General features: G+C 47.0%; 1 protein-coding gene across 2 annotated transcripts; it reads right to left on the minus strand.

Annotated features, from left to right (window-relative positions):
• Window positions 1-4,275: 4,275 nt before the first annotated feature.
• On the minus strand, window positions 4,276-60,339 carry SNX7 (sorting nexin 7). 2 transcript variants are annotated; one of them, XM_054165046.1, is made up of 9 exons: window positions 59,894-60,338; window positions 51,043-51,225; window positions 45,740-45,850; window positions 44,252-44,416; window positions 41,372-41,576; window positions 36,057-36,256; window positions 28,192-28,278; window positions 22,467-22,619; window positions 4,276-4,679 (listed from the first exon to the last, which is right to left on the minus strand). In XM_054165046.1, the coding sequence occupies exons 1-9, from the start codon at window positions 60,074-60,076 to the stop codon at window positions 4,599-4,601; spliced, it is 1,368 nt and encodes a 455-aa protein (XP_054021021.1). In that variant the 5' UTR covers window positions 60,077-60,338; the 3' UTR covers window positions 4,276-4,598. The 2 variants fall into 2 exon arrangements, with proteins under 2 accessions (XP_054021021.1, XP_054021022.1); XM_054165047.1 differs by lacking the exon at window positions 44,252-44,416 and having other exon boundaries at window positions 59,894-60,339.
• Between the last annotated feature and the right edge of the window lie 11,271 nt (window positions 60,340-71,610).

Raw genomic sequence — 71,610 nt, forward strand, 5'->3', positions numbered from 1 at the left:
GTCTCAAACTTCTTCCTCCTGGATTACAGCAGAACTACGTGGCACTTGGTGCCATGGTCTAGTCATGAGGTCTGTGGCGACAGGTTGGACTCAATGATCTTTGAGGTCTCTTCCAACCTTGGTGATACTGTGATACTGTAACTTTGGAGGTCCCTTCCAACCCACACCATTCTATGACTCTGATTCTATGATTCTCCTTCAGCAGAGTGGCCCAAGGGTCAGGCAGTGCAGAAGGGACCCCGGTCCTCCAGGAGGCTGAATCGCCACAGAGATGTTGCACCAATACCGTGTGAGCAGGGACAGAATCACAGGAACAGGAACTTCTACAGCTTCTCAGAAAGCTGTGAAACCAAACAGGGCAGAAGTACAGATATCAACATAGCTTGGCATCAAGAGAGAGACAATCCGAGTCACAGAGGCATTGGGGTTGGAGGAGACCCTCAGGATCACCATTAATCCTACTCTACAAGGTTCACCCCTAAACCATATTCCCCAGCACCACACCAGAACAAGAGGACACAGTCTTCAGCTGCTCCAGGGGAAGTTTAGGCTCAAAGTGAGGTGAAAGTTCTTCCCAGAAAGAGTCATTTGCCATTGGAATGTGCTGCCCAGGGAGGTGGTGGAGTCACCATCCCTGGAGGTGTTCAAGAAAGGATTGGACGTGGCACTTGGTGCCATGGTTTAGTTAATCATGAGGTCTTGGGTGACAGGTTGGACTTGATGATCTTTGAGATCTCTTCCACCCTTATTGGTTCTATGATTCTACACTGCTCCCCAACTCCATCTGCCAGCTCAGGAGGTCCTGCAGACAACCTATGCTGCTATTGAAGATTGAGGCAGAGAAGGCATTAAGTACTTCTGCCTTTCCCTCATCTTTAGTTACAATATTCCCCTCCATGTCCTTGCCCCTCCTTTTGCCATTAAGATATTTATAGAAGGACTTTTTGTTGTCCTTCACAGCAGAGGCCAGTCTAAGCAGAGGCCAGTCTAAGCTCTAAGTGGGCTTTTGCCTCTGTAATTTTTTTCCTACATGACCTAATAACATCCTTAAACCTTTCCTGGGTTACCTCTCTTTCCTTCCGAAGATGATACACCCTCTTTTTCCCCCTTAATTCACCCAGAAGCTCGTTGCTCATCCAGGCTGGCCTTCTACCCTGGTGGCTCATCTTCTGGCACACTGGCACAGCCTGTTCCTGCACCTTCAAGAGTTCTTTCTTGAAGTAGGTCCAGCCCTCCTGGACCCCTTTGTTTTTAAGGGCTGTTTCCCAAGGTACCTTCTGAGTCAGTTCCTTAAGTATTCTGAAGTCCACCCTCTAGAAGTCCAGAGTGGAGGTTTTGTTGCTGCTCCTCTTAGCTTGACTGCATATTGAACACTCAATTATCTCATGGTCACTGGACCCCAGACAGCCTCCAACCACCACATCTCCCACCAGCCCTTCTCTGTTTGTAAAAAGAAGGTCAAGCAAAGCCTCACCCCTGGTAGGCTCACTCAGCAGCTGTGACAAGAAGCTATCCTCCATACACTCTGAGAACCTTCTAGACTGCCTCCTCTCTGCTGTGCTGGGTTCCCAGCAGACATCAGGCAGGTTAAAATTGCCCATAAGACCGAGGTCTGGTGATCCTGAGACAGCCTTTAGCTGCCTATAGAATAATTCATCAACCTCTTCATCCTGGTTGGGTGGTCTATAACAGACTCCAACCAGGATGTCAGCCCTGCTGGCCTTCCCTCTAACTCTCACCCACAGGCACTCAACTTGATCATCCTTAGTCTCCAGTTCCATGGCGTCTAGAGCCTCCTTGATGTAGGAGCCAGCAATGTGCCCAGGGGGCCAAGAAAGCCAATGGCATCCTGGCTGTGATTAGATATGCTGTGTCCAGCAGAAGCAGGGAGGTGACTGTCCCCTGGTACTCAGCTCTGGTAAGGCCACACCTTGAGTGGATGAGAAGCTCAACATGAGCCAGCAGTGTGCACCTGCAGCCCAGAAAGCCAACCAGAGCCTGGGCTGCAACAAGAGAGGCACAGCGAGCAGGTTGAGGGACATGATTCTTCCCCTCTACTCCGCTCTGGTGAGACCCCACCTGGAGCACTGTGTCCAGTTCTGGAGCCCCTATTACAGAGAAGACCTGGAGAAGCTAGAATGTGTCCAGGGAAGGGCCATGAGGATGATCAGAGGGCTGGAGCTCCTCTCCTATGGAGACAGACTGAGGGAGTTTGGCCTATTCAGTCTGGAGAAGGATCTGAGGAGACCTTCTTGTCCTTCTTGTGGCCTTCCAGTATCTGAAGGGGGCTACAAGAAAGCTGGGGAGGGACTTTTTAGGGTGTCAGGTAGTGATAGGACGGGGGGGGATGGAGCAAAACTAGCAATGGGTAGATTGAGATTGGATGTTAGGAAGAAGTTGTTCCCCATGAGAGTGGTGAGACACTGGAACAGGTTGGAACAGGTGGTGGAAACTTCATCCCTGGATGAAGCTGGATGTGGCTGTGAGCAACCTGATGTAGTGTGAGGTGTCCCTGCCCCATGGCAGGGGGGTTTGGAACTGGATGATCCTTGAGGTCCCTTCCAACCCTGACAATTCTATGGGGTTTGGGTTCAGTTTTGGGCACCTCAATCCAAGAGAGATGTGGAGGTGCTGGAGCCAGTGCAGAGGAGGGCAAGGAAGCTGGGAAGGGCCCAGAGAATAAATTTCCAGCCACTTTACACTTACCAGAAGTGTAATGAAGACATCTTCATTAAACATGCATATTAAATCATATCACAGTAAAGAGCCTAGGTCTCGGTATTGTTATTATTTAGGGCCTGGAGAATAAATCTGATGAAGAGCAACTGAAGGAGCTGGGGCTGCTTAGTTTGAAAAGGAGGAAGCTAAGGGGAGACATCATTGCTGTCTACAACTACCTGAAAAGGACTGTGGAGAGGTTGCTGCTGGTCTCTTATCACAGGTCATTAGTGATAGAAGAGGGAACAGCCTCAAGCTGCAGCAGGGCAGATTTAGACTGGACAGTAGGAAGAATTTTTTTCCCAGCAAGAGTGGTCAGGCATTGGAATGTGCTGCCCAGGGAGGTGGTGGAGTCCCCAAGCCTGGATGTGTTTAAAGGTGTTTTGGATGTGGTGCTTGGGGCTATGGTTTAGGGCTGACCCTTGTAGAGTAGGGTTCTGGGTTGGACTTGGTGATCCTGAGGGTCTTTTCCAACCTGAATGTTTCTGTAGTTCTGTGAAATTGTGTAACTGCAGGAATTACAAGTGCAGTGACAGACCTCTTGGGTGGAATAATTCAATGACTGGAACACTGCTGCATATTGCATGAGTGAATCAGCCTAATCATTTTAATGCAAAACTCTCTTTTCCTTTCTTATTCCTTTCTCTTCCACACTGGCTGTCCAAAGAGGGAGGAAATCAGGATGGCAGGAGGGAGTAAATGTATGGTCCTGCCAACCTCAACTGGAAGCTCTTGTGTTGGCAGGATCACAGGATCACAGATGTTAGGGCTTGGAAGGGACCTCTGGAAATCTTTTGTGTCCAACACGCCTTACAGAGCAGGACCATAGAATCTAGCACAGGTTGCACAGGAATGCATCCAGAATCAGTGCATCCAGGATCAGTGCTGTGACTGACAATCTGTCACTGTAGAAACAAGCTGGTTCATGAACTGTCATGGTTTTTCTTTATCCTTTAAGAAATGTGAAATTGAGGATATTTAACAGATAGGCAAATGCTGCAGGCTGAATGAACAGTCCTTTAAAGGAGCAGGGCCCTCACAGAACAGGTTTAGCATCTTTCCATATCCTAATAATCCTAAAGAGCTCCTTTAAAAGCATGTGTTCCTGTAATAAATGTTTATAAATATCTGAGGGCTGGGTGTCAAGAGGGAGGGGACAGGCTCTGCTCACTTGCACCCTGGGACAGGACAAGGGGCAATGGATATAAACCACAGCACAGGAGGATCCACCTCAGCAGGAGGAGGAACTTTTTCACTGTGAGGGTCACAGAGCACTGGAACAGGCTGCCCAGAGAGGCTGTGGAGACGTTCAAGCCCTGTCTGGATGCATTCCTGTGTGACCTGTGCTTTATTCTCTGGTCCTGCTCTGGCAGGGGGGCTGGACTTGAAGGTCTCTGGAGGTCCCTTCCAACCCCTAACATCCTGTGAGCCTGTAATAAGTGTTAGGCAATTTGACAAGAACAGGAAATGACTCAACAAAGAGAATCCAACAGGCATGCTAAAATACCAAAGGCTTGTTAAAGGCTGGGATACAGAATGAAGACAAGCTTTCCTTAGTAAACTTTTTATTAAAATGGAGCTATCTTTACATATTTAAAATACTTTTATATCCAAATTAGGCAATATTTATGAAAAACAACTGTATGTAAACACCTGCATAAAAATATGCAAAATCACAGCTAAGCAATAGAAAGCAAGAGAGAGCAGGTTCCAAAATGGACTTCAGGACTGGAATACCTGAGTTTTCAGTAAGCTGATTTCCTGCATTTCACTGATTTATAGCAGTTAAATTTAAGAGTGTATCTGATCTCATACAAAGCATTTCTTTGGTTGGGAGGAACTGCATGGAAAAGGCAGAAGAGATCAAGCAGAGAGATTACTCAAGGCTTATCTTCAGAGTCTTCTTCCACATGAAGATGCACTGCTTGAGATGCTAGGAACGACTCCCATGTAGCAAGGCACTAGAAGAGAAAGACAAAACACAGACACATATGAGAATAGCACTTAAAATACTCCAAAACACAGATACATATAAGAATAGCACTTAAAATACCCCAAAACACAGATACATATGAGAATAGCACTTAAAATACCCCAAAACACAGATACATATAAGAATAGCACTTAAAATACCCCAAAACACAGATACATATGAGAATAGCACTTAAAATACCCCAAAACACAGATACATATAAGAATAGCACTTAAAATACCCCAAAACACAGATATATATGAGAATAGCACTTAAAATACCCCAAAACACAGATACATATGAGAATAGCACTGAAAAAAAACCCAAAACACATCAAAGAATCCCAGAAACAAACATTCAGGTTGGAAAAGACCTCAGGATCACCAAGTCCAACCCAGAACCCTACTCTACAAAGGGTCAGCCCTAAACCATAGCCCCAAGCACCACATCCAAAACACCTTTAAACACATTCAGGCTTGGGGACTCCACCTCCCTGGGCAGCACATTCTAATGCCTGACCACTCTTGCTGGGAAAAAAGGCTTCTTAATGTCCAGTCTAAACCAACCCAGTGGCAGCTTGAGGCTGTTCCCTCCTTCTATCACTAATGACCTGTGAGAAGAGACCAGCACCAGCTTCTCTACAATGTCCTTTCACACATATGAATACAGCACTTAAAAAACCCAAACCACATACATATGGAAGAATACAGAACTTAAAAAACCCAACCAAACCACAGCTACATCTGAATGTAGCACCCAGATCTGTAAAACTGGTAGCCAAGGGCAAGAGAAAAAGAATTAGCAGAATATAGATGCATTGTCACAAGCAGGCACTGTGGGACTATGGTGAGAACAAAATACAGTTTCATATCCAGCACACAGAATCACAGAGTCACAGAATTGTCAGAGTTGGAAGGGACCTCAAGGATCATCCAGTTCCAACCCCTGCTGCCATGGGCAGGGACACCTCACACTACAGCAGGTTGCTCAGAGCCACTCCCAGCCTGGCCTTCAAAACCTCCAGGGATGAGGCTTCCACCACCTCCCTGGGCAACCTGTGCCAGTGTCTCACCACCCTCATGGGGAAGAATTTCTTCCTAACATCCAATCTGAATCTACCCATTTCTAGTTTTTTTTCCATTTCCCCCAGTCCTATCACTCCCTGACACCCTAAAAAGTCCCTCCCCAGCTTTCTTATAGCCCCATTCAGACACTGGAAGGCCATAATAAGGTCTCCTGGGAGCCTTCTCTTCTCCAGACTGAACAGCCCCAACTCTCTCAGTCTGACTCCACAGGAGAGGAGCTCCAGCCCTCTGCTCATCCTCGTGGCCCTTCTCTGGACACGTTGCAGCATGCCCAGCACAGTGATATGCACAATGCAGCCAACATGCTGAGCAAGCTGTAAAGGTCACTCTTGCACCTTGACAAGCACACAGTACAAGCATTGTCATTGTGTGTGTGTGTTAGCAGGAGAGATGCTAGCATTAATTATGCTCTTCTTTAATCTCTCTCTGTAGCCACAGGCAAAGACCTCTTCCAGACAGCTCACAGTCAGGCAGATCCCCTTGCCAGCTCTGTGGATTCCTACTGTGTACCCAATTTTCTTTCCAAGTTAAATACAAATATTTCCTCTCTAAGTACTACACAGAGAACTCATTTTACCCCCTGAGTAAAGGGAAAGAAATGGCACCACGAAGGCAGGGGGGTGGGGAAATCATGGCAAGTGGCATTCCTCTCCCTATGGGAAAATGTATTTCTAATTGTCCAAACTGAATTTTCTATTTGAACCACCAAGACTGTCAGCAGCAAAATCAGTTCCCCCCCTCCAATGGCTTCAGTTCAGTTTGGCTTAAATGAGGGCTGGCAATGTGGCAAACCATCATTAATCACAGGTGAGTGTTGAGAATCATGGCAAGGCTGTCACTGGGTAACAGGTAGTGTGCTGATGCTACCAAAGTACCAGGTTACTGCTGTTTCAAGTCTGGCACTAGAAGAGAGCAGGCAAAATGGTGCAATAATTGTATTGATCCTATTGGGGGAAAAAAATCTTGAAATGGAAATGTTGTAATAAAATACCATAGAGTGGTCCAGGCTGGAAGGGATCTCCGAAGCTCATCCAGTCTGACCTCCCCACAGTGAGCAGGGACATCCCCAATGAGATCAGGCTGCTCAGGGCCTCATCCAGCCTCACCTTGAATATCTCCAGGGATGGAGCCACAACCACCTCCCTGGGCAACCTGTTCCAGTGCTCCACCACCCTCATAGTAAAGAACTCCTTCCTCACATCCAATCTCCATCTGCTCTGCTCTAGTTTGAAGCCATTGTTCATCATCCTGTCACTGCAGGCCTTTGCAAACAGTCTTTCTCCAGCCTTCAGGTACTGTAAGGTTCTACTAGGTGTCCTCAGACCAAACACCCCCAGCTCCCTCAGCCTGTCCTCATAGCAGAGGTGATTCAACCCCCTGACCATTTTCATGGCCCTCCTCTGGACCTTCTCCATCAGGTCCATGTCCTTCCTCTGTTGAGGGCTCCAGACCTGTATACAGTACTCCAGGTGAGGTCTCACCAGAGCAGAACAAAGTGGCAGAATCACCTCTCTGGATCTGCTGGCAATGCTGCTTTGGATGCAGCCCAGGATGTGATTTGCCTTCTGTGCTGCAAGCTCACCCTGCCTGCTCATGTCCAGCTTCTCATCCATCAGCATCCCCAAGTCCTTTTCCTCAGGGCTCCTTTCTATCACCTCCTCCCCCAGCCTGTACTGACAGAGGATTGTTCTGGTGCAGGTGCAGAACCCTGCACTTGCTCTTGTTGAACCTCACAGTATCACAGTATCACCAAGGTTGGAAGAGACCTCAAAGATCATCAAGTCCAACCTGTCACCACAGACCTCATGACTAAACCATGGCACCAAGTGCCACGTCCAATCCCCTCTTGAACACCTCCAGGGACAGTGACTCCACCACCTCCCTGGGCAGCCCATTCCAAACAGAACAGAGTTTGGAACCTCACAAGGTTCACCTGGGTACCCCCTCTCCAGCTTGTCCAGGCCCCTCTGGATGCCATTCTGTACCTCTGGTGTACCAACATCACCACTCAGCTAGTCCCTTAGCCTGGAAACCATGAATCTGTTCCTCTTTCTTTTCAGATCTTGATGACAAAATCCCCAAGTGGCTTCTGCTGTTTTTGTGCACGACTACATGAGGCTGCTGTTCAGAGCTATCTAAGGTCTAAATTACTGTGAAAAGAGAGCAATAATAGGGTAAGATTCATGTGGAAATCTGCTTGCATCACTGACATTTTAGAGAAATGTTACTTTGAAATGGTAAATATAAAATCAGGCAGAAACAGTGACAATAGTGAGGCATTAAGCAGTGATCTGCAAGTGCTGCAAACTGATTTCTGACTTAAATGGTCTTTTGCCCTTTTGAATAAAGCCTTTAGGGCTTTAGATTCTCCCCTACTGCATGTGACACTGGCAGCTGAGTCTATCTGAGATGACTGAGCTAGAATGTGGCATCTTAGTTTTCGAATGTCAGTGAGGCTGATGCTAGCAGTGTGTCTCCACTGTGGTGTTTGGACTCATAGAATCACACAGTTGTCAGGGTTGGAAGGGAGCTGAAGGATCATCCAGTTCCAACCCCTCTGCCATGGGCAGGGGCACCTCACACTACAGCAGGTTGCTCAGAGCCACTCCCAGCCCGGCCTTAAAGACCTTCCACCACCTCCCTGGGCAACCTGTTCCAGTGTCTCACCACCCTCATGGGGAGCAACTTCTTCCTAACATCCAATCCAAATCTCCCCTTCTCTAGCTTGGATCCATTCTCCCTAGTCCTATCACTCCCTGACACCCTAAAAAGTCCCTCCCCAGCTTTCCTGTAGCCCTCTTCAGATACTGGAAGGCCACAATAAGGTCTCCTCAGAGCCTTCTCTTCTCCAGACTGAACAACCCCAACTCTTTCAGTCTGTCCTCATAGGAGAGGAGCTCCAGCCCTCTGATCATCCTTGTGGCTTCTGATTTCTGTTTGCTAGAGCCCAGCCTACATCAGCATCCAAAAAAAGGTGCAGGGCACGTCTGTTTCTCTAGGCTTCTAGGTGCAGGACAGGAAATGATCACCACAGGATGATCACAAGATTTTAGGGGTTGGAAGGGACCTCCAGAGATCTTCATGTCCAACCCCCCTGCCAGAGCAAGACCATAGTATCCAGCACAGGTCACACAGGAACACATCCAGACAGGGATGGAAAGTCTCCAGTGAAGGAGAATCCACAAATTCACTGTTCCAGCACTCTGTGACCCTCACAGTGAAGAAGCTCTTCCTCATGTTGAGGTGGAACCTCCTGTGCTGTAGCTTATATCCATTGCCCCTTGTCCTATCAGAGGATGCAGCTGAGCAGAGCCTGTCCCCTCCTTCTTGACATCCAGCCCTCAGATATTTAGAGACATTGATTGAATTCCCTCTCAGTCTTCTCCTCTCCAGACTAAACAGCCCCAGGGCTCTCAGCCTCTCCTCATCAGTCAGTGCTCCAGTCCCTTCAGCATCCTTGTAGCCCTCCCAGACTCTCTCCAGCAGATCCCTGTCCCTCTTGAACTGGGGAGCCCAGAACTCGATGCAATATTGCAGGTGAGGTTTCTTGAAGTCTTTTGTTTGAAATGACTGATGGAGTTTTTTTTCTCAGCCACAGTTTAATTTATACCTTGTAACTGCCACGCTCTGTAGTTCTGTACTTCCAGCAATGTGCATTACAACACTTCTATCAGCACTGGCTAGAATGTAAAAATGCCTTTCTGTTAGCTTTGCAACCCTGACCCAAATGGCAGTGGTTAAGATGTAAATACAGGATGTTCCTTAAGCAGACAGATACAAGCTCCTGATCCCCTCAGGGATCAGTGGTGGGACCAGTCTTGGTTAACATCTTTGTTGGTGCCATGGACAGCGGCAACGAGTGCACCCTGAGCAGATTTGCTGATGACACCAAGCTGTGTGGTGCAGCAGACATGCTGGAGGAAAGGGATCCAGAGGGACCTTCACAGGCTGCAGAAGTGAGCCCAAGACAACCTCATGAGGTTCAACAAGAACAAATGCAAGATCCTGCATCTGGGCACCGATATAGGCTGGGCAGGGACTGGCTTGAGAGCAGCCCTAAAGAAAAGGACCTGGGGGTGCTGGTGGATGGGAAACTCAACATGAGCCAGCAGTGTGCACTTGCAGCCCAGAAAACCAATCAGAGCCTGGGAGATGAGGTCTGTGGTGACAGGTTGGACTTGATGATCTTTGAAGTCTCTTCCAACCTTGGTGATTCGGTGATTCTGTGACTCTGTGAAGAGAAGTGTGTCCAGCAGGTTGAGAGAGGTCATTCTCTCCCTCTGCTCCACTCTAGTGAGACCCCACCTGGAGCACTGTGTCCAGTTCTGGAGCCCCTATTGCAGGAAGGATCTGGAGGTGCTGGAGTGTGTCCAGAGAAGGGCCACAAGGATGATCGGAGGGCTGGAGCTCCTCTCAGTATCAGTATCACCAAGGTTGGAAGAGACCTCTAAGATCATTGAGTCCAACCTGTCTCCACAGACCTCACGACTAGATCATGGCACCAAGTGCCACATCCAATCTCCTCTTGAACACCTCCAGGGATGGTGACTCCACCACCTCCCTGGGCAGCACATTCCAATGACGAACGACTCGCTTGGTGAAGAACTTTCTCCTCACCTTGAGCCTAAACCTCCCCTGGTGCAGTCCTATGAGGACAGACTGAGGAAGCTGGCACAATCTGCAGAAGAGAAGGCTCCAAGGAGACCTTCTTGTAGCCTTCCAGTATCTGATGAAGGCTACAAGAAAGCTGGGGAGGGACTTTTTAGGGTGTCAGGGAGTGATAGGCCTGGGGGGAATAGAAAAAGAGTAGAAATGTGTAGATTCAGATTGGATAGCAGGAAGAAATTTTTGCCCATGAGGGTGGTGAGACACTGGCACAGGTTGCCCAGGGAGGTGGTGGAAGCCTCATCCCTGGAGGTTTTTAAGGGCAGGCTGGATGTGGCTGTGAGCAACCTGCTGTAGTGTGAGGTGTCCCTGCCTATGGCAGGGGGTTTGGAACTGGATGATCCTTGAGGTCCCTTCCAACCCTGACAATCCTATGATTCTACTGAAGTCTTTCCAGACAAAGATGTAGAGCATCTTCTTTTTTTCTTTCCCCCCACTTCCACAAGCTACTCATCTTTTAATGTATCCTCATTTATATAACCAAAACACATTTTCCAAGCTGCAGGAGCATCGGTGGCTCATTTGGCTGTCAGACATTACAGTGTCGCTCCAGCTGACAGGTTTTATAATTAACCACAGCAAAACAAAACTGGGGCTCTGTGCCTTAGGCTCCAGCTTTTTATACTGTGAAGCATGAACTGCATGCATGACATTCTGCTAGTGAGGTATGCTTCGACACTACTACGGAATCATTTCACTTAATTCTCCAGAGAGGTCAAAAATGGAGATCTGAAAGAGGATCAGCCAGCTTTCACCAGGGGACAGAGAGGAAAATGAGTCAAAGAAAAACCCCAGAGTCACAGAGTCTCAGGGCTTGGACTCGATGGTCTTTGAGGTCTCTTCCAACCTTGGTGATACTGTGATACTGTGACCTTGAAAGCTCATCCAGTGCAACCCCCCTGCCAGAGCAGGAGCACCTATACCAGATCACACAGGAACATACCCAGGCAGGTGTTGAGTATCTCCAGAGAGGGAGACTCCACAACCCCCCTGGGCAGCCTGTTCCAGTGTTCTGTCACCCTCACAGTCAAAAAACTTTTCCTCATGTTTCCATGGAACTTCCTATGCCTCAACTTCTACCACAGCCCCTTGTGCTCTTGTTGGGCATCACCCAGCAGAGCCTGGCTCCATCCTCTGGGCACTCACCCTGCATATCTTTATCAACAGGAATGATGTCACCTCTCAGGCTCCTCCTCTCCAAGCTTCAGAGCCCTCAGCTCCCTCAGGCTCTCCTCATAAGGAAGATATTCCACTCCCCTCATCATTTTTGCACTGGACTCATTCAAGCAGTTCCCTGAGGTCCTTCTTGAACTGAGGGGCCCAGAACTGGACATAATACTCCAGATGAGTCCTCACTGGGGCAGAGTAGAGAGGGAGGAGAACCTCTCTTGACCTACTGACCACAGCCCTTCTAATACACCCCAGAATGGCATTGGCCTTCCAAAGCCAGGGAATTAAATGTGCATGCATAGAATTGAAAGTCATAACCCCGTTATGTGTAAAAGCCTAAATACACACAGTAAAAGAGGAAGAGCTTAAATAAGGCTGCTTTACCTAAAATATTCTGATTACAGGTCACACATCTATTATGCAACATCATTTTTAGAGAAACCAGTGCAAAGCTCTTCAGATAATAGGATTGCATGTCTAACACAACAGGAGATAGAGAATCATAGAATCAACAAGGTTGAGAAAGACCTCAAAGATCATCAAGTCCGACCTGTCACCCAAGACCTCATGCCTGCTAGACCATGACACCAAGTGCCACGTCCAACCCCCTCTTCAACTCCTCCAGGGATGGTGACTCCTCCACCTCCCTGGGCAGCACATTCCAATGCCTAACAACTCTCTCTGTGTAGAACTTTCTCCTCACCTTGAGCCTAAACTTTCCTGGGTGCAGTTTGAGACTGTGTCCTCTTGTTCTGGTGCTAGTTACCTGGGAGAAGAGACCAACCCCCTCCTGGCTACAACCTCCCTTCAGGGAGTTGTAGAGAGCAATGAGGTCTCCCCTGAGCCTCCTCTTCTCCAGGCTAAACAATCCCAGCTCCCTCAGCCTCTCCTCACAGGGCTGTGCTCAAGGCCTCTCCCCAGCCTTGTTGCCCTTCTCTGGACACATTCAGGAGTCTCAATGTCATTCTTAAACTGAGGGGCCCAGAACTGGACACAGGACTCAAGGTGTGGCCTAACCAATGTAGAGTACAGGGGCACAATGACCTCCCTGCTCCTGCTGGCCACACTATTCTTGATGCAGGTCAGGATGCCATTGGCCTTCTTGGCCACCTGGGCACACTGCTGGCTCATGTTCAGCCAGCTGTCAATCAGCACCCCCAGGTCCCTCTCTGTTTGGCTCCTCTCCAGCCACTCTGACCCCAGCCTGTAGCTCTGCATGGGGTTGTTGTGCCCAAAGTGCAGCACCTGGCACTTGGACTTGCTGAATGCCATCATATTGGACTCTGCCCATCTGTCCAGTCAGTCAAGGTCCCTCTGCAGAGTCCTTCTACCCTCTAACTGATCAACACCTGCTCCCAACTTGGTGTCATCTGCACACTGCTGATGACTCAATCCCCTCCTCCAGACTGTCAATGAAGATATCAAACAGGATGGGGCCCAGAACCGATCCTGGGGGGACACCACTAGTGACTGGCCACCAGCTGGATGTGGCACTAGAACATACAGCAGGGATGCTTACAAGCAGTGTGCCACATGCAATGTGTGTGCTTTTGTCACAGTTCCTTGCTTTCCATAGTGGATACCTTAACTATACCATTCATGAGGAATATGCCATGGAAACATGAGGAAAAGGTTTTTTGACTGTGAGGGTGACAGAACGCTGGAACAGGCTGCGCAGGGCGGGTTGTGGAGCCTCCCTCTCGGGAGATATTTACAACCTGCCTGGATGTGCTCCTCTGTGACCTGCTCTGGCAGGGGGGTTGGACTGGATGATTTTTTGATGTCCCTTCCAGCCCTTAACATTCTGTGATTCTGGCAGTTTCTGGAGAAGATTCTGAGCATGAAATTTTGGTCTGAGAGAGACAAAAACAATACCTTCACAGTTTCAGGGTGCAAGGAAAGTAGAACTAGTGTGCATAGAAACAGTGATTCCTACATTCAGAAATGTATTCCTAAAGGCATTTAAAATAATGTTTTGTGGTTGTTATGGGATGGATTGGATCCCCCCCCCCCATAACTTCGTTTAGAATCTGCCCCAAAGAGCAATTTCACCACACTCATAATTCATAATTTGGAAGTAAAAATGGAATTGCATTTACAAAAGTAAATACATTAAAATTATTTAAGGTAGTCACAGGATCATAGAATTGCCAGGGATGGAAGGGACCTCAAGGATCATCCAGTTCCAATCCCCCTGCCATGGGCAGGGACACCTCACACTACATCAGGTTGCTCACAGCCATATCCAGCCTGGCCTTAAAAGCCTCCAGGGATGGGGCTTCTACCACCTCCCTGGTCAACAGCCATGTACAGAGTGTATTTACATCTATAGGCACAGCTTAACACAGCTCAGAGCCCCCCTGTACCTTAATTCACCTCTTATATCCCCTCCTGGGTGCAAAGGGCCCCAGGAGGCCATACAACCACAGGAGCTCCCTCTCCACCCCCTCTACCTTACAGAAGCCAGAACACAGAAGCCACCAAGGTCAATGGGAGAATAGCAAAGCCCAAGCAGGAGCAGTGAGAGAGACAGCAGCTTGTACTGCAGAATAGAAGCTATTCTTCAGGCCAATTGAGTGAGATGGACTTCTCTTTATTACAGTATGAACTCTGAGGAGTCCACCCCTCTCAGACTGTCCCAGTCCTCTGGAAAATTCTATTTACAACTACATTTCTCAAGCAGGCTGCGAGACTTGGCTCTGTTCAGCCTGGAGAAGAGCTGGCTCTGGTGAGACATTACAGAGGCCTTCAGCTACCTGAAAGGGAGGGTACAAGAAAGCTGGGGAGGGACTTTTTACAAGGACTTGTAGTGATAGGATGAGGGGCAATAGCTTTAAGCTGGATGAGGGGAGATTTAGACTGGGTATCAGGGAGAAAGTCTTGACAGTAAGGGTGGGGAGACAATGGAACAGGCTGCCCAGGGAGGTGGTAGAAGCCTCATCCATGGAGGGTTTTAAGGTGGACAGGCTGGATGAGCCCTTGAACAACCTGTATCTAGGGTGAGGTGTCCCTGCCCATGGCAGGGGTGCTGGAACTAGATGATCCTTGAGGTCCCTTCCAACCCAAAGCATTGTATGAATAAGTATCAGTTCCAATCTTCAACAGTGGTTGAAGCAGAACAGTGGCTTTGAAGCTTCACACACAAACTGGCTCAGCCACGTGGGAGCTCTTGAAAATCACATGGAATTTGTTAGCTACATTCCAGGCATTGCTAAGGTAGGATGTGATCAACATGCCTGAGCAGCTAACCTTTTTATTTTGCTGTGCAACCAAGTGAGTGGCTAAAAGCATCGCTACAGAAGACCCTAGGGCAAACAACAAATCTCATCTATTTTTCTCCAGCTTATAGAGCCAGAGAGAGAGGCACACAAGGGCTCTGGAGTCAGGGAGAAGTTGCTGTAATGGGGATGGAGTTGTTGTTTTACCCTAATGAATCTTTCCTCTGTACAGCAATGTAGGTCAGAGGGATAAGCTAAACACAGAAATAAACTGAATTAATGTTTGAAGTCATTAAGAAAATCAAGGAAAAAAATCTCACTGTATCAATGATTAAGTTTAGCATTTTATCTGATTATAATGCAAAGTTTGAACACAGGCTCACAGGATGTTAGAGGTTGGAAGGGACCTCCAGAGAGCATCGAGTCCAAACCCCCTGCCAGAGCAGGACCATAGAAACCAGTGCAGGTCACGCAGGATCACATCCAGACAGGGCTGGAAAGTCTCCAGAGAAGGAGACTCCACAACCTCTCTGGGGAGCCTGTTCCAGTGCTGTGACCCTCCCAGTAAAGAAGTTCCTCTTCATGTGAGGCGTCCCTGCCCATGGCAGGGGGGTTGGAAGCAGATGTTCCTTGAGGTGCCTTCCAACCCTGACAGTTCAGTGATGCTACGATTCCAATGTCTAACTGTTCTCATGGTGGAAAAGTTTATTCTGGATTTCAATCAGAATCTCCCCAGCAGTAACTTGTCCCCACTGCCCCTTGTCTTTCCCATGTAACTCCTAAAAATGGAGTCTCCATCATCCTGGCAGCCACCCTTTATGTACTGGTATGTGGCACTAAGTTCTCTCCTAAGCCTTCTCTTCCCAATGCTGAACGAACCGAGCTCTCTCAGCCTTTCCTCATATGGCAGGTCTGCCAATCCTTTGATCATTCTCATGAACACTTTCCAGCCTGTCCACATCTTTTTTGGCCAGCAGGCACCAAATCTGCAGGCAGTGCTCTAGGTGTGGTTTCACCAGTGCTACCTGCATCAGAAACAGGAGTAGAGTTCTGAATTTTTCAAACAAGAACTCCTTTGCATACTGTTTCTCAGGAGATCCTCCACATTCTAGCAATGCACTTACAGTCATTATTAATACTGCATGTGGTTGGCTTTAAGCCTTTGTGGAATAGAGAGAGACTTAATCATGCATTCAGCTCATTTCCAGAAGCAAAGAAAAGGAAGCAGAGAACTCTATGAACTCTTGAGACCAGCTACAGGCATGCCATATGATTGGTAATTCTTGTCTACTAAATGACATTGTATTTAAATGTTTTATTGGAGAGCAGTGAAGGGGAAAAGGACCTGGGGGTCCTAGTGGATGGAGGTTGACCATGAGCCAGCAATGTGCTCTTGTGGCCAAGAAGGTCAACGCCATTCTGGGGTGGATTAGAAGGGCTATGGTCAGTAGGTCGAGAGAGGTTCTCCTCCCCATCTACTCTGCCCTGGTGAAGCTGCATCTGGAATATTGTGTCCAGTTCTGGGCCCCTCAGTTCAGGAAGGACCTCAGGGAACTGCTTGAAAGATTCAGTGTAAAGCCACAAAAATGATTAGGGGAGGGGAACAGCTTCCTTATGAGGAGAGACTGAGTGAGCTGAGGGCTCTGAAGCTTGGAGAGGAGGAGCCTGAGGGTTGACCTTATTCATGTTGATAAAGATGTGCAGGGTGAGTGCCAAGAGGCTGGAGCCAGGCTCTGCTGGGTGATGCCCAATGACAGCACAAGGGGCAGTGGTGGAAGCTGAGGCATAGGAAGTTCCATGGAAACAGGAGGTAAAAAAATTTCCCTGTGAGGGAACACTGGAACAGGCTGCCCAGGGGGGTTGTGGAGTTTCCTTCTATGGAGATATTCAAAACCTGCCTGGATGTGTTCCTGTGTGATCTGCTCGAGGTGACCCTGCTCTGGCAGTGGGTTGGACTGGAGGAGCTTTCAAGGTCTCTTCCAGCCCTAACATTCTGTGATTCTGTGATCTTGCACAATAGCACAGGAAAGCCTCCATTTCCATAGGCTTGCATAGAAGCACTGTAAAGTCAAAGCATTGGGCTTTAATTAGAGCCTTTGTTACCATAGCATTAAGAGACAGAGATTGGTGACTCCACAGCTGGAGAAACAAAGGACTGGTTCCTATTCAACTGCATTAAACACAGAGAGTCAGTAAACTGGAAAGCTGCAGAAATACCTCTGCTTGTTTTGAATTAGTAAATCTGGAGGGAACAGGTGACACTTGAAAGTAGCACTTCATGTAACACTAATTCAGCTTAACGGAGAGACAAACTCTTTCATGCCACGTAACTGATCCTTGACAAGTGGACAGCAGAATCCTTAGGCAACTACAGCTAAGGAAAAATCCAAACAAATGTAAGATCATCCTCTTTCTCCATGCTGTGACACAGAAGAAAGAACATTTCAGATGTGCTGGTGTGCTTTGACACACTGCTGTGCTGTATTTGATCACACTAGCTTCAGTTCTATAGTCTTAAAGGACTGGATGCAAAAGCCAGCAGTAAAGATGAGATTGTCTGTCTCTCATTACTCTGTAGGGAACAATACTCATAGAGAGAGAATAACAGGGGCTTCACTTGGAGGGACAGGGTGGTAGTGTGGGAGTGGTGAGGGCAGTCATGGAAAGCTATGGCAAGGAGGAGAGTGACTAAGTTAGAAAGCAGGCGATGGAGGATTCCTCGGAGGAGAAGGACAGAAGAGCTGGGCAACTGAATCACATCCATGGCATCCATGCTGCATGGGAGCATGGAGAGAAAAGCCAAAAAAACAATAAAGGAGATGAAGGATGCTACAGAAGAAAAGGCTAAGTGACCATCCAGAGGTGCATCAAAAGCATGAAGGAGTAATTTAACTGCAGCCATAGGAAAGAAGGTTGATGATGCAAGCAGTGACTGAAGAAGGGAAGAACACTGGGACAGGCACGGTGTTCCTGCATGAGTTTGACGAGTCAGGCTCAAGCTATTATCTTTTAGGTAGGATTTTAGCAGGAAAATAATGTTCTGATTCTCAGGTTTCTGAGAGTTCTTCCTGAAGTCTGATTTCCAAAGAGCAAAGGCAGATGCCAGAGCTGCTTTTTGTGCTCCTTTCAGGAGCCCATGACACACCTGTATCACAGAATCACCAAGGTCACAGTACATTGAATCACCAAGGTCACAGTACATTAGAGGTTGGAAGGGACCTCCAGAGATCATCCAATCCAAACCCCCTGCCAGAGCAGGATCACCCAGGCCAGTCTGCACAGGAATGCATCCAGGTGGGTTGTGAAAGTCTCCAGAGAAGGAGACTCCACAGCCTCTCTGGGCAGCCTGCTCCAGGGCTGTCACCTTCACTGGAAAGAAGTTTCTCCTCATGTTGAGCTGAAACCTTCTATGTTCAAGCTTGAACCTGTTGTTTCTTGTCTTATTACTGTGCACCACCCAAAAGACTAGTTTGATAAGATGAAGACCCCTGCCAGTAATCACAGGTATTTTAGATCAGAACTCACAAGCTAAATACTCATTTTATCAAATTCTCTTGATTGTTAGGGTTATTATAAGACTGGTAAGCCCCTGTGCTGCAACAAGGAGTGATACAGTCAGCACAATGTTTTCTCTTCCAACTGCTACAGTAAGATGGGGTGGCTTGTAAAAACAACCTACATCTAGTGAGAAACAACAGCAAATGGATTGCAATACTCAAGACAAGCACCACCAAACAATCCTGTCTCAGTTTAAACTAATCTGTCCAGTGTTTCAAAGGCTATTTAAGAAGAACCACTGACAGCTGAGAGGCTTGGCTGAGACACCTGAAAGTTGTGCAGCCATTCAGCAAGATTTGGACAGACTGAGAGCTGGGCAGAGAGGAAACTAATGAGGTTCAACAAGGTTAAGTGCAGAGTCCTGCACCTGGAAAGGAAGAATAAACTGCAACAGTACAGGCTGGGAGGTGATCTGCTAGAAAGCAGCCCTGTGGAGGACTTGGGAGTCCTGGTGGACAACAAGTTCTGCATTGGACAGCAATGTGCCCTGGTGGCCAAGAAGGCCAATGGGATCCTGGGGTGCATTCAGAGGAGTGTGTCCAGCAGATCCAGGGAAGTTCTCCTGCCCCTCTGCTCTGCCCTGGTGAGACCTCACCTGCAATATTGCATCCAGTTCTGGGCTCCCCAGTTCAAGAGGGACAGGGATCTGCTGGAGAGAGTCCAAGTGAGGGCTACAAGGATGCTGAAGGGAGTGGAGCACTGCCTGATGAGAAGAGACTGAGGGCCCTGGGGTTGTTCAGTCTGGAGAGAAGGAGACTGAGAAGGCTGATTTAATAAGTATCTATAAATATCTGAGGGCTGGGTGGCAGGAAGGAAGGGACAGGGACAGCCTCTGATGTTGCACCCTGGGATAGGACAAGGGTCAATGGATATAAACTACAGCACAGGAAGTTCCACCTCAACATCAGGAGGAACTTCTTCACTGGGAGGGTCACAGAGCACTGGAAGAGGCTGCCCAGAGAGGTTGTGGAGACGTTCAAGCCCTGTCTGGATGCATTCCAGTGTGACCTGTGCTTTATTCTATGGTCCTGCTCTGGCAGGGGGTTGGACTTGAAGATCTCTGGAGATCCCTTCCAAGCCTTAACATCCTGTGAGCTGAACCATTTTCTGCAGTGACTTAATGAAAGGAATTTTATGTACAGTACAAGTTTGGACACAGTTCTGAATTAAAACTCTTACCCAGCAAAAAAAACCCAACAACAACCAAAACAAACAAACAACACAAAACATTAAATTAAGAAAAAAATAAAAAGGGAACCAAAGAATTATTTTTATGTTTTCATTTAGCTAATCATTCATTAAGGGAATATTCCTCCACACTTAGCATTGTTTTGACAGACACATGGCTGATACAGAAGTCAGAGATCATCAGGAGCTGAAGAGGATGTGAGAGGATGCCAAAAGCCTGCTGCCTGATTTCAGAAAATATTTTGATCTTAATATGCAACAACAGATTGTCAATGTCCATGTCTCTCCCAGACAGCATGGTAATTAACAAAGACTTGATGATCAGAGCTCTGTCTTTTCAATTATGACTTAACAAAAGGATTTGTCAAATCAGGGCACTGTCACTGGCTAAAGAGGTGACCCACAAAAAGTTCAGAATCCAGGACTGGAAGTCACAGATGTTGACACATAGCTGTGAAAATGGCTAATTTGTAATTAATGGATTGTAATTAATGGATGGCTTAGTGTATTCCTTCCTTGTTTGGTTTTTTTTTTACAGAATAGAGAATAGAATAAACCAGGTTGGAAGAGACCTTCAAGATCATCAAGTCCAACCTATTATCCAACACCACCTAATCAACTAAACCATGACACCAAGCACCCCATCCAGTCTCCTTCTAAACACCTCCAGTGATGGTGACTCCACCACCTCCCCAAGTGCCCATTCCAATGGGCAATCACTCTATGAAGAATTTCTTTCTAACATCCAGCCTAAACCTCCCCTGGCACAGCCTGAGACTGTGTCCTCTTGTTCTGGTGCTGGTTGCCTGGGAGAAGAGACCAACCCCCTCGTGGCTACAACCTCCCTTCAGGTAGTTGTAGACAGCAATAAGGTCTCCCCTGAGCCTCCTCTTGTCCAGGCTTAGCAACCCCAGCTCCCTCAGCCTCTCCTCACAGGGCTGTGCTCCAAACCCCACAAAATAAGTAGAAATTCTTTAAAAAAATTCAGTGCATCTAGGATCCATTGAAAATATGCATGTCATAGAATCATGCAACTGCCAGGGAAGGGATCTCAAGGATCATCTAGTTCCACACCCCCTGCCATGGTCAGGGACACCTCACACTACATCATGTTGCTCACAGCCACATCCAGCCTGGCCTCCAAAACCTCCAGGGATGAGTCTTCCAACACCTTCCTGGGCAACCTGTGCCAGTGTCTCACCACTCCCAAGGGGAAGAACCTCTTCCTAACATCCAATCTGAATCTACCCATTTCTAGTTTTGCTCCATTCCTCCCAATCCTATCACTCCCTGACACCCTAAAAAGTCCCTCCCCAGCTTTCTTGTAGCCCCCTTCAGACACTGGAAGGCCACAATAAGGTCTCCTCAGAGATGTCAATCCACATGAAGGGACTCCCCAGAATGCTTAATGTATTTTGTTTTACTCCTTCAAGTTCTCTTTCTTATTGCATGCCCTTGTAAAAGGTAATTATACCCAAGAGCATCAGCAGTGGGATTTGAGCTGAAAAATAAACATTTCATTTCAACCACTTTTCTTCCTTTTCTGAAAGCATCATTTTCAATTACAGAAAGATTGGATTCCTTCCTTGCCTATGCTTGCAGCATTTGCATTTCATTAAAGAAGGGCAATAAGCTTCTCCTACTGACTTCTCAAGACGGCTCCGTTCCTCTTTAGCCTTGTAAAGCCTGATTGTTCCACAGAGGAATTAACAGTGAGGCCTTCCTGAATGTGCTGTCTGAAATAGTCACCTTTAAATGTTTTTCTCATAAGCCACCTTTGTCTGAGCTTTTCAGGGGGCCTCTTCATGCAGAAGGTTTCCAAACTGGAGCAGAGCAGTTGATGCTGGACTGCAAAGTGGGTTCCGAGTCGTGGCGGTTAGTAAACCGAGAGTGCCCTCTGTCGATGGTGAGCCTGGGATCCACCACGTGGGGACAAACTAATCACCTTTGGCTTGAAACCTGTCAAACCCAAGCTAGCCTCCCTTTCCCCACAAAAACTGATTCTGAAGTTAACACAGGTTTGAACTAGAATGAAAGATTTCCTCTTTAGAGACAATCCAAGAACTTCTGAGCCAGCAGTGTGCCCAGGTGGCCAAGAAGGTCAATGGCATCCTGGCCTGCATCAAGAGTAGTGGGGCCAGCAGGAGCCAGGAAGTCATTCTGCCCTGTACTCAGCACTGGCAAGGCCACACCTTGAGTACTGTGTCCAATTCTGGGCCTCTCAATTCAGTAAAGATGTTAAGATGCTGTAACATGTCCAGAGAAGGGCAACAAAGCTGGGGAGAGGTCTGGAGCACAGCCCTGTGAGGAGAGGCTGAGGGAGCTGGGGGTGTTTAGCCTGGAGAAGAGGAGGCTCAGGGGAGACCTTCTTGCTGTCTACAACTACCTGAAGGCAGGTTGTAGCCAGGTGGGGCTTGGTCTCTTCTCCCAGACAACCAGCACCAGAACAAGAGGACACAGTCTCAAGATGCACAGGGCAAAGTTTAGGCTTGATCTTAAAAAGAAGTTCTTCATAGAGATTGCCCTTGGGAATGGGCTGCCCAGGGAGGTAGTGAAGTTGACATCCCTGGAGGTGTTTAAGAAAAGCCTGGATAAGGTACTTAGTGCCATGGTCTAGTGGATTAGCTAGGGTTGGGTGAACAGTTGGACTTGATGATCTTGGAAATCTCTTCCAACCTGGCTGATTCTGTGGTCTGGGTTCAAAGGGACCTCCCAAAGCTCATCCAGTCCAACCCCCTATGCAGTCAGCAGGGATATCCCCAAATAGTTCAGGCTGCCCAGAGCCCTGTTGAGCCTCACCTTGACTATCTCCAGGGATGGGGCCCCAACCACCTCCCTGGGCAGCCTGTTCCAGTGTTCCACCACCCTCAACCAGATTGCTATGAGGTTTACCTCTTCATAGTAACGGAGATTGTTCTCAGCCACATTAGTGAATGTCGCTCTCATATCACGCTGCATGTTTTGCTTCCACCTGTCCCAGTCAGCTTTCAGAACATTGTTGGCATATTCAACTTTGTCTTCAAGTCTCCCAATCTCTTCTGAGAACTAAATATGAATGGCAAACATTAAAAAAACATTTAGTTCAGTCACCAATGGAAATACCATCGAAATCAAGTTACTGCAGGGCAAAGAAAGAAAAGAGCAGAATCAAGGCTGCTATAAAACTCAGCACAGGAAACCATTTCCCAAGGATAAATTTCAACTTTATTCTTGATGAATCAGTCAGTACCAGAGTGTTGCTGAAAATAAGGTCTCTCTCCAAGGAGACCTTCTTGTGGCCTTCCATTGTCTGAAAGGGTCTACAAGAAAGCTGGGGAGGGGCTTTTTAGGGTGTCAGGGAGTGATAGGACTAGGGGGAATGGGAGCAAAACTAGAAATGGGTAGGTTGAGATTGGATGTTAGGAAGAAGTTCTTCCCCATGAGGGTGGTGAGACACTGGCACAGGTTGCCGAGGAAGGTGGTGGAAGCCTCATCCCTGGAGGTTTTCGCAGCCAGGCTGGATGTGGCTCTGAGCAACCTGCTATAGTGTGAGGTGTCCCTGCCCATGGCAGGGGGTTTGGAGCTGGATAATCCTTGAGGTCCCTTCCAACCCTGACAAGTCTATGATTCTATGATCTGCAGCTGCAGCACCAAGCCAGCTGCTGGGACTGCACAGACTGCAGCGTGCAGCAGGAGGATAGGTAGCCAGAAACAGCACCAATAAAGAACATCAAGCAGGAGAGATTTATTGTTTCCCTTACAAGTCAGGTGCCATACACCTTCTTCTTCCTTGCATTCTGCAGGCAGGCAAATTGTTTTTCTCTCATACAACCACCCTGTAAAGTGGGATAGCTCCTCTTGCTTTCTGCAGAGCTGTGCCTTTGTTGATGCATTGCTGTGCGACCTGTGCTGGATTCTACAGTCCTGCTCTGGCAGGGGGTTTGGACTTGATGATCTCCAGAGGTCCCTTCCAATCCCTAATATTCTGTGATCATCCTGTGATATGAAGTTGTGGATTTTAGGATTACTTTCCAGGATTTTCAAGGCATTCTTCTGCTACTGAGAGAATGCAGAAATGTCAAAATTCAGAGCAGCCTGCAGCTCGAACCACACAGAGGGGAGAGTGCTCCAGTGCAGCAGCTTAAATGGTGACAGAACTTGAGCCCTGTGCTTAATTCGGAAACCATGGATGCCAACTGGGTCTCACATACTCAAATCCTTCAGCTCTTTAAGTACCCAAAAACTCCTTGGTTAGTAAAACTTAGGATTTCATCCAAATGGGTTTCCTCTGCTTTCCATGATACACAGCTCAATAAACATTTTTAGTTAGACTTGACTTCTAGACTGGTTTTCCTTGCCACATTTCTAGAGTAATGGAACTCTGGTTATTAATCAAGAACAAAGCTGCAAAAATCTGTTTCTACTTACCTAGCCAGACCACTGATCCAAATATGGACAAGGGTAACTTCAACTACCCACACTGTATTCAATATGAAAAAGTTTAATCCAAAGTATTATTTTGGGGAAATTACCCTTAAAGCTGGATTTGGTATCTTGGGCATGTCCCAAGTGGCTTTTCCATCAAGCACTGCAAATGAATGCAGATGGGATTCTGAAAACAGTGAATATTTTTAGCTGACTTGGAGCAGGGAAGGCAGTCGAATCCGTTTTCTGCTTTGGCAAGAAGAAAGATCCCCATATGGGAATAAGCAAGGCTAACACACATTGAAAAAATTCCTCTGACAGAGGTGCTGGCTGCAGCAGGACCTTCCCATCTTTAAGAATTTTATTTTACAGCCTGGTTTTGGATTGGATTTTCCAGGAACTACAGAGTGCTAATACGGTGTAGTCACGAGATGACATGGACAGGCAGGCTCCGCTCTACAGCCCTGCTGGGATGTGCAATTTAAACATCACCATCACCAGTGTGTGTCCAGCAGATCCAGGGAGGTTCTCCTCCCCATCTACTCTGCCCTAGTCAGACCTCACCTGGAATATTGCATCCAGTTCTGGGCTCCCCAGTTTAAGAGGGACAGGGATCTGCTGGAGAGAGTCCAAGGGAGGGCTACAAAGATGCTGAAGGGAGTGGAGCACTGACTGATGAGGAGAGGCTGAGAGACCTGGAGCTGTTTAGTCTGGAGAGGAGAAGACTGAGAGGGGATCTGATCAATGTCTATAAATATCTGAGGGCTAGGGGTGAAGAGGCAGGGGACAGGGACAGGCTCTGCTTAGTTGCACCTTGGGATAGGACAAGGGGCAATGGATATAAACTCCAGCACAAGAGGTTCCACCTCAACAGGAGGGGGAACTTCTTCACTGGGAGGGTCACAGAGCAATGGAACAGGCTGACCAGAGAGGTTGTGGAGTCTCCTCCTCTGGAGACTTTCCATCCCTGTCTGGATGTGTTCCTATGTGACCTCTGCTGGATTCTATGGTCCTGCTCTGGCAGAGGGGCTGGACTCAATGATCTCCAGAGGTCCCTTTCAGCCCCTAACATCCTGTGCTCATCCTGTGATCTGTGATCTGAAGCCTTCAAGAGACTGTGTGGTGAATTGAGGCAAGGGTTAGACTTAAGGTCTAAAGACAGCATTATGCCACTCTTCACCATCTCAAGTAAAAAGGCTTAAGATCTGCTTTTTCACAACCAAAATGTAGGATAAATGCCACTCTCTTCATCTGACATGAAAGTAGGAAGCAAAGGAGAATGGCTTTGTCTCAACAAAAAGATCTACCTGGAGTCTTCCTCATTTACAAGGTGCAAACTGTTCCAATTTATCCTGCAAATTAAATATGATTCTGAATCCATTTCTTACATTGATCTCAATGAGGCAGCTAGTACAATAAATCACATCAGTGAGCCTAGAGAAGGAGAGCACACCTGGGGCTTTTTAGTCTGGAGAGGAGAAGACCGAGAGGGGATTTAATCAATGTCTATAAATATCTGAGGGCTGGGGGTCAAGAGGCTTTGCTCAGTTGCACCCTGTGACAGGACAAGGGGCAATGGATATAAACTACAGAACAGGAGGTTCCACCTCAACATCAAGAGAAAATTCTTCACTGTGTGGGTCCCAAAGCACTGGAACAGGCTGCTCAGAGAGGTTGTGGAGTCTCCTTCTGTGGAGACTTTCCATCCCTGTCTGGCTGTGTTCCTGTGCGACCTGTGCTAGATTCTGTGGTCCTGCTCTGGCAGCGGGGTTTGGACTCAGAGATTTCCAGAGGTCCTTTCCAACGCCTAACATCCAGGGAAGTGGTAGAAGCCTCATCCCTGGAGGTTTTTAAGGCCAGGCTGGATGTGGCTGTGAGCAACCTGCTACAGTGTGAGGTGTCCCTGCCCATGGCAGGGGGGTTGGAACTGGATGATCCTTGAGGTCCTTTCAACCCCTACAATTCTATGATTCTATGACCCTGTGAGCACAGTGCTAACCAAATATCAGTCGATGGGACAGGAAGGTGGGTGGCAGAGGGGTAGACACTGCTAGGGCAGAGCATGACCACATGTTAAGTGTGACCTGTGTCCAAAGATACTCAGCCTAATAGCCAAACTACCTGGAAAGGGACATGGCATTTTACACTGCCTCACCATGCAAAACAGCATGGGTTTCTATCTGCTCCATGAACTAATCCTACACCTTGGTGATGCTAATCTTTTTTAGCCTGAAGTGAGAACATAAGATATCTTCAGAATGTGATAAGATTCAGCATTTCATCTCTTTACTGCTCAATTTCAAGCCTGAACACTAACATCCTTAAGCTAGCATTTAATGCTTATCTGGTTCTGTCAGAGCACATTATGCCAATCTTTTCTCAGAATTACTACTAGAACTAGAGGCAGTTCCAAAGCTGTTAAAAACTTCCAGACCACAGAGGGATGCACTAGCATGGCTGTGTGTGCCTTCAGAATGGAATGATGTAGGCAGACCCTGGAGTCAGAGCTCTGGAGGTAAGAAATGTCTAGATAAGCAGAAGGACACCAAGTCTTCCCTAATATCTCTGCCAGAGCTTGCATCCAGAAGCACAGTCTTCAACCCTTCCATACCCCAAACAACTGCCTTCTTCACTCCCATAAAGGTGGAGAGGCTTTGGCTTTTCAGCAGCACCACAAGCAACTCTCTAAAATCTGCTGGCAGAAGCAGAACTCCAGAAAATGTTTTTTTCCCCAGCCAATGAGCCTGACATCTCTGTAGTGGGATGAAATTACCCCCAAAATAAAATTTGCCAGACCAGCTCAGCTGGAAAGCAAATGAAGCTACCACAAAAAAACCTACACTCTGGAAATATGAAAGGCAGTGAATATGCACAGAATATACAATATTTACATATAGTTACAATTTATAAACACAAGAACTCCCCTGGACAAAACCAGGCAGTTACCAACAGCTTCCTCCTCTCCTCCCCCTTGCTCCCTGTACAAGGGACAAGAGGAAGAGAAGAGCAGAGAGTAGCTTGTTAGTACTTAGCCACAAGAAGAACATAGCCAAGGTCACCAACAGCCAAGCAAAAGCCACCAGCTGGTATCAGCTAGAGTGAAGAAGCCAGAAAGAGAAAGACTTAGTTTACACAACCCACTTTATGTTAGTTATCAGACCAGTGGGATAATTCAGACCTTATCATTATTTTCCCCTTTACATTCAATGGCACTTTATTTACGTTCTGCCACTTTTCTACTGCATCTGTGGGAAATTGTCCTAGGCATCAGCCTACAATTGCCACACATCTCCCAAGGTTTAATTTGCCGTTCCAGCCTACTTCAGCTGCACTGACCTTGGGGTTGTTTTGCACTCCGCTGCATCGCTTCCTGCTTGTTACACCATTTAATGTTTGCTGTGACCCATGCTGAAGATCTCACAGTCTATTATCAGCTCTAATGACAGCTCTGAGATTCCTTATCTATGGTGGAAGTGTACTTCAAGTGAGATTAAAGTTCATGCCACTCATTGTCAGTGGAATTTCTGGCTACTAGATATCACTGACAAGTTCAGTCTGACATCTCTGAGACCGTCAGAAGCTACCTGAGGAACAAAAGCTGAGGAAAAAAAATTTGCAAAGACAGCCAAAGGCAGTGTTTGACACCAATTCCAGCAACAGCACCTATCTTATGACCACCTTTTACTCTGAAACCAGTCTGATTAGCAATGTCAGCAAAATATTCCAACATGTAATAAAACTAAGATATAACTGAAAAACTGATCAAGGAAACTACCCTTCAGGTAGTTGTAGAGAGCAATGAGGTCACCCCTGAGCCTCCTCTTCTCCAGGCTAAACAATCCCAGCTCCCTCAGCCTCTCCTCACAGGGCTGTGCTCGAGGCCTCTCCCCAGCCTCGTGGCCCTTCTCTGGACATGTTCAAGTGTCTCAATGTCCTTCTTAAACTGAGGGGCCCAGAACTGGACACAGTACTCAAGGTGTGGCCTAACCAGTGCTGAGTACAGGGGCACAATGACTTCCCTGCTCCTGCTGGCCACACTATTCTTGATGCAGGCCAGGATGCCATTGGCCTTCTTGGCCACACTGCTGGCTCATGTTCAGAATTACAGAGACACCACCCAGGTACAAAGCATGGCTTCAGAGTACCTGCTTTGTTCAACCTTCTGCAGTTAAGAATGAAGCCTGGAAGATTTCACCTTGCTGTACATACTCACCAGATCCTTTTCTGTCTTTTTATTGGTTAAAGCATCAACTCTGGAGTCAAGCTCGCCTTGGATTTGGTCTCTCCTTTTCAGTACACCCTGGATATACAGCAAAAAGAAAAAAAAAAAAAGAAACAAGTAAACTACACCAAATTTTAGCCATCTATTCAGAAAACCATCAGAATAGAATAGAATAAACCAGGTTGGAAGAGACCTTCAAGATCATTGCGTCCAACCTATCAACCAATCCAACCCACCTAATCAACTAACCCACGGCACCAAGCACCCCATCAAGTCTCCTCCTGAACACCTCCAGTGATGGTGACTCCACCACCTCCCCGGGCAGCACATTCCAATGGGCAATCACTCTCTCTGTGTAAAACTTCTTCCTAACATCCAGCCTAAACCTCCCCTGGCGCAGCCTGAGACCATCCAGCAATTTGTCTATGTAATAAATTAAGCAAGATCACAGAATGCTAACATTTGGATAATTTTGGTGGGATGTATTTACTTACCACCCCCCCCCCCCCCAAAAAAAAATCTCAACATGATATTTTTCAATATTTCTATTTTATCTTAAGTGCTCTCCAAGAATCTCAGTAAATCTAATTGGCCATCTACAGCATCATAGCTATAGTTGTAGGAGAAAATCTGCAATAGCAGATTACTCAGTATCAGCTCCACTTACATATATTCCTATTCTAAGAGCAAAAGGACTTTGTAGAATCACAGAATTGTTAGGGTTGGAAGGGACCTCAAGGATCATCCAGTTCCAACCCCACTGCCATGGGCAGGGACACCTCACACTACATCAGGTTGCTCAGAGCCGTATTAAGCCTGGCCTTCAAAACCTCCCGTGATGAGGCATCTATCACCTCTCTGGGTAACCTGTTCCAGTGTCTCAGCACCCTCACACAGGGAAGACTTCTTCCTAACATCCAATCTGAATCTACCCATTTCTATTTATTTTTTTTCCATTCCCCCCAGTCCTATCACTCCCTGACACCCTAAAAAGTCCCTCCCCAGCTTTCTTGCCAAAGCCTCATGAACAAAATCGTCTTCTTCGGGTCAGTTACAACATAAAGTGGAGCAAATGGCTGAAAAACGTTTTATCAGGCACTGCTGAAGTTGGGACTTTCACCTTCAGTTCTATTTTGGGAAGTGCCAAACCTGCCAATCTATCATAAAAATGAACAGAAGTTGGAACATGGCTACCTGTGCTTATTTTCAGCACAGGTTAATTATGTGGTGCATTAGTATTTTATAGATTTCTAGATGTTAATTATTTACTATATATTATTTATTATAAATTATTTACTATGTGTTACATATGAATTATTTATTATCTATTATTTATTCTACATGAATCATTCATTGCATATCAATCACCCACAATATAGTAATTATTTATCACGCCTCAATTATTCATCAAATAGTATTCATTAAATATAATTATGCAGTTGTTATTTTTTATATATTAAAAGTGTCTGACAAGGTATTGGCTCTATAGACAAAAAAAATTAGAAGGGACATGATTTGTTAAAGTACAAAACAGGAACAGTACTACTAAGACAATTTCCATGTCCAGTGCTCCTTTGCTCTGTGGCCTCGATGAAGCCTTACAACTTCCTATTTGCCATAGTTTCATAGAATCACAGGATCAACCAGGTTGGAAAAGAGCTCAGAGATCATCAAGTCCAAACTATTGCCTATTACCTAACACCTCATGACAACTAAACCATGGCTCCAAGTGCCACATCCAAGCCTTTTTTGAACACCTCTAGGGATGTGGACTCCATCACCTCCCTGGGCAGCACATTCCAATGGCCAATTACTCTTTCTGGGAAGAACTTTCTCCTCACCTCCAGCCTAAACTTCCCCTGGTGCAGCTTGAGACTGTGTCCTCTTGTTCTGGTGCTGATTGTCTGGGAGAAGAAACCATCCCCCACCTGGCTACAACCTCCTTTCAGGTAGTTGTAGAGAGCAATAAAGTCTCCCCTGAGCCTCCTCTTCTCCAGGCTGAACCCCCAGCTCCCTCAGCCTCCCCTTACGGGGCTTGTGCTTCAGACTTCTCACCTGGGCAACCTGTTCCAGTTTTCCACTACTCTCATAGTAAAGAACTTGCTCCTATCAGCCTATCTAAATCTGCTCTTCTCTAGCTTGCAAATTTCTATTTGCAAATTTCTATTTGCCTTATTTTCCTCATCTGTAAAAGCACACTCAAGTGTGCTTGTCTCACAGAAAGCTTCCAAGGCTTTAGTCTAGCTTCTAAAATCCCATCAGAACCAGGACATACACCATTACAAATCTCAAAAGCTTCTGCCTTGCCACACCTGCTTTTACTGCTTCCTCTGCAGCCACTAAAGGGATTTTCAGTATTCACCTCTAGCATAGGGCATGTTGCAACAGCACAAGGTACAAGCTCCTCTACCTTATCCAGCTGTTTTATCTGACTGAATTCTCCTTGAAATGTTTGCTCTAATTTAACAAATACAAAGGAATAGTTTAGGAGATATATGGTAAAATATTTTCTCCAAGTTTCATTTCATTTGCAGAGGGACCTTGACAGGCTGGACAGATGGGCAGAATCCAAGGGCATGAGATTGAACACATCCAAGTGCCGGGTTCTGCACATTGGCCACAACAACCCCATGCAGTGCTACAGGCTGGGGTCAGAGTGGCTGCAGAGCAGCCAGGCAGAGAGGGACCTGGGGGTGCTGGTTGATGGTAGGCTGAACCTGAGCCTGCAGTGTGCCCAGGTGGCCAAGAGGGCCAGTGGCCCTGCACCAGGAACAGTGTGACCAGCAGGAGCAGGGAGGTCATTCTGCCCCTGTACACTGCACTGGTTAGGCCACAACTTAAGTACTGTGTCCAGTTCTGGGCCCCTCAGTTTAGGAAGGATGTTGACTTGCTGGAGCGTGTCCAGAGAAGGGCAATAAAGTTGGGGAGGGGGTTGGAACACAAGCCCTATGAGGAGAGGCTGAGGGAGCTGGGGCTGCTTAGCCTGGAGAAGAGAAGACTCAGGGGTGACCTTATTGCTCTCTAAAACTGCCTGAAGGGAGGTTGTAGACAGGCGGATGTTGGTCTCTTCTCCCAGGCAGCCAGCACCAGAACAAGACGATACAGTCTCAGGCTGCACCAAGGGAGGTGTAGGTTGGATATTAGGAGGAAGTTCTATACAGAGAGAGATTGCCCATTGGAATGGGCTGCCTGGGGAGGTGGTGGAGTTGCCATCATTGGAGGTGTTCAGGAGGAGACTTGATGGGGTGCTTGGTGCCATGAGTTAGTTGTTTAGGTGGGTTGGATTGGTTGACGGGTTGGATGCAATGATCTTGAAGGTCTCTTCCAACCTGGTCTGGTCTATTCTATTCTATTTCTATTCTATTCTATTCTAAACAGGTAGAAAAAATTTGGTAAGCCTGACTCTGGACAATTCTGAGTAATAGAAATACACCCTGCTGATGCTCATACATTTATGTTTCAATAGCTCAGAATATCTTTTGGTTAGATAAACACAGAGAACAGTTGTCTGTGATCATAAAAGCAACACAAGTATGTCTGGAACAGCTTTCTTTCACATTACAAACATTTTATCTTTGTTTCATTATTTCTTTTGCCTCTGCAAACTTTGTCAGTGATGTGTTGGGTTGAAATTTCACCCCCCAACACTAACTTTGCCAGACCCAGTCCAGTTGGAAGCCAATGAAAGCTGTATTTACAGGCAAAACAACAACCTACAAGGGAATGCAATGAGTATGTACAAACAGCACAAGGACCCCCCTGGTCAAAGACCAGGGGAAGCTACTAGCTTTACTTTTCTTTTTTACACCCAATAGTGATGTATTTACATTTTACTGCTCTCCTGTTCAAGATCTGTGACAAATTTTAAAGGCATAGTCTAAAACTACCACAAGTGACTATTTGGCAACTTTATCACAAATATTCCTTGAGCTCCAAGGGAAATTGCAAGGTATTCTATTATTAATGTACTACAAGTGCTGACTTCTGATGGCAAACAGAGGGACTGTGTTTTTAAAACATATTGATAGACTTTTACAAACTTTTAGTGTAATATTTAATGGTACTCTGCCCCCAAACTATTACATGGGGAACCACAACCGATTAGTTGCTGCAGTTTGTACTCTGAGGCACAGCAGTACTCTGCACTCCTCAGGTTTGCTCTGTGAGTTAAGAAGAAGCCAGTCCAAGAGAAGTAAATATTTTAGCTGTGAATTCATCTCTTTCCCCTGAGCTGAACTCCCAAGACTGGAAAATACAAAGGCTGTATTGTAGTGACCACACCTTCTGCACAGCTGCACAGGATCCTGGCAGCTCTGTGCAAAGATCCCTGCCATGAGGGGTTAACCACACCTCTGACAGCAGCTTTTACCAGTGTGTGACTGTCCCTCCTATATCTTTAGCACAAGCAGCAGTGTGAAAGGGAAGTGAGCTACAGGGAAAATAAAAATCTATGGCAAATGAAAGAAATGGTTGTAGAAAAGGAATGAGCTCATGGAGGAAGATTTGCCTCCAGACAGGACTTCACAGCAGCCTAATGCTGTGTTGCAAGTGTCAAGAACACTGCAGGCAGGGCAAAAATCACTGAATCATGGGATTGTTAGGGTTGGAAGGGACCTCCAGAGAAAGGAAACCTGCAATGGCTAGGATGGCAATCTCCTCAGACCTTACAGCAAAGCAGTGCCCACCCCCATCTACCTGCAGGCACCTGTGAGATACAGCAGGCTTTGCACGGCCCCTCGTTTGGTGAAGCCTGCTTTAAAGACAGCAGTCACTGCTTCAGTAATCCTTAACCTCTCAGTAGCCAAGCCTGAGTGAGAAACTGGCAGTGTTCTGCACAGTGCCAGCAAAGGTTCAGCTAAAGACAGCAGGCACTGCTTCAGTAATCCTTAACCTCTCAGTAGCCAAGCCTGAGTGAGAAACTGGCAGTGTTCCGCACAGTGCCAGCAAAGGTTCAGCTAAAGACAGCAGGCACTGCTTCAGTAATCCTTAACCTCTCAGTAGCCAAGCCTGAGTGAGAAACTGGCAGTGTTCCGCACAGTGCCAGCAAAGGTTCAGCCAAAGACAGCAGGCACTGCTTCAGTAATTCTTAACCTCTCAATAGTATCACAGAATCATAGAGTTGTTAGGATTGGAAGGGACCACAAAGATCATCCAGTTCCAACCCCCCTGCCATGGGCAGGGACACCTCACACTACAGCAGGTTGCTCACAGCCACATCCAACATGGCCTTCAAAACCTTCAGGGATGAGGCTTCCACCACCTCTCTGGGCAACCTGTGCCAGTGTCTCTCCACCCTCATGGGGAAAAATGTCTTCCTAACATCCAATCTGAATCTACCCATTTCTATTTTGTTTTCCATTCCCCCTCGTCCTGTCATTACTTGACACCCTAAAATGTCCCTCCTCAGCTTTCTTGTAGCCCCCTTCAGATACTGTAAGGCAACAATAAGGTCTCCTTGGAGGCTTCTCTTCTCCAGACTGAACAGCCCCAAAACCCTCAGTCTGTCCTCATAGGAGAGGTGCTCCAGGCCTCTATCATCCTCATGGCCAAGTCTGAGTGAGAAACCGGCAGTGCTCTGCACAGTGCCAGCAAAGGTTCAGTTAACTTGGGACTCCCTTCACCTCTGGCCTGTAACACATTCTCAGCCCCGACTCAGAAACCACTGCAGGAGGTTTCCCAGCAGTAAGAACTGAGAGCACAGCTTGCATTGCCCAAAATGTAGGCGAAGAGAGGTTTGTACACATTTTCTGTGTAGAGTGGGAACTATGACATACTGAATTCAGTCACTTAGTAATGTTGCTTAGCTTGGAGAAGAGGAGGCTCAGGGGAGACCTTATTGCTGTCTACAACTGCCTGAAGGGAGGTTGTAGACAGGTGGGGGTTGGTCTCTTCTCCCAGGCAACCAGCACCAGAACAAGAGGACACAGTCTCAAGCTGTGCCAGGGGAGATTTTGGCTGGAGGTTAGAAAGAAATTCTACACAGAGAGAGTGATTGCCCATTGGAATGGGCTGCCCAGGGAGGTGGTGGAGTCACCATCATTGAAAGTGTTTAGGAGGAGACTTGACAGGGTGCTTGGTTGCGTGGTTTAGTTGTTTAGGTGGTGTTGGATGATAGGTTGGACATGATGATCTTGAAGGTCTCTTCCAACCTGGTCTATTCTATTCTATTCTATCCATGAGAACTGAGTTTATCAGCTCTGCAGTTGGGTTTTTCATGCCTCAAAGTGCAAGGGAAGTACATGCATAAAAGGAACTGAGACCGTCTGCTCGTGGCACAGACTAACACATGCTGATGTAATGGCACAGGGACTGGAAGTTCCCTGCTGTTCTGGAAGAAGAAAACATAGCTTAGGAACATCTCCTAGAAAGGGAAAAACCTCTCCACTCCTTTTCCCCCACACAATCTGTTACTCAATGAGTTCATCTTTCAGCAGTGTCAGAGGAGGTTCTTCCCAGCTGCCGTTCCCCAAACCATTCTGTCGTCGTGCCCTCTGCTACAATGCAGAGGTCTCTGAAGAAGGCAAACCCAGACTGTCTGTAATGCAGCTACCACAGGCAGCCTGCCACACAACACCATGAACCTCTTCTCATCTCATCTGGAAGGGGCATCCCTTGCCTGATTAGCAAGGGAAACAGGACCAACCGGATCTCCTGCTGACAGACAGCTGTGCAGAGTTTGGTAACAACAGTAAAGAGGAGGGACTGCAAACTCCTGTTCATCTCTGGTAGTTGCAGGCTGTGCCTGGAAAATTTTCCACAGATCTTGAACAGAAAATGTTGGAATGTAAATAAATCACCCCTGGATGTAAAAAGGAAAATAATGATAAGCTCTAAATAATCCCATTGGGCTGATAATAAACATAAAACTTAGATCTGTAAACTAACTTTCTCTCTTTCTGCTTCCTCTGCTCTAGCTGCTCCTTCTGCTGGCTTTTGTTGACCGTGGTTGTTTTCCTTGTTGTGGCTGAGTACTAAAAAACAACTCTCTGCTCTTTTCTCTCCTCTATTGTGTACAGGGGGGTAGGGAGCAGGGAAGGGAAAACTATTAGTAGTGCCCCCCCTAGACTGTCCGGGGGGGGTCCTGTGCTGTTTACAAATTGTAAATGCCTGTACATGTATGTAAATATTGTGTATTTTGTACTTATTCATTGAATTTCATTCTAGATTGTAGTTTTGCTTGTAAACACAGCTTCATTTGCTTCCACCTGAGCTGCTCTGGCAATTTTATGTTGGGGGGGCAGGAATTTCATAGAATCGACCAGATAGGAAAAGACCTCAGAGATCATCGAGTCCAACCTATTACCTAATACCTAACACCTCATGACAACTAAACCATGGCTCCAAGTGCCACATCCAAGCCTTTTTTGAACACCTCCAGGGACGTGGACTCCACCACCTCCCTGGGCAGCACATTCCAATGGCCAATTACTCTTTCTATGAAGAACTTTCTCCTCACCTTGAGCGTAAACTTCCCCTGGTGCAGCTTGAGACTGTGTCCTCTTGTTCTGGTGCTGGTTGTCTGGGAGAAGAGACCATCCCCAACCTGGCTACAACCTCCCTTCAGGTAGTGGTAGACAGCAATAAGGTCTCCCCTGAGCCTCCTCTTCTCCAGGCTAAACAACCCCAGCTCCCTCAGCCTCTCCTCCTAGGGCTTGTGCTTGAGACCTCTCCCCAAGCTCATTGCCCTTCTCTGGACATGTTCAAGTGTCTCAATGCTCTCCTTAAGTTAAGGAACCCAGAACTGGACACAGCACTTCACCACCACATCACCCGTTCTAAATTCTCTTCTAGAGCACTTCACTGGACTGAGTCACATTTCACACACAGCCAATAAGCAATCCTGAAGGAAATCTTACCATCAGAATTTCACTGTAGAGAATGTACTCGTGTAAAATGGGCAGGAGGTTTTCTGAGAGCCCTGCCATCCGCTTCTCCGTCGCCTTGCAGCACTTGTCGATGCAGCTGGCAACACCTTTCAGGCAGTCTGCTACGTCGTCTTCCGACGCTGACCAGAGGGTGTGGATGGGGCCATACTCCTTCATTTCATTAAAATACTCTTAAGGAGAACATACAGTGCATATTACTCTTTTGCTCATTCATAAATCACAGAATCACAGAAGGCTAGGGGCTGCAAGGGACTTTGAGAGATCATCCAGTCCAACCCCACTGCCAGAGCAGCATCACTACACCAGGTCACAGGAAGGCACCCAGGTGGGTTTTGAATATCTCTAGAGAGAGGGACTCCACAGCTCCCCTGGGCAGCATGTTCCAGTGTTCTGTCACCCTCACAGGGAAAAAATTCTTCCTCATGTTCGCATGAAACTTCCTATGCCTCAACTTCTACCATTGCCCCTTGTATTGTCATTGGGCATCACCCAGCAGAGCCTGGTTCCATCCTCTTGGCACTCACCCTGCACATCTTTATCAACATGAATAAGGTCACGCCTCAGGCTCCTGCTCTCCAAGCTACAGAGCCCTCAGCTCCCTCAGGCTCTCTCTCTCTCTTCCTCCTTATGAGGAAGATGTTCCACTCCCTTCATCATTTTTGTGGCTCTGCACTGGACTCTATCAAGCAGTTCCCCAAAGTCCTTGTTGAACTGAGGGGCCCAGAACTGGGCAGAATACTCCAGATGTGGCCTCACCGGGGCAGGGTAGAGAGGGAGAAGAACCTCTCTCGCCCCACTGACCACAGTGTCTAAGTGACACCAACCACGACATCAGATTTACGGTGAACAAGGCAGGAGACTGAGACCAATGTTTAAACCTGCTCAAACACCCAAGATAAGTAAACTTCATTTAAGTAAACTTCACTTTATTGCTTATGAATAAAGTTATCAATTAATCCTTTGTGATGAAGTAGTTGCTAGAAATCAATCAGCAAAAATGTCTCAGTCGTCTCCAACGGACACACGTACTGATGTAAACCTGAAGAGCTGTATTCAGACCACCCAATTACCCCAATTACTTTATACTGACTTCATACAGAGAGACAGGAGTCAGAGCAGCCCCGGGCTGCTGTCAGTCTGATTTGCTTCTACTGCCCTGAATTCTGCTGTTACAGTAATGCTCCAAATGCTGTCTCAGTTGTCGAAACTGTCAGCCTTGGTATGGCCCAAAAACTTCAGAATACACACTGGAGTCCACCCAGCTGTCACAGAATTAGGGTTAGGGTTGGAAGGGACCTCAAGGATCATCTAGTTCCAATCCCCCTGCCATGGGCAGGGACACCTCACACTACAGCAGGTTGCTCACAGCCACATCCAGCCTGGCCTTAAAAACCACAAGGGCTTCCACCACCTCCCTGGGCAACCTGTGCCAGTGTCTCACCACCCTCATGGGGAAGAACTTCTTCCTAACATCCAATCTGAATCTACCCATTCCTAGTTTTCCTCCACTCCCCCCAGTCCTATCACTCCCTGATCCCCTAAAAAGTCCCTCCCCAGCTTTCTTGGAGCCCCTTTCAGATACTGGAAGGCCACAAGAAGGTCTCCTTAGAGCCTTCTCTTCTCCAGACTGAACAACCCCAACTCCCTCAGTCTGTCTCCAAAGGAGAGGTGCTCCAGCCCTCTGATCATCCTCGTGGTCCTTCTCTGGACACACTCCAGCACCTCCAGATCCTTCTTGTACTAGGGGCTCCAGAACTGGACACAGTGCTCCAGGTGGGGTCTCACCAGAGTGGAGCAGAGGGGGTGAATCACCTCCCTTGCCATGCTGGCCACACTTCTCTTGATGCAGCCCAAGCTCTGGTTGGCTTTCTGCACACTGCTGGCTCATGCTGAGCTTCTCATTCACCAGCACCCCCAAGTCCTTTTCTTCAGGGATGCTCTCAAGCCAGTCCCTGCCTCAGCCTGTATCAGTGATTGGGATTGCCCTGACTGAGATGGAGGATACTAGTACTCCTAGAGTAGTTCTTATTAATCTAAGCACAAGGATATCCGGCGATTTCTTTCTCTTATGGCTCTAGGCCAAATAATTATCTGCAAGCAGAAAGAAGGCTCAGAATTCACTGTACCATTTACTATGACTAAACTTGGGCAAATCTGGATATGACCTGGAAGCTGCACATTCACATTTGAACATGTCCAGAGAGGGAAACTCCACAACCACCCTGGGAAGCTTGTTCCAGTGTTGTACTGTTGTAGTTCTACTGTTGCATTGAAAACACAATTTCATCACAACTGAATTTATAATGAAGAAATGTCCAAGCAAAGATAACAAAGCAGCCATGAGGCATGAGGAGTGTAATGTCCACTTTGAGAGTAACAGGCCAAAAATAAAACCCACCAAAACCCTCCATGGAAGATACAATTAGCATCCCATGTTCACAGGATCACAGGACATTAGGGGTTGCAAGGGACCTCAGGAGGTCATCAAGTCCAACCCTCTGCCAGAGCAGGACCATGGAATCCAGCACAGGTCACACAGGAACACATCCAGATAGGGCTGGAAAGTCTCCAGAGGAGGAGACTTCACAACCTCTCTGGGCAGTCTGTTCCAGTCCTCTGGGATCCCTATTCTATTCTATTCTATTCTATTCTATTCTATTCTATTCTATTCTATTCTATTCTATCCTATCCTATCCTATCCTACCCTATCCTACCCTACCCTACCCTACCCTACCCTAAGTTCTTCCTCATGTTAACGTGGAACCTCCTGTGCTATAGTTTCCATCCATTGCCCCTTATTCTGTCACAGGATGCAACTGAGCAGAGCCTGTCCCCTTCCTCTTGACCCCCAGCACTTAGATATTTATAGACATCTATTAAATCCCCTCTCAGTCTTCTATTCTCCAGACTCAAGAGCCCCAGGTCTCTCAGCCTCTCCTCATAGGGCACATTAGGCTCCTGCAAGCGGGAAAGTTCTGTGAATCATAGCTCTCAACAGTTCCTACCCACGACAGCAGATGCAAGTGTCCTGCCAAGTAGTGTTTAGAAAATCTAGAAAGAAAATATATCCTGCAGCATTTGGGAGCATGTCAAAATTCATCAGGTTTTCTAAGAAATATTTTGGCACTGGTGCCTTGAACCTGTGGCCCTCAGCCAGCTACTTCCACTGAAATGAACGATATCAAAAGGAAATTTTCTCAGCAACATGCTATTTTCCCCTTTAAAAGGGACAATACAGCACAAGGGCTCAGGTATGAAAGAACACAGTGCAGCTCTTCAAATTATATCAAGCAGACAATCAAATCTCTCAAGTGCTGACCATTAGAAATTGTACTAGACAGGCATAAAGCTGAGAGATGGCAAATCTCTGCAAGGCAGTGACTTGGGATTCCATGTAAGCGTGCAGACTGCTGTTAGTTGAAGAATAAACCCCCCAAGATTAAGTCATCCACTTAAAGAAACTTTCTCTACCAGACTCAGTTTCCCTTGACAGGAATTATGGCAACAGTAAAGCCATTCAAAAAAATGATTAATCTGCTTGATCAACACAGGAAAAAGGCACAGAATGAAATTAAGAGTGTGAGATGCTCCTGGCCATGGCAGGGAGATTGGAACCACATGATCCTTGAGCTCCTTTCCAACCCTAACAATTCTATGATTCACAGGATCACAGGATATTAGGGGTTGGAAAGGACCTCTGGAGATCTCTGAGCCCAAACCCCCTGCCTGAGCAGGACCATAGATCTAGCAGAAGTCACACAGGAATGCATCCAGATGGGGCTTGAAAGTCTCCAGGGAAGGAGACTCCACAACCTCTCTGGGCAGCCTGTTCCAGTGCTCTGTGACCCTCACAGTGAAGAAACTCTTCCTCATGTTGAGGTGGAACCTCCTGTGCTGTAGGTTGGATCCATTGCCCCTTGTCCCATCCCAGGGTGCAAGTGAGCAGAGGTTCTCTTCTCCTTCTTGACTCCCAGCCCTCAGATATTGATAAACATTTATTAAATCCCACCTCAGTCTTCTCTTTCCAGACTCTCAGCCTCTCCTCAGAGGGCCTATGATTCTCTGTTTGCTGACCTGGAATCTAGACAGCATGACAGCAGTATGAGACAGCAGATAAAACTATGACTATTTACATTCCACAGAAAGGACACAAAAAGTGTTCATGCAGCTTTCCAAGCAGCACAAGTCAAAAGATGGCCACACTTGCTATGCTTCTGAAGTTTCTTCTGTGCTTCTAAGGTAGGGGTTGTTTTTCCTCAATTTTTCTACTTGTTACATCTTTCTAGGATCCTTATCAAGCAGTTCAACATGTTAAAACTCTTCCTATTAACAAGTCATTCAAACTAACCTGAAGAGCTGCCAAAACAACAACCATTAGGAAAAGCACAGTCTGAACACATCCCTCCCTCTTCCCATGCTTGCTGGATATTTTGCCTGGCACAGTGAAAGCCAATTCACTTCTCTGATCTATTTCTTAAATCATAGAATCAGCCAGATTGGAAAAGACCTCAGAGATCATGAAGTCCAACCTATTACCTAATACCTAACACCTCCTGACAACTAAACCAGGGCTCCAAGTGCCTTTTTTGAACACCTCCAGGGATGGTGACTCCACCACCTCCCTGGGCAGCACATTCCAAATGACAATTACTCTTTCTGGGAAGAACTTTCTCCTCGCTTCAAGCCTAAACTTCCCCTGGTGCAGCTTGAGACTGTGTCCTCCTGTTCTGTTGCTGGTTGCCTGGGAGAAGAGACCAACCCCCACCTGGCTACAACCTCCTTTCAGGTAGTTGTAGAGAGCCATAAGGTCACCCCTCAGCCTCTTCTCCAGGCTAATCACCCCCAGCTCCCTCAGCCTCTCCTCACAGGGCTGTGCTCCAGACCCCTCCCCAGCCTTGCTCTCCTTCTCTGGAGATGTTCAAGAGTCTCAATGTCCTTCTTAAATGGAGGAGCCCAGAACTGGACACAAGACTCAAGGTGTGGCCTAACCAGCGCTGAGCACAGGGCAGAAGGACTTCTCTACTCCTGCTGGCCACACTATTCCTGATCGAGGCCAGGATGCCATTTGCCTTCTTGGCCTCCTGGGCACACTGCTGGCTCATGTTCAACTGATGTCAACCACCATCCCCAGGTCCCTTTCCATTTGGCAGCTCTCTAGCCACTCAGTCCCCAGCCTGTAGCACTGCATGGGGTTGTTGTGGCCAAAGTGCAGAACCCGTCACTTAAGACTTGTTAAATGCCATCATACAACTGATGCTTGGGTGTTTGGGGTTTTTTTCACTTACCTCTTTCTTCCTTGTAAATTCTATGAGCTATCTTGTCCAGCACACTTATTTTCTGGCTAAATGTCTCCATGTAATTGTTCATTTCTGTAAACACTTCAGGACGATTTTTCGCTCCTCCTCCTCTTACTGATGACGCCACAGCTCTGACTGTCTGCCCCATCCTGCTCAGCAACCCAGGGCCCTGTTTCTTGTGTGAGGAGAGTTCCTAAAGACACAACAAGACAAGTTTCCTTCTAAGTGCTTTTTAAAAATAATGCATAAAGACTTTTGATTTATTTTTTTCAAGCAGATTGCTGTGGGTTGGATTTTCCCCTCCCAACAAATCAGAGGTTTTACCCCCAGAACAAATTGTCCACACTAGCTCAGAATTTTGGAAGTCAAAATGAAATTGGATTCACAAAAAATGGACCAAATATGAAATTATAAATACATAGATATTTATATATATTCACAGTTCAACCACATCAGAAATATTTCCTTATACAATAACTCAGCTCTTCCCCATCCCACCCCTCTCTGGACGAAGCCCAGAGAGGCTGAGTACAGCCTGCAGCTTCCCTACCCTCCCCAGTACCTCACATACAGAGCCAAAACAAAGACTACCCAGGCAGGAACAAGAGAGGCAAGCAGCAAGCAAGCTAGAAGCCACAGGAAGAAAGTAGAAAGAACTCTCTGTTTTCAGACACAAAGAAATTTGCAGAGCCAATGAAATGAAATAAATCTATCTCTAATATTCTGTCCACCCCCCCCTCAGGCATTTTGTCCATCACATGATGAGGAACCTCTGGAAAACTCTTATTTACAATTAAGCATAGCTTAATAGTGTAACACAAATCTACATACATAAACCTCTGTGTGTCTTTTTAGTGTCCAAATCTTACTTTAAAATTATTGGACCAGTGTCAGAACTGTAAGGTCCTGTGTTTATTAGCTAAGCTCTTCTGGGCAAACACAGGCACACTTGCACGTGAACCAAAGAATGTAAGGATGGAAGGCACTTCAAAAGCTCATCCAGTCCAACCCCACTGCTAGAGCAGGAGCACCTAGAGCAGATCACACAGGAACACATCCAGGTGGGTTTTGAATAACTCCACAACCCCCCTGGGCAGCCTGTTCCAGTGTTCTGTCACCCTCACAGGGGAAAAAAATTCTTCCTCCTGGGTCCATGGAACTTCCTATGCCTCAGCTTCCACCATTGCCCCTTAGGCATCATCCAGCAGAGCCTGGCTCCATCCTCTTGGTACTCACCCTGCACATCTTTATCAACAGGAACGAGGTCACCTCTCAGGCTCCTCCTCTCCAAGCTACAGAGCCCTCAGCTTGCTCAGTCTCTCCTCATAAGGAAGATGTTCCATTCCCTTCATCACCTTTGTGGCTCTGTGCTGGACTCTCTCAAGCAGTTCCCTGAGGTCCTTCCTGAACTGAGTGGCCCAGAACTGGACACTCCAGCTGCAGCCTCAGCAAGGCAGAGAGGAGGGCAGGGAGAACCTCTCTTGACCTACTAACCCCAGCCCTTCTAATGATTAAAGATAGTGGAGAACTCCTACCCTTTCATTCCTTAGGGCGAGTTAGCAAGTTTGCAATTGAGCTTTCTGAACGGGAAAGCAGAGGTAATGATTGCAGAAATTAGTCACTGAGAAAAGCAAACAATGTTCCCACTGGAATTCTTTTCATATGTTGCTAGAACAGTGTCTGCTGAAGTTCAGAGGCAGAATTTTCTGAGGAAAACTTTCAGCTGGACACATAGTGCAAAAATACACCAGGGAATTCAAATACTGCATTTTTGCAGCAGTCTCATAAAAGAACTTTTTGATTAAATGCAAAAAATGAATAATTTCAAGTACTACTTTCTTATGTGTAAAGCAAAAAGCAGGAATCATAGAATGGGCTGGGCTGGAAGGACTCTCCACAGCTCATCTAGTCCGACCTCCCCACAGTCAGCAGGGACACCCTGAGGTAGATCAGGCTGCCCAGGGCCTCGTTGAGACTCACTTTGAATATCTCCAGGGAAGGGACCTCAAACACTTCCCTAGGCAACCTGTTCCAATGTTCCACCACTCTCATAGTAAAAAACTTGTTCCTAAGAGTTGAAATATTGTGAATTTGTCACAAAAATACAAAATGCATTAACATGACCCCACCTGGAGCACTGTGTCCAGTTCTGGAGCCCCTGTTACAAGAAGGATCTGAAGGTGCTGGAAGGTGTCCAGAGAAGAGCCACAAGGATGATCAGAGGGCTGGAGCTCCTCTGCTCTGGAGACAGACTGAAAGAGTTGGGATTGTATGGAGAGGAGAAGACTTCAAGGAGACCTTCCTGTGGCCTTCCAGCATCTGAAGGGGGCTATAAGAAAGTTGGGGAGGGACTTTTTAGGGAATTAAGTAGCGATAGGACTAGGGGGAATGGATCTAAGCTAGAGAAAGGGAGATTTAGGTTAGATGTTAGGAAGAAGCTCTTCCCCATAAGGGTGGTGAGACACTGGAACACGTTGCCCAGGCAGGTTGTGGCAGCCTCATCATCCCTTGAGGTTTGTAATGCCAGGCTGGATGTGGCTGTGAGCAACCTGCTGTAGTGTGAGATGTCCCTGCCCATGGCAGAGGGGTTGGAACTAGATGATCCTTGAGGTCCCTTCCAACCCTGACAATTCTGTGATTCCTTGAACAAAAACTGCTTTGGAAGGTATTGCCATAGGTATGATTACCAAAAGCATTGGACTACAGGTTAGCTCAGGAGATGAATGTTCCATAAACCCCCTGCCTTCTCCTGACTCTTCTGTAACAAGCCACGGGTGGTTGCTATTGAGTACTGAACTAGGGAGACTCCTGATACAGTCTCCTAACACAACACAGGGCTTCACATAACTGTAAACAAAGTCATTTTACCCAGGCCTGTACAGTCAGAAAAATTTTGAAGTCTTCATTAAAAGTTAAGGTTGGGTGATCAGCGATGCGGTTCAAGAATTTATGCAGCGCTTTCCTTCGAGTCTCAATGAATTCCTCACTGAATCGCTCCACCATGCCTTTCATGATGAATTTCTCAGGCAATGGCTAAGGGAAAAAAACAAAAGAGAGAACTATGTTGTAGCATTTGGATAACATTGGGGGTTAGTGGAATAAAAAGAGAAATAGATTACAGCATTTGGGTTACATAGAGAGGGGCCTGGGGGTGATTGACAGCCGCCTAAACATAAACCAGCAGTGTGCCCAGGTGGCCAAGAAGGCCAACAGCATCCTGGCCTGCATCAAGCATAGTGTGGCCAGCAGGAGCAGGGAGGTCATTGTGCCCCTGTACTTTGCATTGGTTAGGCCACACCTTGAGCACTGTGTCCAGTTCTGGGCCCTTCAGTTTAGGAAGGGCATCGAGACACCTGAATGTGTCCAGAGAAGGGCAACAAGGCTGGGGAGAGGCCTTGAGCACAGCCCTATGAGGAGAGGCTGAGGGAGATGGGATTGTTTAGCCTGGAGAAGAGGAGGCTCAGGGGTGACCTCATTGCCCTCTACAACTACCTGAAAGGTGGTTGTAGCCAGGAAGGGGTTGGTCTCTTCTCTCTAGCAACCAGCACCAGAACAAGAGGACACAGTCTCAAGCTGTGCCAGGGGAGGTTTAGACTCGAGGTGAGGAGAAAATTCTTCACAGTGAGAGCTGCTAGCCATTGGAATGTGCTGGGCAGGGAGGTGGTGGAGTCACCGTCCCTGGAGGGGTATAAGAGGGGATTGGACGTGGCACTTGGTGCCATGGTCTAGCCATGAGGTCTGTGGTGACAGGTTGGACTCGATGATCTTTGAGGTCTCTTCCAACCTTGGTAATACTGTGATACTTTAAAAGTAGAAATCTGTTGTAGCATTTGGGTAGTAATGGGGTGTTATAATAAATACATTGTTGCATTTGGGTAACTTTGGGGTATTGTAATAAAAAGATGAATCTATGGCAGCATTTAGGTAACATTAGTGGTATTGCCATAGAAATATATTGTGGCATTTGGATGCCGTTAGGGGTATTACAACAGCAGTTCTACCTACTAAAACCCCATAGGTATACCTGGTAAAATCCACCCCCAAAAAACTGCTACAAGATTATCATATTCCAATGTGCTGTAGCATGGTTCTTGTGGCACACAGTGGAGAACACCAATAGAAACAAGACAAGAGATAAACTGCTGCAGAAAAATCACTGCAAATGGCACAGCTACAAAGGTTAAAAAATAACCTCTGTGGTGGCTTTCATTATCGCATGCAAACAAAGCTCCTGCAAAAAAGGTTATTTAATGCTGGGGAGATGTCAGAGGCTAATGCAAGACCTCACACATCTCTGCAGAGAACTGGAGCCATCTTGGAAAGAAAGAAAAAGAACCGAGGTTGAAGCAAACGAACAGGAATAATCAGTGTTGGATGTGCTTCTTCAAGTCTGCTCTTCAACCAGAGGAAGTCCTGATACCGCCTGCGAACTTCATACTCACTGGAGTCAAATTCCCCACGAGACGTCTGGAAAGCAGAGGCCAGATAAACAGACCCAGGTTAGAATGCCAGGGAAAAAAAAAACCACAACAAAATAGCTTTAGATTTTGGAGAAAGACAAGTAGATGAAAGGAATGCATACATGATTTATTTTACCACTGTTTTTATTCTATTTTTTTAATTCTATTTATTCCATTCTCTTTCACCCCATTCTCTTTCTTTCACTCCATTCTCTTTCACTCCATTCTCTTTCTTTCACTCCATTCTCTTCCACTCCATTTGTTAATTCCATTCTTTTTCATTCCAATTTTTTTTTTTATTCTAGTCTCTTTTATTCAATTCTATTTTATTTTATTCTCTTATTCCATTCTCTTTCAGGCCACTGTTTTTGTTCTATTCTCTTTTATTCCATTCTTATTTTTATTCTATTCTCTTTCATTCTATTCTCTTATTCCATTCTTTTTCAGGCCACTGTTTTTTTCTATTCTCTTTTATTCCATTCTCTTTCATTCCATAGTTATCTTTATTCTATTATCTTTCATTCTATTCTCTTTCATTCCATTCTTATTTTTATTCTATTCTCTTTTATTTGATTCTCTTATTCCATTCTTTTTCAGGCCACTGTTTTTGTTCTATTCTCTTTTATTCTATTCTCTTTCATTCCACAGTTATTTTTATTCTATTCTTTTTCATTCCATTCTCTTTCATTCCATTCTTTTTCATGCCACTGTCTTTGTTCTATTCTCTTTCAATCCATTCTCTTTCATTCCATTCTTATTTTTATTCTATTCTCTTTTATTCTATTCTTTTTTCATGCCACTGCTTTTGTTCTGTTCTCCTTTATTCTATTCTCTTTCATTCCATTCTCTTTCATTCCATTATTATTTTTATTCTATTCTTTTATTCTATTCTCTTATTCCATTCTTTTTCAGGCCACTGTTTTTGTTCTATTCTCTTTTATTCTATTCTTTTTCATTCCACTCTTATTTTTATGCTATTCTCTTTTATTCCAGTCTCTTTTATTCTTTCTTACTCTACCCTTTTTTACTCTATTCATTCTATATTTTTTTCTTAATTCTCTTTGGTTTTGCTACTCTTTAAAGCACAATGATCAACTACTTCAAGAGACAAAAACACATCCCATTTTAGCAAGACATCAAAGTTCTGCAAGCACTAAGCTGCACACACAGTGGCAGATAATAATTAGCCTAGCACAATGTTTCCAAAAGGTTAGACTCATTACTTCAGTGCAGCCTTTTCCTTTTAGTAACCATGGTTATGTTCATTACTTTTAGGGTGCTTCTTTTAAAGTGATTAGCAATCTGCAAGTAGGAAAACTCCATCTCTTTCTCCAGCATTTTGGAAAAAAACCTTTACATCCTGCCAACCACTGGTTCCAGTAGAACTGGTTCTCTGCAAGGCCCCATGCTGTACCCCAGGGCTGCCCATCTCCTCACCCCAGCACTCCCCAGCTGCTCTTTCCCCCAGGCCCTGCCTGGGTCACGCTGTTTCCACTGCAGAAAGGTCACAACACAGCTGCCATATCACAGTAGACCTTGAGCTGTGTCTCCTCTGAAGTGAACCCCAAGGTAGCCTCAGTGCCCTGGACACCCTGGCCTGCCCATGGATGACTGTGGCAGTTTGAGCTAGTCCCTAGCTTGGACACTAACTAGGAAATGCCCAGACTTTGAGTAAAAGATAAATAACGTTAGGGATTAGACACAGGATGATAACAATAGGTAGGTTAATGTAATCCCATTGGTGTATTGGAAACCTTACATTTCACAGCACAGTTTGTCTACCCTCTCTTTGCTGCTCTCTCGCTGCTTCAATTTGGGTTTTGGGCACTGCCATTCTCCCTCTAACGGTGGGCTTCTCTGTTTTGGCTTCTATAAAGGTACAGGGGGAGTGGAGAGGGAGTGTGTGTGGTTGTGTAGCCTTCTGGGGCCCTTTTGTCCCCAGGAGGGGATAGAACAGCTGAACTGGGGTGCATGGGGGCTGTTCTGTGTTAAGCTGTGCACTTGCAGCCCAGAAAGCAAATCATATCCTGGGCTGCAGCAAGAGAAGCATAGCCAGCAGGTCAAGGGAGGTGATTCTCCCCTTCTATTCCACTCTGATGAGACCCCACCTGAAGCACTGTGTCCAGTTCTGGAGCCTCTATTACAGGAAGGATCTGGAGGTGCTGGAGCATGTCCAGAGAAGAGCCACAGGGTGGGCTGGAACTCGTCTCCTATGAGGACAGACTGAGGGAGTTGGGGCTGTTCAGTTTGCAGAAGAGAAGGCTCCAAGGAGGCATTCTTGTGGCCTTCCACTCTCTGAAGTGGCCACAAGAATGCTGGGGAGGGACTTTTAGGGTGTCAAATAACACTTCCTGTGCTGGTTAATGGATTCTGTGTTCCATCACCAATTCCAGTTTCACAGCCCTTTGGTTAGAACTTGCCAATGAACCTTTAATGCCCAGAAAAAAATGCTTATTCATGTGTTGCAAAATTGTCAGACCATGAGATTTATATAATCATTGCTCTGCCTTCTAGAATGGAGCTCCAGGCAGCCCACATTTTCATGAAGGTGCCCTTTCTATCATTCATGGCTCTGCAGAGATTTTGAACACAATGCAAGTCGGCTCCAAAATCCTCAAAACATGCTTTGGTCATCTAAACATTTTTGAGGGCTGAACAAAGAGTGGTTGTCAATGGGTCCATGTCTAAGTAGAGGCCAGTGAGAAGTGGAGTCCCTCAGGGATCAGTACTGGGACCAGTCTTGTTTAACATGGGCAGTGATATTAAGGCACCCTCAGCAAGTTCACCAGTGACACCAAGCTATGTGGTGCAGCTGACATGCTGGAGGGAAGGGATCCATCCAGAGGGACCTGGACAGGCTGGAGAGCTGGGCCCAAGCCAACCTCAACAAGGTCAAGCTCAAGGTCCTGCAGCTGGGTCAGGGTAATCCCCAGCACCAATATAGGCTGGGTGGGGACTGGCTTTTTAGTGTGTCAGGGAGTGGTAGGACTGGGGGGACAGAGTAAAACTAGAAATGGAAGCCTCATCCCTGGAGGTTTTGAAGGCCAGGCTGGATGTGGCTGTGAGCAACCTGCTGTAGTGTGAGGTGTCCCTGCCCATGGCAGGGGGGTTGGAACTGGCTGATTCTTGAGGTCCTTTCCAACCCTGACAATTCTCTGATTCTATGTGGGAGGAAGCAATCCACCTCACTACAGGCCTCTTATACTTGCCTGAAGAAAAAAATATTCTCTCATCTACATGAACATGCAGAAAGTGAAAATTACTGCTAGCAACCTAGTGAGGATAGCTCTCTGTCTAACCTTTAAATATTTGATGAGTAAATGATATCTCCTCTTATTTAAAGATGAATAATTCCCATTTGAAAATTTGGATTTAAATGAATCTTTTAAAAATAACTCAAAGTACAATAAATTAGCAGTGCAATTCTCCAATTGCAGCCTGCAGAATATTTGCTGGTAATCCCAGAAGATTACAGAATCACAGAAACATTCAGGTTGGAAAAGACCCTCAGGATCACCAAGTCCAACCCAGAACCCTACTCTACAAGGGCCAGCCCTAAACTATAGCCCCAAGCACCACATCCAAACCACCTTTAAACACATCCAGACTTGGGGACTCCACCACCTCTCTGTGCAGCACATTCCAATCCCTGACCACTCTTGCTGGGGAAATTGTTTTCCTAATGTTCAGTCTAAACCTACCCAGTGGCAGCTTGAGGCTGTTCCCTCTTGTTCTATCACTAATCACCTGTGAGAAGAGACCAGCACCAACCTCTCCACAATGTCCTTTCAGGTAGTTGTAGAGAGGTCTCCCCTCAGCCTCCTCCTTTTCAAACTAACCATCCCCAGCTCCTTCAGTTGCTCTTCATCAGATTTACTCTCCAGGCCCTTCACAGCTTCCTTGCCCTCCTCTGCCCTGGCTCCAGCACCTTCACATCTCTCTTGGATTGAAGTGCCCAAAATTGGACACAATACTCAAGGTGTGGCCTCCCCAAAGCTGAGTACAAGGGGACAATCCCCTCCCTGCTCCTTCTGGACACAGCATTTCTGATCCCAGCCAGGGTGCCATCGGCTTTCTTGACCACCTGGGCACACTGCTGGCTCATGTTCAGTCGCTTGTCCATTAGAACCCCCAGCTCCCTTTCTGCCAGGCAGCTCTCCAGCCACACTTCCCCAAGCCTGTAGCCTGGCTGCTCTCACAGGGCTGACTTTTTCCTTATTCCCAGTAAAAAATTAGCATTCAGGGGAGTTTAGAAATACACTTCTGTTGTTTCCTAACATTACTTCTTCATTGGAGAATTGTGGCAGTGTCCCCAGAAATGAGATACATCTGCAAATGGGAAGCAAATGTCTATGTGATAGTGGGTGATGTAATTACAAAAGAATGAAACTGAGAGGCTTTGTAGCAGGTAGCATTTATGCAAGATGAAAGACTGCTAGCCTGCAAGCTGATCTCCAAGTCATAACTGCCTGGGCTAATATAATCTCTTTGAACTGAATCAATCTTTCTGCTGTTTCATATTCCTGCTGAACACCACGACAGAAAATGTTCTTCTGGCTTAGAACTAATTTGGCTGTTGAAAATTAGCTCTTTTCTGAGCATTAAAAACCCCACAGAAACTAAGCACCTACCTATGTGTGGAGATTTGTATTTTTTTAGACTCTACTGCAGAGTTTCACAGGTTTAGCAGTCTATAACTCATGGCAAAATGAAGAGTATAGAATCAAAGAATAGACTGGGCTGGAAGGGACCTCTAAAGGTCACAGAATCACAGAAACATTCAGGTTGGAAAACACCCTCAGGATCACCAAGGCCAACCCAGAACCCTACTCTGCAAGGGTCACCCCTAAACCATAGCCCCAAACATCACATCCAAACCATCTTTAAACACATCCAGGCTTGGGGACTCCACCACCTCCCTGGGCAGCACATTCCAAGTCCTGACCACTCTTGATGGGAAAAAATTCTTCCTAATGTCCAGTCTAAACCTACCCAAAGACAGCTTGAGGCCATTCCCTCTTGTTCTATCATTAATTACCTGGGAGAAGAGACATCTAGTCTGAAGAAGGTCATTTAGCCTAATGTCCCCACAATAAGCAGGTTAAACTTAGTAATACCTCAGAGAATGGTATACAAGAAGAGTGAAAATGCTACAGCTGCTGTTAATGTAAGCCACTATAGACATGAGCAGATGCTTACCTTTGTGAGTACTCTGTATGTAATAAATGTTTCAAGGGCTGTGATGTGGCTTTCAGGATCATCCACTGTAATGAAGAGATCTCTCTGTTCTGGTTCATCTTCAAATTTATACTGGTTTATCATGGATGAGAGGGATATGGGCATTGAAGGACTGAAGGAGTTTACTTCAGCCAGTGATGCGTCCTACAGATGAGACAGGAGAACCACATCAACACAGCACAACACACAAGTGCAAACAGGTATGTGTCAAAAGCTAAAATGGCAAGCTTTGAAGTATCACAGTACAATAGAGACTGGAAAGGACCTCCAGAGATCATCCAGTCCAACCCCCCTGCCAAAGCAGGATCACCCAAGGCAGTCTGCACAGGAATGCATCCAGGCAGGTGTTGAACGTGTCCAGAGGAGACTCCACAACCTCTCTGGGCAGCCTGCTCCAGGGCTGTCACCCTCACTGTAAAGTTTCTCCTCATGTTGAAATGAAACCTTCTATGTTCAAGTTTGTATCCATTGTTCCTTGGCTGATTACTGTGTAGCACCCAAAAGAGCTTGGCCCCCTCCACTTGACACCCACCCCTCAGATATTGATAGACATGGATCAGATCCCCTCTCAGCCTTCTCTCCATACTAAACAGCCCCAGGGCTCTCAGTCTTTCTTCACAGGGCAGATGCTTAACTGCCCTAATCATCCTCCAGGCTCTCCCTTGGACTCTCTTCAGCAAGTCTCTCCTCTCTTAAACTGGGGAACCCCAAACTGGACACAGGATTGCAGGTGTGGTCTCAGCAGGGCAGAGCAGAGGGGGAGAAGTACCTCCCTAGCCCTGCTGGCCACACTTTTCTTGCTGCACCCCAGGATCCCATTGGCTCTCTTGGCCACAAGGGCACATTGCTGTCCCATGCAGAACTTGCTGCCCACCAGCACTCCAAAGTCTTTTTCCATGGAGCTGCTCTCCAGCAGGGCAGCCCCTAACCTGTCCTGGTGCCTGCTGTTATTCCTCCCCAGATGCAGGACCCTGCACTTGTCCTTATTGAACTGCATGAGGTTTGCCTGCACCCAGCTCTCAGCCTGTCCAGGCCACCCCCCAGTTTTGTATCATCAAAGAACTTGCTGAGGGTACTCTCAATGCCCTCAGCCAGGTTGTTGATAAAGATATTGAACAAAACTGGGCCCAGTACAGATCCCTGGGGAACACCACTGGCCACAGGCCTCCAAGTTGACTCTCTGCCACTGATGACAACCCTCTGAACTCTGTTGTCCAGCCAGTTTGCAACACACCTGCTGGACCAACCATCTGTGCCACATTTCACAGTATCACAGTGTCAATAAGGTTGGAAGAGACCTCAAAGATCATCGAGTCCAACCTGTCACCACAGACCTCATGACTAGACCATGGCACCAAGTGCCACATCCAATCCCCTCTTATACCCCTCCAGGGACGGTGACTCCACCACCTCCCTGGGCAGCACATTCCAATGGCGAACGACTCGCTCAGTGAAGAACTTTCTCCTCACCTCCAGCCTAAACTTCCCCTGGCGCAGCTTGAGACTGTGTCCTCTTGTTCTGGTGCTGGTTGCTAGAGAGAAGAGACCAACCCCTTCCTGGCTACAACCACCTATCAGGTAGTTGCAGAGGGCAATGAGGTCACCCCTGAGCCTCCTCTTCTCCAGGCTTCCTGAGCTTTACTATGAGGATATTACTGGAGACAGTATCAAAAGCCTTACCAATGTCGAGGTGTAAAACTAATAAAAGAGCAGATGAAAAAACTACATAGCACATGGCAAATCTATTTCTCTTTTCAGTATTTGCTTCAGTGAGGATGCAAGAAATGAGAGTTATTCTGATACTGATGAAAGAGCAAAATGCTACCAATTGACAATGTTATGCATAGCTAGAAAGAGAACTTGCCTATGAATGCTAAAATTAGTTATGAATCCAAGCCCCCAGTAATTGTGTAGGATACTTACCAGTTTTACAATCATAGACTCACAGAACTATAGCATTGTTAGGGTTGGAAGGGACCTCAAGGATCATCCAGTTCCAACCCCCCTGCCACAGGCAGGGACACCTCACACTACAGCAGGTTGCTCACAGCCACATCCAGCCTGGCCTTAAAAACCTCCAGGGAGGAGACTTCCACCACCTTCCTGGGCAACCTGTGCCAGTGTCTCACCACTCTCATGGGGAAGAACGTCTTCCTAACATCCAATCTGAATCTACTCATTTCTAGTTTTGTTCCATCCCCTCCACTCACATCACTCCCTGACACCCTAAAAAGTCCCTCCCCAGCTTTCTTGTAGCCCCCTTCAGATGCTGGAAGGCCACAAGAAGGTCTCCTCAGAGTCTTCTCTTCTGCAAACTGAACAACCCCAACTCCCTCAGTCTGTCCTCATAGGAGAGGAGCTCCAGCCCTCTCTGGACATGTTCCAGCACCTCCAGATCCTTCCTGTACTAGGGGCTCCAGAACTGGACACAGTGCTCCAGTGGGGTCTCACCAGAGTGGGGGGAGAATCACCTCCCTTGACCTGCTGTTTTTAAAATAAGCCTAACTACTGTTTTGCTGAAGTGGAAAACCACTTTTTGATAGCATCAACCACTTCCACCACAACTCTCTCAGAATATGCCATAGAAGCTGCTTCTGCTCATTGTGGTGGTGAACACTGAAATGCTGAGAATCACAGAACATTAGAGGCTGGAAGGGTTCTCCAGAGATCATCAGGTCCAACTCCCCTGCCAGAGCAGCATCACCCAGGGTAGTCTGCACAGGAATGCATCCAGGTGAGTTTTAAATGTCTCCAGATAAGGAGACTCCACAACCTCTCTGGGCAGCCTGCTCCAGGGCTCTGAGTAGAAATTAGAAACAGGGAAAGTATCTCATTTGCTCAGTTGTAAGCCTGGGTGAGGTCAACTAATCTAAATTTTTGACTGATAAAGTGACTAGGAAGTAAATTAAATTCAATAATACCACAAAAGTATAATAAATAATAAATTACTTATTATTATAATAATAATAAATTAAGAAACCACCAAAAATAAATGTAATAAAATAATTATCTGAAGGGGGCCTACAAGAAAGCTGGTGAGGGACTTCTTAGGATGTCAGGTAGTGACTGGGGGGAATGGATCCATGGTGGGGGAAGGGAGATTTAGATTAGAATCAGGAAGAAGTTCTTCCCCTTGAGGGTGGTGAGACACTGGAGCTGGTTGCCCAGGAAGGTGGTGGAAGCCTCATCCCTGGAGGTTTTGAAGGCCAGGCTGGATGTGGCTGTGAGCAACCTGCTGTAGTGTGAGGTGTCCCTGCCCATGGCAGGGGGGTTGGAACTGGATGATCCTTGAGGTCCCTTCCAACCCTCACAGTTCTATGTTTCTGTGACTTTAAAATTGATCACTATTTTTTACATAGAAAACCTTTTAATATACTTTTTCCTATTATATCCAATGCAATGGAAGTATTCTTTAATCAAATGTTATAATTAATCTCTTTTCCTGCAGTTTTCTAGGAGTGCAATTAGGCTAACACTAATTATCAAGTGGCAGAATGTTGCCCTGTCTAGTTCCTCACTAACTATGGAACAAGGAGAAATGGGATGTGGCGAAAGAGAAAGAGGAAACTGCTCAAATGATCTGAGTGGAAATGTGGGTACCCACAGAAACCAGAAACACAACATCATCCCAAGGCTGACCTTGGAATGAAGAGCACACCCCTGCAGTACTGCTGAATAATAGAATAATATAGAATAAACCAGGTTGGAAGAGACCTTCAAGATCATCGCGTCCAACCCATCAACCAATCCAGCACCACCCAAACAACTAACCCACAGCACCAAGCAACTCCAGAACAGATGCTCCAGAACAGATGCTTTTGTTCATTTGAATTCACAGAATCACAGAAAACATCTGGTTGGAAGAGACTTCAAAGCTCATCCAGTCCAGCCCTAGACTAGGTTTAGGGTCAACACTAAACCATGTCCCCAAGCACCAGTTCCACAGGCTGCTTGAACACCTCCAGGGATGGTGACTACAGCACTGCCCTGGGCAGAACATTCCAATAGCTGAGAACCCTCTCTGGGAAGAAATATTTCCTAGTATCCAGCCTGAACCTCCCCTGCTGCAGTCTGAAGCCATTTCCTTGGCTCCTGTCTCTTGCCACCAAGGAGAAGAAGCTGCCCCTTCCTCACTCCAACCTCCCTTCAGGGAGCTGTAGAGAGCAATGAGGTCTCCCCTCAGCCTTCTCTTCTCCAGCATGAACAGCCCCAGCTCCCTCAGCCTCTCCTCATAGCCCAGGTGCTGCAGGTCCTTCTCCAGCCTTGTTGCCCTTCTCTGGACAGGCTCCAGCCCCTCAATGTCCTTCCTGTAGTGAGGGGCCCAGAACTGAACAGAGCACTTGAACTGTGGCCTTACCAGTGCTGAGCACAGGGGGATGATCACCTCCTGCCCCTGCTGCCCACCCTGTTTCTAACCCAAGCCAGGATGCCATTGGCTTTCTTGGCTACTTGGGCACTGGTGGCTCTTATTCAGTCGACTGTCAACCAGAACCCCCAGGTCCCTCTCCGAGTCACAGCTTTCCAACCACACATCCCCAGGTCTGTAGCCTGCCATGGGATTGCTGTGACCCAGGTGCAGGACCTGGCACTTGACCTTGTTTAACTTCAGTTAGCCTTGGCCCAGGGGTCTAATCTGTGCAGGTCCCACTGCAAAGTCTCCTGTCAAGTGGATCAAAACTCCCTCTGGAACATCTTCTCCGCTCTTAGTCTTTTCTTGCCTTAAACCTTCTTGTCTACTACCACTCTTCTCCTTTGTTACCAATGTAGTCCCACAAATATGGAGTAAAAATTTGTATTGAGAATGATGCACAGACAGCTCTGATCTACCAAGTTCTCCTGTTCTTTGAACAAGGAGAGAAAAGCAGGATGGGAGAGTAAAGCAGGTGTTTTAAATACTATATAGCTGCTTACCTGTATAAGTCTATGTCATTTTATCTTCACTCACCATGTTTCTACACAATTTCTATACTGCTATCTAGCCAGCGTTGTCCTGAGTGGTGGAGGATAACTAGAGGAGCTGTTTTCACTGCCTGCTAGCACTAGCTGGCCACACTCTAGATGAAGAACAAGGACTACAAGTTCAGAGCAGCCCAAGTGATTAAAAGTGCTGAGACAATGGGAAAGAAAAATGCTTGTGAGCATGTAAGGGGCTTGATTGGCCACAGAACTCGAGGAATAATGACTCAGCAAGGCCAAAATTGGATCAAGGCAAATGTGTTTTCTATTTTCTCATTTTCCATGGGTCATTAACTCCTTAACATTTTGTGCCTCCTCCTAGGCCGCCACCAAAGATTGCTCCCTGCAGAAGCAGGTTTCTGAAAGTGCATTTGTATATGGAAGGGCTACAGCATTGATAACAATGTTAAAGAGCACAGGTCCCAGGACAGACCCTTGAGGGACACCACTGTCACTGCTGTACATCTGGAATTCTATAATTACAAAACAGAGGCAAACACTGTAAAACAGTGTTTGAAAGAAGCGCTGATAAAGATTTTACGCATTAACCAAGGTCCTGACAGCTTTGTCAATGCTAGGTCACTGTTACCAGCTAACAAGAAAGGCAAAGATTAACTGAATGGGTACTGCAATACATATGGTACTCTACACTTGGAAGAAAGCATGTGGAAAACGTTGTATTGGTGTGACTCATGACTCAGCCCTGAGAAGTTCTTGTGCAGTCTTTCTAGCAAAGACTTTTTCCACAGTAATGGAAAACAGGATAAAGTGCAATGCGTGTCAGATCATGAAATGCTTTATCACAGCTGCCAAAGAAGATGCTAGTTTGTAAGAGCTGGGATATGCCCCAGGCTATCAGGTCAATGGTTTCTGATACAGTCAAGTTAAATGTCTTATGAATTTTCATACAATAAAAGCCCTGTGTTTACATCTTGAGTAATAACTGTGGGTATTGAAGTTGACAAGTTTTAAGAATCTCATTTTTCACCATTTTGGTAGCTGGTAGATGTCACTGACTAAAGGGAGAAAGATTAAGTCGACGACAGTATTGGGCACCAAGCACCGCACTGCCGCTGCTGTCCCGCTTGACCTGCCAACGCTACACCACTGCCTTAAGGGCAGCAATGTGAGAAACACCATTAAGACACAATATAAAACAAAGTGGTCCTGGAATAGTGTGTTATGGAAAAATCAGTTTTATCAAACTTAAGTCTGAAACTGCATTTAGCCTGCCAGCTTCCCCTCGGTTCATGAAATGTGACCAAATGGGGGGTAATCCACTGTGGTGGGTTGAAATTATCCTCCAAGTGTTTTGGACCCCACCCCAAATAAAATTTCCAGACCAGCTCAGTTGGAAGGCAAATGAAGCTCTATTTACAAGCAAAACTACAATCCAGAAATATGAAATGCAATGAGCATGCACAAAATATACAACATTTACGTATAGTCACAATTTACAGACAACACAAGAACCCCCATGGACAAAACCAGGGGCTATCAACAGCCTCCCCCTCTCTGCTCCCTTCCCCCCACCACCCTGTACAAGGGAAAAGAGAGGAAGCAGAGCAGAGAGTAACTTATCAGTACTTAGCCACAACAAGAACACAGCCAAAATCAGCAACAGCCGAGCAAAAGCCACCAGCTGGTATCTGCTAGAGCAAAGAAGCCGAAAAGACAAAGAGTTAGCTTACACATCTAAATTTGTTAGTTATCAGGCCAATGGGATTATTTAGACCTTACAGTTATTTTTCTTTTGCATCCAGTGGTAATTTATTTACATTCCACCACTTTCTACTCAACCTGTGGAAAAATTTCTTAGGCATCAGCCTAAAACTGCCACAACCACTAAGCAACTTCACAGGTTGTAATCAAATTGCACCTGAAAACAAACTGAATTTCTGGTCTATGTATATATATACACACACACATATACATAGACATATATATATATATGTGTGTGTATATATACATGTGTGTGTGCATATATAACTAACCACTAACTGCAGGTCTCCAAGCTTTGGAAAGAATGCTGTTATTTTCATATAGCAGGACAAAATTTCTTGCTTGCAGGAATAAGTAATCACCTGGCACGCATTAATAGTACTTAAGATTTAATAGAGGTAAGAAGTGCTTGGCATTAATCCCAGCAGCAGAAATTTAAATACAGAGGTATTTGCCATATAGCAGCAGTAACCTGTACCAACTGCATTTGCTGTTATTTTCTGTTCTATCTATTTCCCAAGGAGCACCATTTTTGACAAGCAAGCAGATTAACTGTCAGCGTGCTGCATCGACAGGTAGATACCTGCATGCACAGCTGCCTAAGCTCACCTAGTTCAAAGGATCCAAGGTAAAAAAAACCAACTAAAATGGTATTTTAGCACTGCTTTTGCATGCAAGTTCAGTGAATTATTCATCTCTTTATGTCAAATCAAGACTGCTTTCCTAGAAAATATAACTGAGCTAGACCCTGGTTATGTTTCAGACAAAAAACAGATAACGTGGTGAAATTTAGCCTGACCTCTTGGTTAAGCTTAAGCCTGACCTCAAGCTAAAGTTAAAGACTATTAAATCACCTAATAGCCCCTTCTGGCCTTAAAATCCATTAATTTCAAGTATTTTGCTACAGTCAAAGTTTCCATAGCTTCTAAGAATAAAGCTCGTGTTCCAATGTTTTTACTCACTCATGCCCCCCCCTCAAAAAGGTTTATAGAAATACATCCACCCCGCCCCCCCCCAAAAAAAGACATCTAATTCATATGACAACTGGTCCAACTGAAAATCTGGTTAGTGTTGCATTTTCAAATAGGAAATCAGCTATTTCTCTTCAGTGTCACACATCCTGTCACACAACACGTAAGAACTCTCAGGAGGTAAATGGGGCCTTAGCCCCCTGTGTAGATTTCTTCCACCTTAGCTGTATGTCCTGATGTTATCTTTTAGAGGCTCTCTTGACAATGCAAACAGAGCCATGGTGTGCTCTCATCTTTAATGGCCAAGAAGGGAAGCGGCAAATCTTGTCTTATCCGAATCATTACAATTTATGTGACTGCCACACCACACTCCCACTTCTTGTGATTTCAGATCAGCAAGACCGACAGGCACACACCTTGCTAACCCTGTGCTCTCTGAACCCCATTGTATGGTCAAATACATTCATTTTATTCCCTTCATCAAAACACAGATGTAAGCTTCCTGAGCCTCCTGTGTGAAGGTGCTAGACTCCCCTTCGTCTTTCAAGAGAAAGCTGCCACTTGGCAATATTTATTTATATTTAAACAAAACGGTAATTACTAAATACAACCGCTCATTTAAATTGCGGATACATACACGGTGCGTGACAAAGGTGGCGATGAGAAGGTTACAGCGAGCCCCGATTTCGACGCAAATTTAAGGTAAAAGCAGTTATGCCTCGCACAGCTCATCCGATGCAGCAAACCTCCCTTTTTCGTACCCAAGAACGTGTTACCCGGGGCTCTGCTGAGCGGCCCGGGCTGTCGGGGGCAGCGCTCCGGCCATGGAGCATCGGAGACTTCTGCTCGGGCAGCGGCAGGGTGCCGGACCTGCCCCAGCCTGGCGTGCACGGTCCGCGAGCAGGGAGTGGAGTCTGCCCGGCCAAGTGCAGGGCAGGCTGGCGAGAGACTGGCGAGAGACTGGCGAGAGACCGGGATGAGACCGAGCTGGGACCGCGAAACCTCCGCCACCGCCACCCAGGGCGGGGCCGTCCCGTCCCCCCGCACCGCCGCGGCTCGAATGGCACATGGCAGGACAAAGTGCCGGCCAACGAGGCAGCGGTGGAACAGCCCGCCTGCCCCCGGCGCCACCCGCACCGACCCGGGGCAGAGCGCCGCCGTACCTTGCTGAACACCTCCAGGTCGTCGTCCTCCTCATCGTCCAACGCAAGCACCTCGGCGGCGGCGAGCAGCGGCCCCCGGACCCCGCAAGGGGCACCCGCGGTGGCATCGGCCTCGGCCCCTCCCTCGTCGCCAGGGGCAGGCTGGGGCAGCGACGGCGCCGATTCCCGGCCCTCTGCCTCCATCCTCCCCTACCAGCGCGGGCGGCCCCGCCACAGCCGCTACCCGGGGGGCCGCAATTGGCCGCCCGCTGCTCCCCCGCCCCTTGCCCGGCCCCGGCCTGCCCGGGGGGACTCGCCCAGTGCGCAGGAGTGGAAGCGGCGGGGACAAGAGGGCAGCTCTGCCCTGCCTCGCTAGGAGGAAGCGGGAAGCGAAGCCGAGAAAGGGATGTGCCTCCTGGCAGGCTCGCAGCCGGGGCCTGCCCCTCGGAGGGCGGTGGAAACGTGCCGGATGGCTGCAGCCCCCACAGAGGCTGCGGCCTCCGGCACACTTCCACAGGCGCTTGCATGGAGGCTTGGGGGCGTCGCGCTCGTTCGCGTGTCGCCAGCTCCCCGCTTTGGCCGCTTCCGAGGTTGCTGAGCGATTGGACGCGACCGGGCGGCTCGGCCGGGCGCAGTCGGGCAGGGGTGAGCCGCCCTCGGGGGCGGGCTCGGGTGGCGGTGCCGCCGCTAGGCTGGGTCGTTGTGTGTTCTGTGCCTCGGGTTAGAGAGCCTGGTGCGGCCAAACAGCCCCTGGCGTTGCGCTGTCGCTCAGCGGGACTTGAACAGGCTGGAGAGTTGGGCATGGAGGAATTTAATGAAGTTCAGCAAGGGCAAGGCGAGAGGCTAGCACTTGGGAAAGAACAAACCCATGGAGCAGGATTGGTTGAGGGCTGACCTGCTGGAGAGCAGGGAAGAGGAAAAAGACCTGGGGGTCCTATTGGATGGGAGGTTGACCATGAGCTCGCAGTGTGCTCTTGTGGCCAGGAAGGCCAATGCCATTCTGGGATGGATTAGAAGGGCTCTGGTCAGTAGGTCGAGAGAGGTTTTCCTCTCTCTACACTGCCCTGGTGAGGCCACATCTGGAACACTGTGTCCAGTTCTGGGCCCCTCAGTTCAGAAGGACCTCAGGGACCTGCTTGAGGGAGTCCAGTGCAGAGCCACGAAAATTATTAGGGGAGTGGAACATCTTCCTTATGAGGAGAGCCTGAGGGAGCTGAGGACTGTAGCTTGGAGAGGAGGAGTCTAAGGGCTGACTTCATTCATGTTGGTAAAGATGTGCAGTGTGAGTGCCCGGAGGGTGTAGCCAGGCTCTGCTGGGTGATGCGCAGTGCCAGCACAAGGGGCAATGGGGGAAGCTGAGGCATAGGAAGTTCCTGCTCTGGCAGGGGGGTTGGACTAGATGATCTCTCAAGGACCTTTCCAGCCCTTAACAGTCTGTGATTTTTTTTGTGTGTGTGTCCTTGGAAGCTCCCTGAGTGCCAGCAAGGGTGGGCGGATGGCAGACTTCTCTCTCCAGGCTAGTCCCTTCCTGGTGGACATCGAGGCTACTCACCCCATGCCCTTGCCACTGGGGCAGCAGCTGGAGAACATGCCCTGCTTGCTGCCTCTCATATGCTATGGGCAGCTGTTCTGTCATTTGTAGCTGGAAGCTTACTTGCTTACCTGCTTCCTTGCCAGACAGTTTGTAGGATTATAGGATGTTAGGGGCTGGAAGGGACTTCTGAAGATCATTAAGTCCAACCCCCCTGCCAGATCGGGGCCAGAGAATCCAGCACAGGTCACACAGGAACTCATCCCAATGTGGAGAAGGAGACTCCACAACCCCACTGTGCAGCCTGTTCCAGTGCTCTGTGACCCTTACAGTGAAGAAGTTCCTTCTGGTGTTGAGGTGGAACTCCCTGTGCTGTAATTTATATCTTTTGCCCCTTGTCCTATTCCAGGGTGCAACTGAGCAGAGCCTGTCCCCTCCCTCTTGACACCCAGCCTTCAGATATTCATAAACATTGATCAGATCCCTTCTCAGTCTTCTCTCCAGACTAAACAGCCCCAGGTCTCTCAGCCTCTCCTCGTCAGGCAGTGCTCCAGTCCCTTCAGCATCCTTGTAGCTCTCCCTTGGACTCTCTCCAGCAGATCCCTGACCTTCTTGAACTGGGGAGTCCAGAACTGGATGCAATATTCCACTAGGGCAGAGCAGAGTGGGAGGAGAACCTCCCTGGATCTGCTGGACACACTCCTCTTAATGCAGCCCAGGATCCCATTGGCCGCCTTGGCCACCAGGGCACTTTGCTGATCCATGCGGAACTTGTCATCTACCAGCACTCCCAGGTCCTTCTCCACCAGGCTGCTCTCCAGCAGATCACCTCCTATCCCTCTGAAGATTCCCATAACCATATATATCTTCATCTCTTTTGATAAAATCTCTTCAGTTCAGGTCAGAGATGTTGGAAAGTTAAGGATGGGTAAAAACCTGTGGTTGAGGAAGGAGATTCTGCCACACTGTGCCTCTCTGGTGAGACATCACCTGGAGTACTGCATCCAGCTCTGGAGTCCTCAGTACCAGGACACGAACCTGTTGGAGTGGGTCCAGAGGAGGCCACAAAAATGCTCAGAGGGCTGTAGCACTTCTGCTATGAAGAAAGGCCAAGAGAGTTGGCACTGTGCAGTCTGGAGAAGAAGAGAAGGCTCTGGAGAGACCTTATAGTGGTGTTCCAGTACTTAAAGGGGGTTTATAAGAGAGATGGCAATAGCCAGGGCCTGTTGAGACAGGGTAATGGTTTTAAACTAAAAGATGGTAAATTTAACTAGACCTAAGGAAGACTTTTTTTTTTTTTAAACAATGGTCTTCAAACACAGGAACAGGTTGCCCAGAGAGGTTAACCTCTCCTGGAAAACTTCAAGGTCCAGTTGAACAGCGCTTTGAGCAGCCTGATCTAGTTAAAGATGTCTCAAACCTGCAAGGAGGTTGGACTGGATGACCTTTAAAGTTCCCTGTCAACCCAAACCATTCTGCAATTCTGTGATTCATACTCTGGGGTGGAGTCTGGTATGCTTTCTGGTGCTGAGGCCAGAGATTGCTCTGGGATCAGATTGACTTGTGAGAACAAATTGATAACCACATGGCATTTGAGAAGAAGCAGGGAGAGGGACACCAAGCATTTAAAAATAGTAAAGCTGCATGAAGCCAGCAGGAGCAGGGAAGTCATTGTGCCTCCGTACTCTGCATTGGGTAGGCCACACCTTGAGTACTGTGTCCAGTTCTGGGCTCCTCAGTTTAAAAAGGACATTGAGAGGCAACAAGGCTGGGGAGAGGTCTCGAGCACAAGCCCTGTGAGGAGAGGCTGAGGGAGCTGGGATTATTTAGCCTGGAGAAGAGGAGGCTCAGGGGAGACCTTATTGCTGTCTACAACTACCTGAAAGGTGGTTGTAGCCAGGAGGGAGTTGGTCTCTCAAGCAATCAGCACCAGCACAAGAGGACACAGTCTCAAGCTGCGCCAGGGGAAGTTTAGGCTGGAGGTGAGGAGAAAGTTCTTCACTGAGAGAATCGTTCACCATTGGAATGTGCTGCCCAGGGAGGTGGTGGAGTCACCGTCCCTGGAGGTGTTCAAGAGGGGATTGGATGTGGCACTTGGTGCCATGGTTTAGTCATGAGGTCTGTGGTGATAGGTTGGGTTTGATGATCTTTGAGGTCTCTTCCAACCTTGGTGATTCTGTGATCAGAACTGAGGGATTGGGAAGTTGCCGGTGTTGGATAAGAAGTAATGAGCTGTGCTGGTTGCAGAAGTCAGGGTTGTGTAGCAAGGAAGCAGGCAGGTCAGGGGAAGGGAAGGCTGGTGTAACAGAGATGGCAGCTTGGTGCTACCTGAGAATCACGGAATGCTCTGGGTTGGAAGGGACCTCCAAAGGTCATCCAGTTCAGCCCCCTCTGCAGTCAGCAGGGGCATCCTCAACTAGATCAGGTTGCCCAGAGCCCTGTCCAGCCTCACCTTGAGTATCTCCAGGGATTGGGCCACCAGCTTCTGTGTTGAGCACAGGAGCTTCCCTGCAGTGCTTGGTATATAACCAGTGCTTGCACAGGGTACAACAAGGCATGGCCATACAGATTCCATCTGAAACATCTGAAGTCAATGGGAACGTTTTTGTCAAAGTAGGCTTTGAGAGTCCTGGGTGGATACTTAGGCAGATACAATATAATTTTTTTTTGAGTACCTCTGTTTCCTTCTGTCAAATTAGAAGAAGCAAAGCCCATAATCAAATGAAAGTATGTTGAAAAGCATCCATTCGTGAAACACTCCTGGCAGTTGATGAGGGAATTCATTTGGTATTTCATGCTTTTTAGTCAAGTCTTGAGCCACAACTTGAAAGACAGACATAAAAATAACCACTGAAGAGTCATTGAACTGTGCAAAGAAAATAAGAATCCGCCTCTGTAGTTAAGGGAATGTATACTAAGGCATTTTCACGTTTGTTTAAAAAGAAAAGAAAGATAATCAGCCCCCAACCTAAAATTCAGAGGCGGGTGTGGGTTGAGGGTGGGTGGACCTTTACACAGCAGTTTATTGAACGCAAGCGTTCGTCATAGCGGGTCGCTGTCTTCCCGGGAGCCGCCACCAGAGGGCGATGGGACGCGCCTCTGCTGGGTGCTCGGAGATGCGCTGATGCCGGAGTGCTTCGCTGAGCTAATGCAGGCACTGTCCGGAGCTCTCAAACAACAACCGGCCCTCGTACGAGACTCTAAGACATCTTTTCCTTCTGATCTCGTAGACCGACCCTGCCCTGCTGCTGTTATGCCCCAGCTCTGTGCCTGTGAGGAACCCGAGTTTCCCTGGTGCACTACCTGCCTCACAGGCTGCACCTCTGCCAGGTGCTGCTTACTTCCAGGCTCGGCCAGGTGCAAGCTGGGATTCTTTGTGGAGCATGTGCTACTCATTCAGCACCAAATCTACAACTTTTCCCACCTCTATTTTACAGTTTCTTTCCAGTATCCTTGCTGCTTTTGTACTGCACTCAGCACTGGGAAGGCCACAGCTCGAGTGCTGTGTTCAGCTCTGGGCCCCTCACTACAAGGACATAGAGGGGCTGAAGCCTGTCCAGAGAAGGGCAAGGAGGCTGGAGAAGGACCTGGAGCACCTGGGCTACGAGGAGGGGCTGAGGGAGCTGGGGGTGTTCAGGCTGGAGAAGAGGAGGCTGAGGGGAGACCTCATTGCTCTCTACAGCTCCCTGAAGGGAGGTTGGAGCGAGGAGGGGGCAGCCTCTGCTCCTTGGTGGCAAGAGACAGGAGCAGAGGAAATGGTTTCAAGCTGCAGCAGGGGAGGTTCAGGCTGGATGTTAGGAAATCTTTCTCCACAGAGAAGGTTCTCAGCTATTGGAATGTTCTGCCCAGGGCAGTGCTGGAGTCACCATCCCTGGAGGTGTTCAAGCAGCCTGTGGAACTGGTGCTTGGGGACATGGTTTAGTGCTGACCCTAAACTTTGGTCAAGGGTGGGACTGGATGAGCTTTGAGGTCTCTTCCAACCAGATGTTTTCTGTGATTCTGTATCCTCTGGCTACCCTTGGGTACCAGATAGTGATGAAAAGTGAATATCAGAACACAAAATTTCTACTCTGCCCTTCATACATCAATGATAAGACAAGTGTAGCTGGTTTGTTTTCTGACTTTATATAGGTGATGGATGAATTTTGTTTCCTCTAGTTTTGCCTTTATTTCACTGTTCCTAAGCACTGTATGTTTTGCTAGAGGCCTACAGGTTTTCTCAATGCCTATGACCCATGTAATGCCTGAGAGTTTTAATATGTCTGTATTTAAATTCAGATGTTAAACTTGTGAGGCAATAACAAAATAAAACTCCTTGAGGATCAGAATTCCAGGCAGCACACAGCAGAGATGATAAATAAAGGGCAGCCAGTCCAAGTATAAAACTGATATACTGCAGGTTTGAATACTAAGGCTGTCATCTGGATAACACTAATCTTTCAAGGTTTTACCATTCTCTTGAGTTCTTTATTTCTGTTTGAGAGAAATCTCACAAGATGCTTTAATTGGGTTTTTTCTTATTATAGCTTTTTATTAGCTCATTAATCAAGCTTAACAAGACATATTTTTAGATTCCTTGCTGGCAGTGCTTATCTTTCTGTGCTTTGTATGTGAAGTACCAATCTGGGAGAAAAGGTATTCATTGTCCTTCACTCTAGGAAAATTTGCATTACATTTAACACTTATTTGGACTTTTAATCATCACAGGGACCCACACTAAAGCAGAGCAGGAGACTTTTCTGCCTCCACTTTCACCTACTTTCCCCATCCTCTAGCCTAGTTGTCCCCAGTCTCTGTAGAAAGGGCCCAGGGAGTAAATATAACTTCAGGTCATATCCATCCCATGCTGAGTCCCAGTTGCATCTTCACCCCTGCAGTCTTTAGCAATATGAGCTTTTTACAGGCTCAGGAATTAGTTGCCCATTTCCTGCTGTAGGATCAGACCTGACTTGCAACAGTGGAATAGTTGTGCTCCTCAGAGCTGCTGCAGGTAGCAGGAGTACAGAGCTAGGCTTACCAGAGGGGATTTACAGCTGTCTCTTGTGCTCTTGTTTCAAAAGGGTGTTGCTGTGCTTGGTTATTCATTTCAGTGTGTGTGCACAACTATGCTGGCAGGCTCCCTGTTTCCTGAGCACCCGAAATTGACTCTTTCAGCCAGAGATAGCCTTTGCTGAACCTGTGCAGTTTGATCTTGGCAATAACCAAGGGTCAATAGGCCAGATGTTGCTATGCCATGAATATTATCCCCCCTAGTTATTTAAAGAACTAGCTATTGCACTGAGACAGTGCTCCACAATTTCATGCTAAATAAGTGTTAGCATTTTGTAAGCCAGGGTGTTTTCTACATACCTAGACAATCTGCATGAAACACTCAACCTTCCCAGCCCCCTGCTACTCAGGAACACTGAGTGGAGTATTTGCATCTGTTAGGGCTGAGCTTGCCATTGCCTCCCAACTTCTATTTATTCACTTAAGCCCCAAAAGCTATTACAAAAATGTCAATATTATTCCTGCTTGCGTTTTCCCCTTTCCTTTGCTGAGAGTGTTGATGCTAGCCAGTAATCCCTTCCAGAGTTGCTTTTGCTTGAACAAATTAAATTTACAAACACCGGAGCAGAACCGAGCTGTTCCTTCGCTCTCATGTGCAGCCTGCATGTGATCCCTTTAGGCCACAATACCACTTTGAATGCTTAATGTTGACTTGTTGGGTTTCACCAACTGCACAGTGATATGGACAGGATTAAATCTTGTTTTATTTCACTGGCTCCCTAGCTTGAGTGCAGAGGGCACACGAGGTTCTGCTGTGTTCCCCCGCTGCAGTGCAAATAATAAGCGTATTAGAGAATCTGCTGACATTTGGCACCTTGATGCAACTGAGAATGTTTTTTGTGGGGCTGAAATGCATTGTCAAGTAGCATTCTTGGCAGGGTTGTGCAGTATATAAGCAGAAGTCATTGTGCTTACACCCAGAAGATCTTTTGATGGTGAATTAGTGGCTGACCTTCCCATTACACCATTTATTAGAGCAAACTTTATAGTGAGCTCCGTATATTGGCTCGAATTAACGGGAACTATTACTGTTCCATGCCCAGCTGAAGGAGCTGGGGTTGCTTAGCCTGAAGAAGAGGAGGCTCAGGGGAGACCTTATTGCTCTTTACAACTATCTGAAAGGAGGTTGTAGACAGGTGGGGGTTGGTCTCTTCTCCCAGGCAACCAGCACCAGAACAAGAGGACACAGTCTCAAGCTGTGCCAGGGGAGGTTTAGGCTGGAGGTGAGGAGAAAGTTCTTCCCAGAAAGAGTAATTGGCCTGCTGCCCAGGGAGGTGGTGGAGTCACAGTCCCCAGAGGTGTTCAAAAAGGATTGGACATGGCACTTGAAGCCATGGTTTAGTAGTTATGAGGTGTTAATAGGTTGGACTTGATGATCTCTGAGGTCTTTTCCAGCCTGGTTGATTCTGTGATTCTATGAACCAGCAAAAAAAGTGCAAGTCTTGAAGATCTCAGGTAGGTTGTGAGCTGCTTTGCTTTTCAGCTGCCCAGTGTGTTTTGGTGGAAAGGTGATTGTTAAGTTCTGCTGTTATTTTTGTTGCCGTTCTTAATTTTAAGTTTGGAAGGTGCCTTAATTGGATTATTGTAAATGGATTTATCTGTCAGACAGTGGATATCCTCCAAGCTTATTATTATTTTATTTTTTTTCAGAGCCTATCAGGCTATCTTTGCTTTCTGACTGCCCAGAGGAAATTACAATGTGGTGTGTTCATAATCACGTTATCTCTTTTATAGCCGCAGATCATTTTTATGACGCTGTAGAGGTACAAAGCCCAGGTCGATATCTAGAGGCTTGCTGCCCTTTGAAGTTACCTGACTCTGCCAGGTTTTAGGCAGGGAAATATTCCAGGTGCAGTGTTATTTGGTTTCATCTTTTTTTTTTTTACAGCATCTACAAACGGTTTGCCAAGCTTCACTGGCTATGAAAGCATTGATTTTATTTCACTTTTTTTGGTAATACTTTGCACTGTTGTCAGAGCCCATCTGTTCCACACTAGCATTGTCCCTTCTGCTGAAGGCATGGTTTCATATTCCCAAATAATTGCTTCTGTTCCAGTTTTTCTTTTGATGAATTGTGTGTTTGGCAATCTGTAGCTCGTGGCATGCAATGTGAAGAGCATCTCCTAGCGCAACAGCGTGCACCAAAGGTATTTAGCATGCCTTGAAATCCTCAGTGCATTAATTTGATACAGAAATCTTTCTGTTTAGTGATCCAGCAGATTAAAGCTGGATTTCAGGTAACCTGTTTATCAGTGACCAGGTGTGGCTCTGTTTGGCAAATAAGTGAAAAGGAATGGCAGTGACTAATGAGTGTTATTAATTTGCAGCTGTCTATTTCTAACCCATTTAAATGGAAGAATTCTCTGTTTCAGCTCTTGCAGTGCAATGCACAGGCTCTCAAAACACTGTGCAAACCTGTAATCATGATTTGACCTCTTAGGCACAGGGCTTGCCATTGTTTCAAGGTTTATTTGCCTTTACAGAACTGTCCTATAAGGATTTAGCAATCTTTCCTTGTTCACACATGCTTTCAGTGACCCTAAACCCCCAAAATCTTTACCAAAGGGAGCTGGCAGATGGATGAGCCTGCTTACACCAGTCCAGGAGTCACACTGTGATTGAATTAACCTGTGTATTCATGATGTTTTAATAGACTTATTTATTTAGTTGTCTAGTTAGTTGTCTATTTAAGACAGAACCTCTGTGTGCCTCTTAATTAAGGTTATTAACTCTAAGGTCACAAAGTTTACTTATGGAAAGGGGTTTTGTTCAGTTCACACCCCAAGTGCTCATGTAAAACTGAGGTAAAATTGAGATCTACTGAGCCTCTTCGGACTGGAGAAGAGGAGACTGAGGGGTGACCTCATTCATGTTGATGTGCAGGGTGAGTGCCCAGAGGCTGGAGCCAGGCTCTGCTGGGTGATGCCCAATGACAGCACAAGGGGCAATGGTGAAAGTTGAGGCATAGGAAGTTCCATGGAAACATGAGGAAAAATATTTTCACCATGAGGGTGACAGAACACTGGAACAGGCTGCACAGGGGGTTATGGAGTCTTGAGGAAGACTCCACATTCAAAACCTGCCTGGATGTGTTCCTGTGTAATCTGGTGTAGGTGATCCTGCTCTGGCAGGGGGGTTGGGCTGGGTGAGTTTCTGAGGTCCACTCCAGTCCCTAACATTCTGTGATACATGGCACCTAATTCATACTTTAGTGGTAGAAAACTGTATGCATGTACTCATTCATAAAACAAGTGGAAATTTCATTCTAGAGTTAAACTGCCGCAGAATTCCCCAATTCTTTCTTGTCACTGAGCTCTGCCATAAAACTCTTTTTGATGCTAATTGTTAAGGGGAGTGGTTTAAGGTCTTTCTTGGTAAAACCTGCTCCTTTTTGTTCTACAGATAAGAAAACAAACAAAGAAAAACCCGGTCATCATAATTATGCAAGACCAGAAGTATGGTTATGGATAGTAGATTATCACAGTATCACAGTATAGCTAAGGCTGGAAGAGACCCCAAGGATCATCGAGTCCAACCTGTCTCCACAGACCTCACGACTAGACCATGGCACCAAGTGCCATGTCCAATCTCCTCTTGAACACCTCCAGGGATGGTGACTCCACCACCTCCCTGGGCAGCACATTCCAATGACGAACGACTCGCTCAGTCAAGAACTTTCTCCGCGCTTCGAGTCTAAACCTCCCCTGGCGCAGCTTGAGACTGTGTCCCCTTGTTCTGGTGCTGGTTGCCTGGGAGAAGAGACCAACCCCTTCCTGGCTACAACCACCTTTCAGGTAGTTGTAGAGGGCAATGAGGTCACCCCTGAGCCTCCTCTTCTCCAGGCTAAACAATCCCAGCTCCCTCAGCCTCTCCTCACAGGGCTGTGCTCAAGGCCTCTCCCCAGCCTTGTTGCCCTTCTCTGGACACGTTCAAGTGTCTCGATGTCCTTCTTAAACTGAGGGGCCCAGAGCTGGACACAGTACTCAAGGTGTGCCCTAACCAATGCAGAGTACAGGGGCACAATGACTTCCCTGCTCCTGCTGGCCACACTATTCCTAATACAGGCCAGGATGCCATTGGCCTTCTTGGCCACCTGGGCACACTGCTGGCTCATGTTTAGGCGGCTGTCAATCATCCAGGCTATCATCCAGTCTGACCTCCCCACAGTCAGCAGGGACATCCCCAACTAGATCAGGTTGCCCAGGGCCTCATTGAGCCTCATCTTGAGTATCTCCAGGGAAGCAGCCTCAACCACTTCCCTGCGCAACCTGTTGCAGTGTTCCACCACCTCACAGTAAAGAACTTCTTTCTCACATCCAATCTAAATCTGCTCTTCTCTAGTTTGAAGGCCCTCATCCTGTCACTGCAGGCCTTTACACTCTCTCTCCATCCTTGTAGCCCCCTTCAGGTGCTGGAAGGCTGCTGTTAGATGTCCCTGGAGCCTCCTCTTCTCCAGGCTGTACATCCTCAGCTCCCTCAGCCTGTCCTCATAGCAGAGGTGCTCCAATCCCCTGATCATTTTTGTGGCCCTCCACTGGACCCTCTCCATCAGGTCCATGTCCTTCTTATATTGAGGGCTCCAGACCTGCACACAGGTGAGGTCTCACCAGATCAAAGTGGCAGAATCACCTCTCCGGATCTGTTGGCAGCGCTGCTTCTGATGCAGCCCAGGATGTAATTTGCCTTCTGTGCTGCAAGCTCACACTGCCTGCTCATGAACCAGAGGAAAGAATGAGAACAGTGTGGTTGCAGAGAGGAATTTTAAGTGATGTATGTGAAACTGCCAAATTGAGAATTGCAGCTGAAGGAAGCGAGCCAGCAGTCTAACTGCAATCAATATCCAGGTTAAGTAAACAATTACAGCCTGCCAGAGTTGAAAGAAAATCCACACAGCCTGGCAGGGTAACTGTAGCATCTTCAGGTGTGAAGTCTGAATGTACTTCTTGCCGTTTACACAGAGTGTATCTGATTTATTTATTGAATGCTTTTGTTTTGGTCAGTCTATCAGGAAAAGGCTCTGCTCAGTTTATGCAGAGCTGCTGTTTAATCTTTGCCAACAAAGGGTGCATGTCAATGAATAGTGGAGGTTCTTTAAAAGTCTGGAACCTGAGACTCAAAGGTAAGCAAAAGAACAATGAGTTACCAGGCGATAGGTTTA

The sequence above is a fragment of the Dryobates pubescens genome, chromosome 11, assembly GCF_014839835.1.
Source record: "Dryobates pubescens isolate bDryPub1 chromosome 11, bDryPub1.pri, whole genome shotgun sequence".
NCBI classification, from domain to species: Eukaryota; Metazoa; Chordata; class Aves; order Piciformes; family Picidae; genus Dryobates; species Dryobates pubescens.

Excerpts from the sequence above, each read along its gene's own strand:
- SNX7 (XM_054165046.1), bottom strand. The coding sequence starts at position 60,076 with ATGGAGGCAGAGGGCCGGGAATCGGCGCCGTCGCTGCCCCAGCCTGCC. Across the intron at positions 44,417-45,739 it reads ATCCAACACTGATTATTCCT|CCATTGCCTGAGAAATTCAT; the intron begins GTTCGTTTGCTT and ends TTTTTCCCTTAG. Across the intron at positions 41,577-44,251 it reads TTCTGACTGTACAGGCCTGG|GAACTCTCCTCACACAAGAA; the intron begins GTAAAATGACTT and ends TTGTGTCTTTAG.